General features: G+C 35.8%; 3 protein-coding genes across 7 annotated transcripts; all 3 read left to right on the top strand.

The window, feature by feature from the left end:
* Positions 1–5,038: 5,038 nt before the first annotated feature.
* LOC115990219 (receptor-like protein EIX2) lies at positions 5,039–8,792 on the top strand. Its single transcript, XM_031114066.1, has 2 exons — positions 5,039–6,857; positions 8,502–8,792. The coding sequence occupies exon 1, from the start codon at positions 5,039–5,041 to the stop codon at positions 6,854–6,856; it is 1,818 nt and encodes a 605-aa protein (XP_030969926.1). The 3' UTR covers position 6,857; positions 8,502–8,792.
* Positions 8,793–11,097: 2,305 nt separating this feature from the next.
* On the top strand, positions 11,098–12,042 carry LOC115988713. Of its 2 annotated transcripts, none has more exons than XR_004091630.1 (2): positions 11,098–11,513; positions 11,990–12,042. XR_004091630.1 is itself a non-coding variant. In XM_031112322.1 (2 exons), the coding sequence occupies exons 1-2, from the start codon at positions 11,223–11,225 to the stop codon at positions 11,888–11,890; spliced, it is 348 nt and encodes a 115-aa protein (XP_030968182.1). In that variant the 5' UTR covers positions 11,098–11,222; the 3' UTR covers positions 11,891–11,971. The 2 variants fall into 2 exon arrangements, 1 of the variants encoding a protein (XP_030968182.1); XM_031112322.1 differs by lacking the exon at positions 11,990–12,042 and adding an exon at positions 11,834–11,971.
* Positions 12,043–15,880: 3,838 nt separating this feature from the next.
* On the top strand, positions 15,881–41,308 carry LOC115988710 (receptor-like protein EIX1). Of its 4 annotated transcripts, none has more exons than XM_031112317.1 (3): positions 15,881–16,430; positions 16,538–16,896; positions 39,267–41,304. In XM_031112317.1, exons 1-3 carry the CDS (start codon positions 16,031–16,033, stop codon positions 41,214–41,216), a joined length of 2,709 nt encoding a protein of 902 aa, XP_030968177.1. In that variant the 5' UTR covers positions 15,881–16,030; the 3' UTR covers positions 41,217–41,304. The 4 variants fall into 4 exon arrangements, with proteins under 4 accessions (XP_030968177.1, XP_030968180.1, XP_030968179.1 ...); XM_031112319.1 differs by lacking the exon at positions 39,267–41,304 and adding an exon at positions 19,275–19,617 and having other exon boundaries at positions 15,885–16,430; positions 16,538–18,856; XM_031112320.1 differs by lacking the exon at positions 16,538–16,896 and having other exon boundaries at positions 38,941–41,307.
* The last annotated feature ends 19,640 nt before the right edge of the window (positions 41,309–60,948 follow it).

The following is a 60,948-nucleotide window of genomic DNA, read 5'->3' as shown; positions in this document are numbered from 1 at the left end:
GCATGATTGTGTTTTGCACTTTTAATTCTTATTTATAAATTTTATACTCAATTAATCAGTTTTCGAAATAAATTCTATTGTTCCTTTAAATTTTATTTTTTTAGTTTAAATAGCAATATATATATATTTTTTTTAACATTTGTAAAGCAAATCAGTCAATAGTTAGAAACAACTTGTAGGATAACTTTTTTTTGTTTTTTTTTTTGTTTTGTTTTTTGTTTTTTGTTTTTAATATGAATTAAGATGACAGAGCTTCTAAGCGTTCAAGAATGGTGTTAGAAGGCCATATATTCCAATTGCTTTCTTTTCTATGTCCAAGTTCTGCCCTCTCGAAATCAAGGGTTCTTCCATTTCTTCTTTGTGACTCTAATAAAATATATTTTTTTAACATATTGTAGCATTTATTGGTAAGAGGGCTGCTAGGCACTGTTGACATGGCCCTCCCAGTTGTATTGAATAATTTTTCCCATAGTAGAAAGTTACTTTCTTACCTCACACATTAAAATTGGCATGTAGAAACATTTTACAAAAATTGTGGGTGTAAATGGCATTGTATTATCTTAAAAAAAAAAAAAAAATGGTAAACAATATACATTTCGCCTTCAGATTAAAAAAAAAAAATTGTCGAAGTTTATATCATACTAATTAGTTTTGTGATGTAATTTGGGACAGATTTATTATTATTTTTATTATGAAAAGAAAATATAAAAATAGAAAAGAATTCTAATTTGAAATTAAAAAGTATTCGCGCATAATGTGAAACATCAAATTTCCATGAAAAATAGAGTATATTATGATATAAATTCAAATTTCCACTTCAAAAGCAACTACCGATTAACCCAAACTAAAATCAAAACAATGATATAAGAGGAGAGGACATATAATGGAGAATCAATCTATCAAAACACCAAAACATATCAACCTAAAAAATTGTGGCCAACACCCCAAATAATTGGGGTAAGGTCATTGCCAACGCGATAATATTTCATACTATTCGAATGACTATAATCATTTGAAGTCAAAATATTACGCACACATTCGGGCATTACAGATGCTAGCTGGAGCCTGGAATAAGGAAAGAAAAAAATAACTAAACCTTAAGGGTCTGTTTGAATTGAACTTATTGTTGCTGAAACTGAAAACTGAAAACTGAAAGTACTGTAGCAAAATAATTTTTAAATGTATGAATAGTATCATGGGACCCATTTTTAATATTTTTTAGTGTGTAAACAGTGATAAACAGTGCTGTTACAGTACTGTTACAGTGCGCTACAGTGCTTATTGTCCCTGGAACACGTGAAGTGAGGAAAAAAAAGAAAAGAAAAAAAAAAGAAAAACGCAGCTTGAATTCAGCAAAAAACACTGAATCCAAACGGTACCTAAACCCTAAACCCTAAACCAATGATTTATCAAATGACCAGGGCTATTTCAAGTCAAAAAATCTTTAAACCAAACCGCACGCATAAGCCAAACCTGACTCTACGTGTCTTACTCATGGTTTTAAAAACCGGTACGGTGAAAGAACCGAAAAATGAGCTAATTACCGGTTTTATGGTCGGACCGAGGTTCGACCGATGGTCGAACCGGTGACGTCATAAATAATTTAATTAATATTTATTTAAATTATATAAATAATTAATAATTTTTTAATATACTAAAAAACATAATTAAGCTCATGACTAGCATATTACAAAGAGTTCACTGCCACACATTTACTGATTTACAACATTTATCAACAAGTCATTGAAAGCCCATCAAAAAATCCTCCTCTAATTAGGCAATTGTAGGGAAAAACAGTTAACAATTTGCACAAAATGATGACTTGGATTATCATTCATATTATATTCTATTCAATAGATACACATTCATATTCTATTCAACAAACTCAACAATTTATACAAAATGGTAACTTGGCTTATCATTGTCCCTGCTTTGCTTCAAATCCACCCAAGTTACCATCCAACCCCAACCACAAAAAATGTAGGACATCCAAACAAACTCAACTCATCTATAGTTTTGTCTTCTAATAAAAAAATACACATACCACAACAATAAGTTCATTAGTCATTATATTTACATCCAAATGACAAATGAAAAATAACAAATAAGTTCATTACATCCAAATAGCAAATAAGTTATAAAGTTTCAAAAAAACTACTAAGTTTTAACTTTTAAGACCCAAGCTTCATTTGTCATGAAGATCGCACTTACCCAGTGAAGTCCAGTGAAGTGAAGGAATGGAGAACCTTAGATGATCGAGAGAAATGAAAAAAAAAAAAAAAAAAACAGAACAAAAGAAAATTATCAAAATCAAGTAATCAAAATCAATTAATCAAGTAATAAAATCAAAAGAAAAGAATGTTACCTTACCTGATGAAGCCGAGAAGCAGAGAGCAGCAGAGCACTTTAGAGGGCGAGACCGAGAACCCGTAAGGATGAGAAGGAAAAAACCCAAAAAGAAAAAAAAAAACCCAATACTTCAAACCCGTGAGCTTGAGTGAGGCGGAGAGGAAGAAAAATGTTTGAGGCGGAGAGGGCGAGGCAGAGAGGAAGAGACTAGAGAGTGTGAGCTTGAGTGAGGCGGGGAGGGCGAGTCAAAGGGCAGAGAGTGTGAGCGGCAGAGAAGGCGAGGTAGAGAGAGTGAGGCGGAGAGGGCGAGGAGAGAGGTGAGGTGGAGAGGGCGAGGCGGAGAAGGCGAGGCAGAGTGTGAGGCGGAGAGGGCGAGGTACAGAGGCAGTGAGGGGGAGAGGGCGAGGTACAGAGACAGTGAGGCGGGGAGGGCGAGTCAAAGGGCAGAGAGCGTGAGCGACAGAGAAGGCGAGGTAGAGAGAGTGAGGCGGAGAGGGCGAGGTAGAGAGAGTGAGGTGGAGAGGGCGAGGCGGAGAAGGCGAGGCAGAGTGTGAGGCGGAGAGGGCGAGGTACAGAGGCAGTGAGGGGGAGAGGGCGAGGTACAGAGACAGTGAGGCGGAGAGGGCGAGCGGCGACTGGCGAGGCAGTGAGGCGGAGAGGGCGAGGTCTGAGCTTGGGTGAGGCGGAGATGTTGAGAGTTTGAGTCTGAAAAATGGAAATGACGAACACAAAATCAAAATGAGAGTGAGGCAGTGAGCTTTAGGGTTAGGAATGAGGATTCCAGCCTAAAATGACGTAGTTTTGTTGTTTTAGGCTGGAAAAAGACAAAAAGAAAATTTAAAAATAAGTAACCGGTCAGAAACCGGTTTAACCGCGTCGGTTCCCGGTTTTTCGGTTGAATCGGCCGGTTTTTACTGTTTCGCGGTTTTTATATTATTTGCGGTTTTTTAACATAACCGGACCGGATTGAAGGCCGGTTTCCGGTTGAACCGGTCGGACCGACCGGTCCGGTCCGGTCCGGTTTTTAAAACTATGGTCTTACTTCTTTTGGTCATATTATTGACGATGTGAGCCTTGGTTTTGTGTTTTGAGTCTTTTTGACACATTTTATTTTAGGGCACATATTAGTAAAACTTTTTCTTTATTCATGGTGGGAATGCTGTAGCTGACAAATTGGCAAAGCTAGCCAAGTACTCCCACTGTCAGGTTTGATATGATGACATACCCTATGATGTGCAGCAACTTGTACTGGTGGACAATAGTTTCCATTAAGTTTGAATGAAGTTTTGTCTTGTTTCTCCAAAAAAAAAAAAAAAAAAAAACAATTCTTGTGGAAAAACTTTCATCATTGACCAGCCCATTCCGTTCTGTGGTTGTAAAATCAGTGATCCCACCGATTAATATCCATCCTCGAACATGGCTTTCGTTTCATAAAAATCCCTCAAGACACATTTTTAGCAGCATGGATTTCAGTTTCGAGATAAACTCCATGAGTAATCTTACTATGCTATTTCTTCTACTGTCCATGTTTGCGTCTTCCCCTTTGGGGATAATCAAACTCAGTTCATGCAGTGAAGTTCACACTAATGTCAAATGCATCCACACCGAAAGAGAAGCCCTTCTCAGCTTCAAGAAAGGCCTCACTGATCCTTCAGGTAGGCTTTCTTCTTGGGTTAGCGAAGATTGCTGCCAATGGAGAGGCATAGAGTGCAACAACAAATCATATCATGTCACCAAACTTGACCTTCGGAATGCGGGCCTAGGTGGTAAGATAAATGCTTCTTTGATTCACTTGAAATATTTAAATTACCTGGATCTAAGCGCGAATGATTTTATAGGAATTCAAATTCCTGAATTTTTTGGCATGCTAGAGAACTTGATATATCTCAATCTCTCTTACGCATCCTTTTCTGGGCGAATTCCTCCTCATCTTGGCAATTTGTCGAGCTTGATACCTCTTGACCTTAAAGACAATGGCTACCTTTATCCAAATTTGGATTACTTCTCGCCACTCTCTTCCAGAAATATGGATTGGTTGTCAAGTCTCTCTTCTTTGAAGTACCTAGATATGACGGGAGTAAATTTCAGTGGTGTCGGAGCAGATTGGTTGCAAGCAGTTAATACGCTTCCTTCCCTTCTTGAGTTACATTTATATTCTTGTGAGCTTGAAAGCCTTCCTCTTTCCCTTCCGTTTGTTAATTTCACCTCTCTTTCTGTCCTTGATTTATCAGACAACCAATTTAACTCTTCCATACCTCGGTGGTTGTTTAATCTTACCAGCCTCACAAAACTTGATCTTGGTGATAATGCTTTACAAGGTACCATTCCATACGATTTTGTGAACCTAAGAAATATTGAGGACCTAGATTTGGGTGGAAATCAAAAAATCAGAGGTCAATTGCCAAGCTTCTTTGGAATTTTTTGCAAATTGAAGACTCTAGATCTTTCAGGGAACAATTTTAGTGGCAGTATTGATAGTTTATTAGGTAATTTCTCAACTTCCATGAACAATAGCATGGAGTCCCTAGATTTGAGTTTTAACAGGTTGGCAGGGAAAATTCCTGATTCATTGGGGAGGCTTGGAAGCTTGACCAACCTCAATCTCCATTTCAACTCTTTTTCGGGTTCAATTCCATCTTCTATTGGCAACTTGTCATCCTTGCAACTATTTTCCCTCTATAATAATGAGATGAATGGAACCATCCCCGAAAGTCTTGGACAACTCTCAAAGCTAGTCAGTTTGCAACTTGATATGAATTCCTGGGAAGGTGTCATAACAGAAGCTCATTTGATGAATCTCACAAGACTAGAATATTTTGCAGTAACAATTGATAAAAACCAATCTCTAATTTTCAATGTGACATACGACTGGGTTCCTCCTTTCAAGCTCAAAAATCTTGAACTAGCAGGTTGTCTAATTGGCTCCAAATTTCCTATATGGCTTCAAGTTCAGACTGAGCTTACAGAAGTCACCCTTAGGAACGTCGGAATCTCAGGAGCTATACCTGAGGATTGGTTCTCTAAGATATCTTCTCAACTCACTTCCTTGGATCTATCAAACAACCAGATCAGCGGGAAGTTTCCACAACACTTGGTATTTCCAAATGTAACTTATTTTGATCTAAGTTATAATCGCTTCAAGGGTCCTATCCCACTTTGTTTTAAAAATGTAGTCCAACTGTATCTTGAAAGCAATTTATTTTCAAGCCCTATCCCGTCAAATATTGGTGATCTAATGCCAAAGTTGCAAATATTAGATCTTTCAAAGAATCACCTTTTTGGTACAATTCCCTTGTCCATACCAAAAATAGAAGTGCTTGAAATACTTTCCCTGGGGAAAAATCAGCTTTCAGGGGAGCTTCCCCATCATTGGAATGATTCACAATTCCTAAAGGTTGTGGATATTGCATATAACAACCTATCTGGAAAAATTCCAAATTCAATGGGTTTCCTAAATTCCCTTGAAGTATTAGTGTTGAGCAACAACAATCTTTATGGAGAAATTCCTTCTTCGTTGAGAAATTGTTCTCTTCGGAGCATTGATCTTGGTGGAAATTATCTCTCAGGAAACCTTCCATCATGGATAGGATCGCACGTCTTAATGCTACGCTTACGTTCAAATCTATTTAGTGGAATCATTCCTCGACAATGGTGCAATCTTCCAAGTCTTCACATCCTAGATCTTGCACAAAACAATCTTTATGGTGGCATTCCAGTTTGTTTGGACAATTTGACTGCTTTGATTTATGGCTACAACAATAGTTACTTTGGTGTTCTCGATTATCAGGAGGAAACAATTTTAGTGACAAAAGGACAAGAGCTTTTATATGGTAGAATTCTTGAGTTTGTTAGTAGCATTGATCTTTCAGGGAATCATTTGGCGGGAGAAATTCCCAATGAACTATCACGCCTCATAGAATTGGGTACAGTGAACTTGTCAAATAATCATTTGACTGGAAACATTCCTCAAGATATTGGAAACTTGTGGCGGCTTGAAACGCTTGATCTCTCTAAAAATAGTCTTTCTGGTCCGATTCCTAAAAGTCTGTCTTCTTTGACTTTCTTGGCACACTTGAACCTGTCTTTTAACAACTTGGTAGGAAAAATCCCATCTGGTAGTCAGCTCCAAACACTAAATGATGCATCCATATACAAGGGCAACCCTTCATTGTGTGGGTCTCCCCTTCCAACCAAGTGTCCAGGAGATGAAACATTTGATGGCCCAACTATTACCAGCAGCAGTGTTGATGACAAACAAGATGGAGATGATTATGAAAGGTTATGGTTCTATGTTAGCATCGGACTTGGGTTTGTTGTGGGATTTTGGAGTGTTTGTGGCACCTTAATAGTGAAGAAGTCATGGAGGCATTGGTTTTTTCAATTCTGTGATGACATCAAAGATAGGATATCACTTATAATTGCATTGAAAGTAGTTCATTTGAAAAGAAAATTTGGGTTGGAAAAATTGAAGTCTGTAGATGGAAAGACTTTTTCAGTTCGTAATTGAGGTATGTATGGATTTCTACAAGATCTTAAGTAGAAAAATTTTGTTCTTTGTTTTTCTCTTTGGGTTTTTGGTTGTTATAAAATTGTTTTCCTTTGTAGTTGGCCTGTTTGATGATTTGCCCGTGTTCTTTTTCTTTTGGTTTCTAGGTTTAGATTTTTGGATTATGGGGTTTTGATTGATTAATTTGAAGTTTATGTGGATATTTGGGATAAGATGTCGAAGACTGTTTTGAATTTTTTTTTGATTCATTCTCTGTTTGGATTTATGATTTTTTTTGGTTGTGTAGGTGATATGTTTGATCATCTATATTGTCAACTTCTATTTTAGAGACTATTACGTGTCTAAACTCTTTCAGTCTATTTTTTCTTGCCTTTAGAATAATAATGAAGATTGTGGTTGATATGTTTCGCTAGTGGGATATATGTGTGTTCAATAGTACGAACCTATGCCTATCTCTGGCACAGTATGCCGACATCCGAAATATACGTCAAGGTTAAAATCTTTGAAGAATTTTTCAGCTTCAAATGTAATTATTATTCAATAGAAGGTCAGCCAAATACTTAACCCGAAAAGACAAAGCATAAGTTTTGTTTAATGCCTTGTCTTAAAATGAGCATTGGTGTTAATCTTTATTGAAGCCGTTGGCTTGTGTTTTCTTTGCGAGAAACATCCTTAGTCAATTAACATGTGTGTTTGAGCTGAAAAGTTGTATTCTCAGCTCAATGCCTAATATGTGTCATGATTTAGTCATTTATAAAAAGCAAGCTGCTATGTGGTTTCCAGTATCCTCTTCATCTTTACAAAGTCATGGATTGGTTGCGTCAAGGCTTAAAATTTTTATACCATCTCAAAAAATCAAAAACAAAAAAAGAAAAGAAGCAGACTTGAAATTTTTGTGTAGTTGTTTTCTTCAATTGTTCACTTGATGGTTAAGAAAATGTATGTAGCTCGAAAGAATGACGCGATGTGTAGGTTTGATATTTTCGAATATGATTCTTTTAGGAAAAAGTTTACCTCAAAACTGGTTTGGACTTTAATTTGTAATTTTTACTGTTATATTTGTAATGTCTGAGCATAAAATTAAAGAGGGTTTTGTTAGATTCTTTTCATACATTGGCTGCGATCCAGAAAATTGAAGTGACATTCAGTTCATTCATATTTTATAGAATGGGGTCTAGTCTAATGGATATTCTCTCTTTTTTTTATTATTTTTTTTTATTTACTTACTTAGAGATTAAAATGTTTTATTTATTTTTTATTTAAGTATGTTAGCTTAGAAAAGGCATAGAGATATAGTTAATCAATTTTGGTACCTGGAACCTTGAAGTATTTGTGAGAATATGTTTTTTCTACTAGACTCTTATCGAGGTTATAGTTGAACAAAGGACATGAGTAAAGCATGGATTGTGATATTATTATTATTAATTTTAGTATTGGTTTTAGAAGACTTGAGTTCATGTGCTAAGATGGATAACTAAAAAAAACCTTTAAAATAGAATATTGGTATAGATATGTCAATGTGAACTATATATTCTACGATTAATGGTTCATGTTGATTTTGTGAGACACAGACAGCATTTAGTTTTTGTATTTAGTATTTAAAATGTTTTTGCTAAATTATTTTTGAACTCATGTTTTGATGTAGAAGTCACACAATCGCAATTGGATGACCTCCCTGAAGGTATCATGAATATGGATATCCACTAGTAGAGCAAGGATGACCCTACAATGGATTGCCACATCTCTTCTAATCTGTCTCTTGATGTTGTGATGTTGTCATTTCTAAACATATGAACGACTGTTGTTATTATTATGAAATTTGGACTTGTAATAACAGTCTTATTATTATGATTATGGAGCGTGGCCCTTGGACATGTAATATCTTTATTATATTTTGGACATCATTTATGGAAGTACTTTTATTAACTTTCGATGCTATTTTGTGATTTACATTTTCCGATGGACTCATGGTGGAGGCACCATAGAACTGTGGCATGACTAGGCATCAATTGACTGTGGGGAGTTTTGGTTTCCAGGAATACATCAAAGAGGAAAGTTAAAATCAAGCAAGAAAATTGCATCCCACAATTGAGGTGGGTTAAAAATTAAAATTAAATTGCCGTGTCCCAACATGTAAAATCCGAAATAATCCCAATATAGGAAAAACATCTTGGTGTCTGCATCTTATTGTCTCTCAAGGTTAGTTTGACATAATTATAGGAGGGCAACTTTTATCTGTTTGCATACATGCATCAAATGGGAGGTTGCAGAAACATTTTGTGAACATATTTCTACTCTCAGGTTTGTTGTTTCTAATTGATTTAGAGGAAGACAGCTTGTTATACTGTCTGCTTAATTGCTGCTAAAATCAATAGGAGCTGTAGTGAATTGAGAAGAGAAGGCCCAGGATATGGCTTTATTTTTGTGTTGGTAAATAATGAGTGTAACTTCATGATCATGTTGCATTTTCTGGAATGGAGAAACCAGATGCCTACCACATAAAAGTCAAAGTCTTCACTGAGGTCTTCAACCAACATAATCCGGTACCTAAGATTCGGCGTATGTTACAATTTAATGGCTGTTTTGCGTACAGCAAGAAGAAGTAAGTCTTAGATCAAGAACATTGGCCACACACCCAGGACCTGTATTATTTACTTCCCAAAATTTGAATTGAACCAAATGTTTCTGACATTCTATGGCACGAATATTACTAAAACAACCTTTGTGTATTATCTGCATCCTGCAATAATGCAGCCTATTTATGCAACCTGAGCAGCAGTCTCCAGTAAATATTCTCACTCAGCTAAACCCTTGACTCTTATGTTTTTACTTGCATGTAAATTTTCTGATAATGCTATTTGAATGAACTGTTTCTTAGTGGTGTAAATTTTCAGACGACAACAATGAGTCAAGATTACTCTGTAAACTGTAAAGGCGTTGTTTCCCATACTTGACACTAAAAGAGGCAATAGTTCAAGACAATTGGCAGAAGTTCTTCCGGATAATCACTCATCTCTTTCTCCCCTTAGGGTCAATCTTTAATTTTGAAGCTTCTGAGTGAAGTTATCTGAAATGAGAAAAAAATTGTTTATTCCAGGAAGGAAAAATATGCAACATCAAAATCATGAAACAATTTGATTGGTTATTCTATATTAGATGGAAAACCAAGCAATGAAGAACTTTTGGCACCTTGTTCTTCCAGGATGTGTAAATTATTAAGCACAGAAAATGTTGCAATGCAAAAAATTGAAGTTTCTAAGGATTACTCATTTGGTGAAAAGAAGTTTGAAATAAATGGCTCTTTGGTAATTCAGTTTAGTGAAACTTGAGAATTCGAAAGTTTTTGAAGATCAGCACACAAAATGCTCGAGTTGGTTCAGCACTGCTGCATATAGATGATGGGACTACTCCAAAGATGCAAGCTCAGTTTCTCAGGCAGAAGAACAAAGGTGTTCAATCTGATACTGTGCCCAGTGCTAAAAGAGGAATCCAGAGGATCTGGTAAACTGATTCAGGTGAAGTGTTTTAACAACATAATGCAAATGAAGTAGTTTATGGTAATGTTTCTTTTGATTGTATATGAGACATATTTAGCAAGGAAACTAGAAAGGAGGCTGGCTTCTAACACAAAAAGAAGTGCTTCCGCTTGTTAACTGCAAAACAATTTAACTTTGACATGGTTATAGGTGACTTTGGACAGTTGGACTGCTTCGATTACAAGTCATTTTGCCATTTGTTTTCTGTAATACTTCTAGAATTTTCCCTCCTTACTTTGTAAGCTCCTGAAGAAGCATTTCTCAACAGGAAGTGGTTTCACTATTTATAATGCAGCCTATTTATGCTGCGGCTAATGCTATATGTTCTTTCACAGGAGAAACAAAAGAGATGCAACCTGAGCAGCCTTCAGAAAAATTTTTCGCCCTGGTAAACCCTGGACTTTTTATCTATGTATATGTTCATATTTAGATGTAAAGTATTTTCTGATAATGCTATTTGTGTGAACTATTTCTTGGTTATGGGAATTTTCAGGCAACACAAATGAATCAAGATTCTTCTGTAAAGGCATTGACTCCTATACGTGACACTAAAAGAGGCAATAGTTCAACTTCAAGCCAATTGGGAGAAGTTCTTCCTGCTAATCTCTTATCTCTTTCTCCCTTTAAGAGTCAATCTTTAATTTTGAAGTGTCCGAGTGATCTTATCAGCAATGAGAAAAAAATTTTGACGCCTGGAAGGAAAAATATGCAACATCAGGATCATGAAATAACTTATATGACTGGTTATTCTATATTAAATGAAAAACCAAGCAAAGAAAAACTTATAGCACCTTGTTCTGCTAGGAAGCGTAAATTATTAAACATAGAAAATGCAGCGATGCAACAAATTGAAGTTTCTCATGATCAGTCATTTGGTGCAAAGAAGTTTGAAACGACTGGCCCTTTGGGTATCAATTCAGTTAATCTTGAGAATTTGCAAAATTCTGATGGCATCAGCACACAAAATACTCAAGTTGGTTCATCAGTACTGCATAAATAAAGATCAAGGAACTTCTCAAGAGAAACAAGCTCAGTTTTTCAAGCAGAAGAACAAAGGTGTTCAGTCCAACCCTGTGCCCAGTGGTAACGAGGAATCCAGGGGATCTGCTTTTCTGATTCAGGTGAAGTGTTTTGACAATATAAAGTAAATTATTTAGTTTATGTGATTGTTCCTTTGTTGTAAATAAGAAATATGTGGCAAGAAACTAGACAGGAGGCTGGCTTCTAACACAACAAGAAGAGCTTCCACTTGTTAACTGCAGAATAATTGAACTTTTAGATGGTTATTACTTATTGGTGACTTGAAATGTTTCTGATTATATGCCATTTTTTCATCATTTTCTGTAATACTTCTAGAATCTTCCCTCCCTTCTTTGCATGCCTCCTAAAAAAGCATTTCTCTAAAGCAAGTGGTTTTCATGGAATTTTACATTGGATGCAGAACTATATTAAAGCAGTCATGTTTGTTTGTGTTTCTTCTCTGAAACCAATGAGCTAGAGGCAATTCTTTGACTCACCAAGTTTTTCGTATTGCTTTCTTGTTTAAAATGTCAATTAAGAAATTGGTTTTGGAATTTGGTCAAACCTATGCCTACAGGTTAAAAAGAAGCTTAGTGCAGAAGAATATAAAAAAATATTTGTGGAGTTTATGAAGGCACTTAAGTCTAAAGAAATGAAGATAAGTCATAAGTCAAGATTTACAATCCACTGTGAGATTATTCTCTGGACCAGAGAGGCTTCATCTTCTTGAAAGGTACTCATTGCTATTTAATTTTAATACTATTGGCGACAATTGCCTATGTGGCTATGCATCTAAAATTTGACTTGAAGGCTGAGGGTTCATCATAAGATAGTACATTCTATTAATGCCATGATTGACATTGGTTATGGATTCTATTATTGATGGCATAGGTTGGGTGCTTCATTCAGATACTAGTGTAAATAAAATTCTTTTGGTTTATGATATTGATATTTAAGGACAAAAAAAAATTATCTACCCTTTCATTTGTGTATTATGCTTTCTAAATGTTGCTAATATGGTATGATTGATAAATGTTTAAGCCTGAAAATGACAGATGTGAAACCTTTTATTTGTTGTTTTTCTATTACATTATGCATAAGAATGTCTCCCCTTCACCTAGTCTTTTTTGAAAATTGAAATATCCAAATTTATCTTCTTCATACATTTTGTTTCTTATATTCAATAATTGTAGCATTTCCGCTCTCACCCTTGCTATCGTCATTTGTGAACAGGTTTAAGGACTATCTTCCTGCAAAGTATCATTCTCTGTATGAGCAGCATCTTGTAACAAATAATGACAAACTTTGACGTGCAGTATCGTTCTCTGTATTTTATCCAAGTTTTTAATTTTTATCCAATCAAGTAAGCACATTGGGTTTCTAGAACAATATATGAGAGGGATTGGGTATTAGCAGGATAAAGGTTGAGTTTTTCAATCTTGAAAATTCTTGTATCTCTTGAAGGGGAAATGTTAGTATTTTGCTTTTTTTTGTATGCGGTGCAGCTCAAATAGTCAGACAACCTTAATATCCCCATTGTAAATTTGGCTTGGAAAGCCAAGGGATCCGTTTGATGCAGATGAATTGTGTGAGTAATTTTATAGTTGTGGAACTTTGTTTATTAATTGAGATTTGCAATTAGTAATTACATTTTGTGTTTGGTTAGTAATGTTTTGTTGGGCTTACCTGCAGTTTTGATGGTTGCTTTTTGTCCAGGAGGAAAAGGATACTCGTATAAGCAACTCTTTTGTAGCGTGGTGAGTCCAATCCTATGCTTTGTATGGCTTTAGAAGAAAGACTGTAAGCTAAGAAAATGCATGGGAAAAAGGCAACCTCAACTATTTGCTTGTGGGCTTCCACAATATTTAGTAGTGCAAGAGAGTTTGGATTGCCATGAATTGGAAGAAGAAAGGAATTGAGTAACATATGCATGATTATACTAGCAATATTTCTCAACGAAGAGACGGTTTTCTTTTGGTATTATCATTATTATTACTTGTATAATGAAGGAGAGATACATATTATATACTATTTCAGCCCATACTTGTATAAAGCTTCCCTTTTGTTGTATTTTAGATGTTATTCTTTTGACAATGTACATAGTTCCCTTTTGTTGTTTAATTGTGGACGGAATCAAATTAAAACTTGGCTTTGCCAAAAGCCTTGTAACTTAATTGGTTGACAACTTTCGGTATGTTTATGGTATTTCAGGTTCAATCCTCTCTCCTCATTGTAGTTGTCGAATTATTAAAAAAAAAAAAAAAAATCAAAGCTTTTAATAAATTAAAAGTAAAATAAAATTAAAATAATCTATTCAAAAAGTTATTGTTAACTAACTAAAGGAAGGAAAAATCTAAGTAAATTTTTCATGAGACTCATCTGAGGAGTGCTGACAATCATACTAAGAAGATCACGTTTGCATTAAATTTTAAATAGCTGTTAGGATTTATAACAATTCTTTTCTGACAGTCTGATGAGTCAAAGCCCATTTTAGAAAAGAAAAACAATCTTAAATGGCCTCTATCCTTTTGGGCCGGTTATGGTACTTCCTGTGTCTCCAAGCAAGTAAGCCCCAAATTATCCGATTATTTAAAAAAAAAAAAAAAACTACCTAAAGTTTACCGACTTACTGTGTGGAAAAGGAATTGTATGGTTTACAGTTTACGTTATGACTTATGACTCTGGAACGAGTCACGGGGTGATAGTTGTGGAAGAACTTTGGCTTACCGTGTGGGACCATTAAAAACAAAAAGGGTGATCAACCATTGGAAAAAGGTATACTGAGTGGAGGAAAAAAAAAAAGAAAAAGAAAAAGAAAAGAAAAGGAGGTTTGCATGAGCAATTGAGAATGACTAACGAAATTGGCGGAGTTCTTCCACTCACTTGAGTCATCATCATTGACCTGACCACTGACCAAACCAATCTATCTAGACTACAGTTGGTTCAAACTTGAAAAAAATTTGAGTAATATTAATTGTGTGTCATAACTTGTCACATGGCGAGTTATGAGAGGTAAAAATGTGTTCCCACATGACCCATCATCGCACATACAACTTACTTATAAAATCAAAATAATAGAAAATGTTGACAGATGAACCAAATTAGCACTATTCAAACATTTAGATATAAAAACTGAAGCTTGTAAATAGGAAAAAAAAAAAAACTTTGATATCTCATAAGCAAACCTCTTTATCTCAAAGAGATTGATTTTATTTGGAACTCGTATTTATCAATTTTGTAATAAAAAATATGTGACGCACATAACAAAAACAAATATTTAAATTTGAACTTGAAATTGAAACTTCTAGACAAAAATTAACAACTCCACTTTTAAAAGGACACACAAAATCTCTTTAAATTAAAATAAAAAATAAAAAACCCATACCTTCAAAACACTCAACTCGTTAATTAATTACCCTTGGCTAAAGCATATCTCATGTTCTACCACCGTAGTTGTGCAATCCCCAAGTAGCCTCCAACAAAAGCCATTATGGTCAAAGCAAATCATCCACTATGAAATCTCAACCCAAGTATTAAAATCCTCCGATTCAACAAATTTGAACCTTTTCCGCTTTTCTACCCTAATAATCACAGAAGCATACCATTAAAGTCACAAAATTTGAAAAAAAAAAAGAATTAAAAGAGATTTTAATAATGTGAAAACTATACCTCATTGTACTATTTCTTCTTAGAGATAGATTGCTTCAAGGATTTGCTTTTCCACCTACAATCCTAGAAAAGAAAAGAAAAATAAAAACCTAGTAATGTTTTGTTACACAATGTAATCAATTTAGAAAAATGAAACTACAGATTTGGAATTGAAATCAATCAATGATACATAAATCCAAGAGAGAGTTAAATACACTTAAATTGTCCTTTTTGCTAGAAGAATTTATAAATTTATCTCTCCAAAATAATAAGGAAGAATTTATAGATTTATCTCTTTGCAATAATTATAAAAGTGACATAGACAAAATTGTGAAAATGATAAATATTTCTTTCTTAAAGGAGTAGCAATTGTATGTGGCTAAGGTGAATTCAAATATAAAACACATGTATTGAATTCTAGTGGATTGTGAGGTGAACTTTTTTTTAACGTACATTTGAAAGTGATGAGTGGGAGTAGTGAGTTTTATTTTATGTATTTGTCCCTAACTTTTATCAATACTTAAATGTAAGCTGTAGAAGTATTTTTGAACCACATATAATGACAAAGAGTCTAATATGGATAATTGGATTAAATGTCAGCCAAGTCTCCTAAGAAATGGAATGGTTTAAAAGAGATTAGGAATGAGATAAAGGAAAATGAAAAAGTAGAAAAAGCAATATGATTCCAGTAACGTGGAAAAAGTGAAAAAGTAGTCTCCGCCGAGTGGAAAATGGGTCCTAGTGTTTTTACACGACTCATGAGGCAGGCTACTTCTACTCTCTAGTCCATACCGTGTGTGGATTCTAACACGAACTTTCGCTTACCGTGTGGAAAAAAATAAAACATTAAACAATGACTTCTTTGTTAGTTCACACTTCAGTGATATATATTCATCGTTAATGCATGGCTTTTGCTTCATAAAAATCCACAAGACTCATCATTAGCATTGCACTATCAGTAAAATACTCCATGATGATTAATTATAATCATACTGTTTTTGTATTTCTTCTTTTGTCCTTGGGAATATTCAAACTGGGTTCATGCTCTGAAAATAATGTGACAGTGAAATGCATCAAAAGTGAAAGAGAAGCACTTGTCAGATTCAAGGAAGGCGTAAGCGTAAATGGTATTCCAGGTAAGCTTTCTTCATGGGTCGGTGAAGATTGCTGCCAATGGAAAGGCGTAGAGTGCAACAACGGATCGGGTCATGTTACCAAGCTCAATCTTAGCAACCCAGCTGGACGCCCCAGGCACTTTGATTACGAAAGTAATCAAAACAGGAACAGCCCCTGTGAAGCTTGCAGTGATCCTTGTGGTTCCAGTGATACTTACAGTCGGAAATGTCCTAAGTCTTCGAGGTCATTGCTCGGTAAGATAACTTGAAATATTTAAAAAAGCTATTCGAATTCCTGAACCTTTTGGCATGCTAAAGAACTCGATGTATCTAAACCTCTCTTATATATGCTTCTTTTTCAGGGGATGTTAATTCATCTGTTTCAAGGGATGTCAATGCATCTCTTTCAGGGGAGATTACTCGTTATCTCGGCAATCTGTCGAGCCTGACGCATCTTGACCTTGGAGGAAACTACAATTTGTCTACCCAAAACTTGTATTGGGTCTCAAGTCTCTCTTCTTTAGAGTACCTGTATATGGGGGGAGTGAAGATCAAACATACCAATGCAGATTGGCTTTATGCAATTAACATGCTTCCTTCCCTTCTGGAGTTAAGTTTATATTCATGTGAGCTTAAACACCTTCCATCTTCCCTTACTTTCCTTAATTTCACCTCTCTTCATGTCCTTGATTTATCATACAACCCATTTAACACCTCCATACCTAAGTGGCTGTTTAGTCTTACGAGCCTCACAAATCTTGATTTGACTTCTAGCAATCAAGGAGGAATAATCCTTGATTCATTTGGGAGTCTTAGAAGCTTGAAATACCTCTATCTCGGTGTTAACCGTTTTTATGGTTCAATCCCAGCTTCTATTGGCAATTTGTCATCCTTGAAGGAGTTGGACGTCTCATATAATGAGATGAACGGAACCATTCCAGAAAGTTTAGGGCAACTCTCAAACCTAGTCAAGTTGTTTCTACTAGAAAATTCTTGGGATGGTGTCATAACAGAAGCCCAATTGATGAATCTCAGAAGCTTAGAAGAGTTTATGCTAACAACTAAAAAAAGTCAGTCTCTAGTTTTCAATGTGACTCATGACTGGCGTCCTCCTTTCAAGCTCAAATCTCTTCATCTAGAAAGTTGTCGCATTATTGGCCCCAAATTTCCTGTATGGCTTCAAGTTCAAAGTGAGCTCACCTATGTCACCCTAACAAACGTTGGATTCGAAGGCACTATACCGGAGGAATGGCTCTCTACGATATCTTCTCAACTCACCCACTTGGATCTATCCAACAATCAGATAAAAGGGAACTTGCCTCACCAATTAGTATTTCCACATGTGACTAAACTATTTCTGCAAAACAATTCGTTTTCAGGCCCTATCCCATCAAATATTAGTGATCTAATGCCAAGCTTGCAACATTTAGATCTTTCAGAGAACCTCCTCTATGGTAAAATTCCTCCGTCCATAACGAAAATAAAAAATCTTAATATTCTTGTCCTCAGGAGAAATAATCTTTCAGGGGAGTTTCCTCCTCATTGGAACGCGTCAAAAATGGGCTTGCGCGTTATGGATATTTCATACAACAACATATGTGGAAAAATTCCGAGCTCAATGGGTTTCTTAGGAAACCTTTCTATATTAGTGTTGAGCAACAATAATCTTAGTGGAGAAATTCCTTCTTCCTTGCAAAATTGTTCTATTGTGAGCATGGATTTTGGGGGGAATCGTCTCTCGGGGAATCTTCCGTCATGGATAGAATCAGAAATCTTCATGCTACGCCTACGATCAAATCTATTCAGTGGAATCATCCCTCGAAAATGGTGCAATCTTTATAAACTTCAGATCCTAGATCTTGCACAAAATAATCTCTCTGGGGACATTCCAGATTGTTTCAACAATTTTACTGCTATGGTTGATCACAACACCTCTGGATATGAGCATATTGAGAACTATACAGAGAAAGCACATATAGCAACAAAAGGAAGAGAGTACGAATATGATCGCACTCTCCAATTTGTTACCTGCATTGATCTTTCAAGGAATAGTTTGATTGGAGGCATTCCTATTCAAATAACAAGCCTCACAAGATTGGGTACGCTAAACTTGTCAATGAATCATCTAATTGGAAGCATTCCCAAGAATATAGGAAAGATGCAGTGGTTGGAAACACTTGATCTCTCAAACAATAGAATTTTTGGGCCTATTCCTGGAAGCATGTCTTCTTTGAATTTCTTAACACACTTGAACCTATCTTTTAACAAGCTGACAGGAAGAATACCATCTGGTAGTCAGCTACAAACACTAAATGATGCAACCATATACAAAGGAAACCCTTTGTTGTGTGGGTCTCCTCTTCTGATCAAGTGCCCAGGAGATGAAACATCTGATGGCCCAAGTATTACCGGTGTCGATGACAAACAAGGTGGAGATGATTATGAAAGGATATGGTTCTACGCTAGCATCGGACTCGGGTTTGTTGTAGGATTTTGGAGTGTTTGTGGCACCCTACTATTGAAGAAGTCATGGAGGCACTGTTACTTTCGTTTTTGTGATGACATCAAAGATAGGATAGCATTGCTAATTGCATTGAGAGTAGTTCATTTGAAAAGGAAATTTGGGCTGGATAAAAAATGAAGTTTGTAGATTGGAAAGCTGGTTTAGTTCTAAATTTGAGGTATGCATGTGTTTTGTGAAATCTTAAGTTAAATATTTTTTATCTTGGTTTTTCTGTTTGAATTTTTGGTTGTTATACACGTGTTTTCCTTTGTAGTTGGCCTATTTGATGATTTGCCTATGTTCTTTTCCGTTTTTATTTTTGAGTTTACATTTATGAATTTTAGGGTTTTGATTCATTTGAAATTTATATTGGTATTAGAGATAAGATGTAGAAGATTATTTTAATTTTTGTTCAATTCATTCTTTGTTTGCTTCTTTTACATTTTGGTTGTGTAGGTAATATGTTTGATAATTTAGATCATCAACTTCTATTTCATAAATGATTACTTGTCCAATTATTTTTGGGTATGTATCAATATCTCAATAGTTCTAGTGCATAGGAGTACTGAATTTGACACATATTTGCATCTGAATAGGTCCAAAGAAAAATTTCCAGGCATATTCCTATATTTTATGTGAAATTCACACTTTTACCCCCTGAATAAAATGTTGCAAGTTGCTAAATAAACAGAGCAAGGCTTTTATTCTCTATTAGCATAGGGAAACCCGAGTAATCAATGGATAGGGAAAAAAAAATTCAAGTGGTGAAAGGAAGTAATTCTGCTCCAAAAGCTCACGAAAAAGAGAAAGAGGGTCTTATTTTGTTGAGTCTGTTAATTGAAAAGAATAAGGAGAAAGATTGAAAGAGGAACTTAATATTTTCTATAAGTTCATGCTTGTATGATGCATGAGGCGTCTTTAAAATTTACCATTTTCCGGACATAACTGATGTGAAAATATATCAACATTGTATTTGGATATTTGAATTTGAATTTGGATTTAAATTTGAATTTTAAAGTGATGGATTTCAAATGCCTAAATTTAATATTGAAACATATCTTATGGATTTCTAAAAATCTATGGACTTAGAAGTTATTTCAAATTCAATGGTGGATTTGTCAAATACAAATCTATATACCCAAATCCTACATCCAATCACACACAAAGTTATTCTTCGTGTATGTTGGATTGGAAAAGAACCAAGCATGGTTTCAATATTCAATGGATTAGATTGTGCCACGTAGTCATCACACTGACATATCTATTGGGAATTTTTTTTTTTTTTTGAGAAACAAACACACGCACACACACAAGGGAGAGGGAAAAGAGGTTTTAACACAAAGGCACACCACAACTCCACTCAAAAGTTGATCTACATGGTTTGTTTGGAATAGTTTCTTAGTTACTACATACTTGGCATGAGCTGAATTTGACTAGAGTTTATGAGGGTCTTTTGACTCTTTTCTACATGTTTTTTGTGTTAATATATACATTGGTAGTCTCATCAAGGCAATTGTTTTACTCAATTGATGCTTATCTTCACAATTTTATTTTATTTTATTTTTTATTTTGGTAGGAAATAGCATAAAAATAACCAAACAGTTATAAGCATTACTTTGGCATTTTATTCTTTTGCCATTTAGTTGCATCTAAAATTGAGAAAGAGACTTAGAGCTTTGTTAGCATGCAAAATTCCAAAACAATTTCCCTTTAATAGGTCAAAGTCATTGGTTAAGTAAAATATTAGACAAAATATGAAAATACACTATTGGTCTATAAAGTATCTTAGACCCCACAACACTTGACAAATAAACTCCTAAAAAGAATCCCTCTCCTTATTTAAAATTCTAACTCTATGGCATTATAGCTAGCATCTGTTGCCGGCCCTTTAGTCTCATTTGCACACAATGACCCTCAATTGCCATGATTATTCAATTTAGGGCTATTATATTAAATTTATTTTGTTTTGAATTGGGAAGACCCTGTTTCTAAAGGACTTGGGTTGGAATTTGGATTTGTATTAGGTCATCAGTTTTTTGATTTGGTAATACTGATGCCACATCACTTAAAAAAAAGTCACTTTATTATTGTTTCTTGTGAAAATTTAAAGTACTCATAAGTGTACAAACCGTACCGAAGTATAGTTTGACAAGAACGAGGTCGAACCCAAAGGGACTTAAATGAATGTAGGAAAATTAATTAAACTTTAACCAAATTAATCCTAATCTAGTTTAATAAAAATTGATTGTTTTGAAATTAAAATAAATTAAGCAAATAATTAAACAAGGCAAAAATGTGATATAGAGCAATAAAAAGCAAGGAAGTCAATACTGTACCGAGGCTGTACCAGTTTGGCCAGTGGTACGATATATTTCGGATACCGGTCAATACCGATGTACCGTTTCGGATTTACCACTATTTTTTATTATTTTATACAATATACAAAGTTATATTTCAAATAACTCAATATATCACTTTGGTAACTTTTTATATTTTTTGGTGGAGTTAGAGCATTAACAACAGTGAAGCTATATAGCTATTTTAGTTTTACCAAAACACAAAAATGCACGTTACAATAACGAAACTATAGCTAAAATTTTTAAAAATTTTATTTTAAAAATTATAATAAGTTACTGAGTCACCCAATCAACTACTGGAAGTCCTAACTCATTAGGATTCCTTTTTTTTTTTTTTTTTTTTTTTCATTCTTTTTTTCACTCCACACATCTTGCTTACCGTTGTAGCCCATTAGTTTCATTATAAGTTTATTTATTTATTTATTTTCATTCTTTTTTTCACCTCCACACGTTTTGCTTTGAAGTCTTGTCACTTGCTTCTTGACTGACTACTTTTCTTCTTTCAAGTGAGTGTACCAAAACTAAAAAGAGAGACAGAAACACGTTAAATGAAGAAGATGAAGGGGCTGTAGAAACAGAGGCCGGCGAAACAAAGGAAAAGAAGAAGAAATGCGTAGCAGAGACAAATACGAAGAAGATGAGGAAAACTGAGGTAAGAGTGAGGAGGTGGATCTTGAAATTTTGGGGGGTTTTTTGAGTTTTTTTGTTTCACCCGGTATCTATTTTCTGGCCGAAACCCAGGATTTATCCCGGTATGTCTGAAACGGCTCTGGTACAGCAGGTATTTAAACCGAAACAAAACAAGAGCATTTCTGTACCGGCCTAAGCACCGGTACGGCAAATTCCAGCGGTATCGGCCGGTACGGTACGAAATTAAATAAAAAGATGTAAACAAACAAGAGAAAGGAATTAAGATTTTGGAATCTGCCTTGTAAGTCATATCAGCATATATTTATGATTATTAATTTTTCCTAACCCACTACATGATAATCTAAAAATCAATCTGGCTATCATGGAAAATATTTTCATTAAAATCTCTATTTAATAATCTAAAGTATGCTTTTTTTCGCTTCTTAAGTATAAAATCAAATCATCAAATGTATCCGTAGCTAAACAAATCACAAAAGATATCCAATTTTAAAATCAAACAATTAAAAAACCAAGCATTCGATTAATTAAGATAAATCCAAAATCATGAGAAAAACATGATTGAACTTATATTAAGAATCTTATCTTAGTTAATTGTAATGAAGTAAGAACATTTGAAATCATTAAAAAACAACTATTGTAAGAAAAATCAAATCACATAAATAACACTGACAATCCTTAACAAGGATTCTTTCTCAACCTTAATTGAAAATTTAGTTACTCATAGTAGATGACAAAAAAAACACAAAAACAAAATACTAAGCATTAAACTTGACAAATAAAAAAAGAGAAATTCTGGTGTTACTCCCAAAATCATAACTTGAGGAGTGTCCCCACATGGACCCACCATCACCCCTCCACCAACCAACCACTACTCGCCACATGGGCAAGTTGTGGACAAAATTGTGGTTTTGGGTGTGGCACTAAAATTTTTCATAAAATAAAGTTAGAGTGAAAGAGATAATTCACAGTGCTAGAGAAGAGTAGGAAGCCACTGGCAGTACTACCTCTTGCTCCTATTTCCTCTTTTTTGCTCCAACCCTACGCCCAACCCTACGCCGTCCTCTGTTTCAGCTCTCTTCTAGCCTGCGTTTCAACTCTCTTCTAGCCTGCCCCCAATATTTTCTATTTCCCTCTATTTATACTTACATTCACATATGCGGCTGTGACCTAAAAGCTCATTATTAAAACCAACGTGGCCCAAAAGTAAGTACTCCCAGGAAGATGTTTTGGTGAACAAATCAAGAGGCCCACGTCAAACTCCCAAAGCCCATCTGTACATCTCCCAAAATCTCTCTCGTTTGGGACAGGTGTTCTTTGCATCTTTCCCAGCGACTGTTGAACTTTTGTCCCTCCTTCCTAAGGTGGGTTTCTGTTCCTCTCAGTGACAAGTGCACGGAGAGGCTTGTGGGTATTTCTCTTAGGTTACTGGGAAACAACTCCCTCTTTTTCTCCTTTTCCCCATCCCTTTCTGACTTTCCTTTTCCCTATTGACCTCTTAAACTCTTTTTTTCTTTTTGGTTCCTAACCAACAAAATCACGTTATGGAAGATCTTACGAAAACATGGAGCAAGCTTAAACTGTCAGAATCCGAGGGCTCCAGTGTTAGACTATTAGAAGAGCATGCTGTAACAGAGTGGGTTCTGGCAGCCAAGTTTCTAACTAGGAGGGTACTCAACCTTGAGGCTATTGCAAAAACCTTCTCCCCCCTGTGGAGAGCTTCAAAAGGCTTCCAAGTTAGAAGAGAGGAGGACCACATTGTCCTCTTTACATTCAAGGATCAACCCGACATGCAGAAAGTCCTAGCTGGGGAACCATGGAGCTTTGATAAATATCTGGTGGTTATGCAGAAATTTGATGGTTCAGAGGACGTGAGAAACATGGGGTTTGATCTTGCCACCTTCTGGATCCAAGTCCATGATCTCCTGCTCAGGTTTAGAAATAGGAGGGTGGCTGAAAAATTATGCGAAGTCTTGGGTACAGTTAATCATGAAGAACAGGAAACGGACTTGTTAGGGGTAAGATTTGTGAGGGTAAGGGTTACTCTTAACATCTCCAAACCTCTTTGCAGGGGTAGAGTGATTACCCTAGAGGATGGGAAGGATTTATGGATTCCTTTCAAATACGAACGACTCCCTAACCTCTGCTACAGATGTGGGTGTCTTTCGCATGATGAACAAAACTGTGTGCTCAGGTCTGATAGTGAAGAAAATCAAGGAGAGGAAAACACTCAGTTTGGTCCCTGGTTAAAGCATCTCCGTTTTTTCCATCAAGGAGTAAGCTGGTTACAGTTCCGGGTTTGAAAGAGCAAAGTAAGAAAACCAATCAGCTCCCTAATCCGATACAGGGCAACAAAGGTCCGGTATTGGTGTTTCGGACTGACAGCCCCTTTCCGGTGGTTATCCGTCCCGAAAACCAAGAGAGTTTTTTAAATCCAGAAGTCATGATGGATCCGGTTTTTCAGCAGAAAGGTCCGACGCCCCCAGAGGTGGTTCAGAGTGACATGACTGAGGCAGGTCACGTGCAAGCTAATGAGCTAGAGCTGGATGTTGCTACGGAAGCGGGAAAAACCTTTGAGGAGACGTTGGAAGATTTGGACAGAGATATTGAAAGGTACGAGCCCTCTCCCATTTGCAATTCTGAAGTTCTTACACCGTTGGGCCCATCCAAGCCCAGCCCAACTTGTGATACCCCTTCCCCGGTTATTAGTAACCCATTAGCTAATATTACAAACTTAAGCCCATCTTTGCCTAAGCCAACGTCCACTACTTCTACTAAATGGACTAGGATCATGAGACAAGTGGGTTCTATTGAGGAGTCTGAGGACCTCAACGTTGCTCTGGGAAAAAGAGTGGCTCTCCTCCCTCACTGTGACTCAATACATCCTAAACGCAGAGCCATGGTTACGTTAGAGCAGAAAGAAAACATTTTCCCATCGGTGGAGGCTGGTTCCCAGCCCCGCCGGGATCAATGAGTTGCCTATGTTGGAATGTGCGGGGGCTTGGGAACCACCGTACGATTCAGGAGCTTGCTAATCTAGTGCGAGCACAAGACCCCTCTGTCCTGTTCCTAGCCGAAACTTGGGCAGACAAAGATAGGCTAGACAAAGTGTGTGATGACCTTAATTTTGATGAGAAATGGATAGTGGACAGAATATCTAGAGCTGGAGGTTTGGCTCTTTTTTGGAAAAACTCTGTTAGTATTAAAATAGTTGGTTCCTCCCTTAATTTTATTGATGCAATAGTCAATGATGGTCAGGTGGATGCATGGAGGTTTACTGGTATCTATGGTTTTCCGGATTCTAGAAGAAAGGTGGAAACATGGCATCTCCTTCGTAATCTAAATAACAAGTTCCATCTCCCCTGGGTTTGTGCAGGGGATTTTAATGAGATCCTCAGAACTCATGAGAAACTCGGCGGGGCCCAACGAAGGGAAGTGGAGTTGGAAGCGTTTCGGGATGTGGTTGATGAACTTGGTTTCATTGACCTTGGTTTCACGGGAAAGAAATTTACTTGGAGGGGAAAAAGGGGTGAGTCATTGATCTTGGAGAGACTAGACCGGGCCTTTGCCACCCATGCATGGCTGGAAATTTTCCCAGCCACCCGGGTTCAACACTTACACTCCAATGCCTCTGACCATAACCCTATTATCATCAAGCCTGAAGGGATAATGCATTGCAAAAATAAACCGTTCCGCTTCGAAAGCATGTGGATGAAGGATGTTGGGTGTGGGAACACAGTAAATGCTGCATGGGGTTTACCTTCCCCTGTGTGTGACTTGAACCTTGTGGCTTCAAAAATTAACTTGTGTGGAGTCAAGCTGGTTGAATGGAGCTGGTCTGCCTTTGGGAGTATCAAAAGGCAACTTACAGAGGCATCAAAATCGCTTGCCCTTGCTGAGGAGGCTGCTGCAAGGGGCGGCTCTTATGACCAGGTCCGAGACATTAAGTTGGTTATCAATGAGCTCCTCGACAAGGAAAGCAAGATGTGGTTTCAGCGAGCTCGTTCTTTGTACCTTCAATCGGGGGATAGCAACACCCGGTTCTTTCATAGCAAGGCCTCCCAAAGATACAAGAGAAACCGAATCCAAGGGCTTAAAAATAACCAGGGTATTTGGTGCACGGCTGAGGACCAAATCCAAGAGATTGCCAATGCTTTCTACCGCGATCTCTTCACCTCTTGTAGTCCGGAGGAAAACCACCCAATCTTTGACTCTATCCAGCCAGTGATCTCAGCGGACTTGAACAAAGACCTTGTTAGGGTCTTCACTAGGGAGGAGGTGGATGCAGCCCTAAAAGATATGGAACCGCTCTCGGCCCCTGGCCCGGATGGTATGCCTCCTATTTTCTTCCAATCTTACTGGTCTGTTGTTGGTGATGATGTTATATCTGCTGTTTTAAACTGTCTTAATAATTGCTCTATGCCGGTTGATATCAATCACACTTTTATAACCCTTATCCCTAAAGTTAAGAGCCCTGAACGTATCTCTGAATTTAGACCTATTAGCTTATGTAATGTGGTTTATAAATTGGTCTCGAAGGTCTTAGCTAATAGACTCCAGGGGTTACTACCTAGTATAATCTCTGAAAATCAAAGTGCGTTCCAAGCAGGAAAACTAATCTCTGATAATATTTTGATGGCTTATGAAACCCTCCATTTTATGAAGAGTCAATCTGGAAAATCTGGTTTCTTGGCTCTTAAGCTGGACATGAGCAAAGCTTATGACAGGGTAGAATGGTATTTTCTGAAAACATTAATGCTAAAAATGGGCTTTCATGTGAATTGGGTTAACTTGATGATGTTGTGCATCACAACAGTCTCATACTCTCTCTTGATCAATGGGGTCCCTTCTGGAAAAATCACCCCGACCAGGGGTATCAGACAGGGTGACCCAATCTCCCCCTATTTGTTCCTTCTTTGCTCTGAGGGTCTTCATGCCTTGATTGAGAATGCAGCCCAGGCTGGGCTTATCCGCGGCATATCTATATGTAGAAATGTTCCGCGATTAACTCACCTATTTTTTGCAGATGATAGCCTCATATTCTGCAGGGCTTCTATTCAGGAGTGCACACACATCCAGTCCATTCTCTCAGAGTATGAGGCAGCCTCGGGGCAAAAGCTAAATCGCGAGAAAACGACACTCTTCTTCAGCAAAGCAACCCCAACGAGTACTCAGGAAGACATTATCAACTTTCTTGGGGTTCCGGAGGTAAAGCAATACGAGAAATACCTTGGCCTCCCTTCTTTTGTGGGGCGAGGCAAAAGGGCTAGCTTCGCTTTCATCAAGGAACGAGTCTGGTCGAAGTTGATGGGTTGGAAGGAAAAACTCCTCTCTTAGGCCGGGAGAGAGGTCCTCATAAAAGCGGTAATCCAAGCGCTCCCATCCTTTGCCATGAGTTGTTTTAAATTACCTTCGACACTTTGCCACGAAATTGAGATCATGGTTCGCAAATTCTGGTGGGGGCAGCGGGGTAACCGAAGGAAAGTGCATTGGGTGAAGTGGCATACATTGTGTCTCCCTAAACAGAATGGGGGAATGGGCTTTAGGGAGTTTCAGAAGTTCAACGATGCTCTTCTGGCCAAGCAAGTGTGGCGGCTACTCACTAACCAAGACACATTGTTCTATAGATTTTTCAAGGCCAAATACTTCCCCCGGGGTTCCATATTTGAGGCTAAAAATCATTTGGGCTCTTTTGCTTGGAAAAACATTCTTAGGGGTCGGGACATCATCAGTAGGGGTGCTAAGTGGAGGGTTGGTAATGGTATCAATATTATGGTTTTCGCAGACCATTGGCTGCCTAACGGAGGCTCGGGTAAAGTCTCCTCTCCCCCTGGCCCCCATGACCCTGGTTTACGTGTGGCTTATTTAATTGACCACGATCTGCATTGCTGGAAAACTGATCTGGTTGATTCTATTTTCTCCCCAGCTGAGGCCAGAGTTATTAAAGCCATCCCGCTGAGTTTTACGGACTCTCCTGACTGGTTGTTCTGGCCTTGGTTTCGTAACGGACTTTACTCGGTTAAATCGGGGTACAAGCTTGCTCATGACTGGGAGTCTCAAAACCCCCCTGCCGCCCCTGCCCAAGCAGTTAGCAATTGCCCTTGGAAAAAAATTTGGAACCTCCACGTTCCAAACAGAATCCGGTCCCTCCTCTGGCGTGCCTCCATGGACTCGCTCCCCACTAAGGCGAATTTGACCCGTAGAAAGATGCTGCAAGTTGACACATGCCCCAACTGCAACCTGGATTCCGAGACAGTAGTCCATGCTTTGTGGTCCTGTAAGAAACTCGACACTGTGTGGCTCCCTAAGTTTGCAAAGCTTAAAGAGCTTTCTGCCTCCCTCTCCAGCTTTGCTGATCTCATGTCTTTAGCACTTCAGGATCTTTCGAGTGTGGAAGAGTTCGCAAACACCATATCCCTGATTTGGATGAATAGAAACAGAGCATTCTTCAACAGTGTATGCATGCCCCTTGAAAAAATCCCTGAGCAGGCCCGTGCATTGGTGCAGGAATTCCACCATATTCGGCCAACACATGCAAAGATCCCAAGAACTGCCCGTGCGGTCCGCTGGAAACCGCCACCCCACGGTCTGGTAAAAATCAATTTCGACGGTGCTATTTTCTCAACCCATTCCTCAGCTGGTCTTGGCGTGATAATCCGTGACCATGCTGGACTGGTCTTGGCTGCCCTGTCACAAAGTATTCCCCTGCCTACTTCGGTGGAGACAGTGGAAGTGATGGCAGCGAGAAGAGCTCTCTTGCTTGCCAAAGAGCTCGGTTTTGAGAGAGTTGTGGTGGAAGGAGACTCGGAAGGGGTCATACAAGCTATCAAGGAAAAAACTCTTCTCTCTTCTGGCTGGGGTCACCTCCTTATAGATATCCATGCTCTATCTCTTTCTTTTAGTTGTATTTCTTTTCTTCATGTTAAGCGTTCGGGCAACCAGGTTGCTCATTCTTTAACCCGTAGATCTTTTTGTAATCCTTTGCTAGTCTGGATGGAGGAACTTCCCCCAGACTCTGTTGATGTTTACAACCAAGATCTTGGTTTTATTAATGATTAGCCTCTGCCCTCTTTTGTGGGCTTTCCTCTCAAAAAAAAAAAAAAAAAAAATATTCACCACGTTAGATTAACATAGGCCTCACTCTTTATTTTTCCTTTTTCTTTTTTTTACTCCTTGTTGGACTTGCCAACCCTTGCTTGTGTAAGTCATTCCCTTGGACTGCTTTTATTCTTTTCTTTTATTTTTGCTTGCTTCACTTCACGCTTGGGTTGGATCTCTCAAATTGGCTTGACTTAATTGACCATTATTCTGCCTCAAATAAAGCCTATTAGCATGTAAACCCTTTATTACCTATAAGAAAAAAAAAAAAAAGATAATTACTCACAAAATCACAGGATAGTAATGCTAAATATGTAAATATGAGAGTAATTTATTGTATATATTTCCTGCACATCATTGTTCCTTTAGACTTGTATCCAAAAATAAAAAATAAAAAATAATAGTACTCATTTGAAACTTAAAATCTGAAGGGACCAAAAGCACTTGCCTGATAACTTTTAAGGGCTAATTGTGTATTGTAGCCTAAATTATAATTAAAGCTACTTTTATATACATAATGAGAGAGAGAGAGAGAGAGAGAGAGAGAGAGAGAGAGAGAGAGAGAGTTTTTTTTTTGGTTAAATGAGAGAGAGAGTTACTTACGTATGTTTGAATAGATATAATTAATTTATTGGTACCAAGACATCCTCTAGTTCCTTACATATCTTTGATTAGATACAACTAATTTAATGGTACCAAGAAGCATCCTTAGTCCAATGGTATCCTCTCGGGTTCAAGACCCCGAGATTGGGGTGGGGTAATTTATTATTAGGATAATTTCTAACCATGATTAAAAAAATAAAAAATAAAAGACAGAATTTGTTGATATTATATATATTCTTTTTTAATAACAGAATTTGCTGGATCTACGCATAAATTAGTAATTTCAGCCAGCAAAGAAATTCTAGCATCTTGTAAATGGAAATGGTAATAACAATTTTCAACTCCCAACCCTTAAATTGATCATTTTTCCAGGTTGTAGTTGTACATCCATCCTGATCATATGAGTACGTATACTCCTATCATTTGACTCAAATAATAGATCATCTGAGAAGCACGTGACCAAATCACGTCTCTCTAACTGTGTAAAGGGTCATTATTGCAGGATTATTGAAGATGAATCTCAATCAGTTTTTGGTTCTTGAGTCGAAACTTTTTCTCAAAGTGTGTGAAGTACTACTGTGTACTGCTCTACCAGTGAAGTACTGCTCTGTTTTCCTCGTAGCTTATCCACGGATAAGGCCTAGATCCAGCTATGCCAGCATGCTTGCTTGCCTTGGTGGTGTGCTTTACAAATGAAATAGTAAAAAAGGAAATCACATAAATGATATAACTGATTTCTTATTACCAAACGTCCGCAATTTTTTTTTTAAAATTTTTCCTTAGAAAAATGTCCCACCATATTCGAGGCCTACAATTCCCAGCTTGTTTTCATGGGAAAAGTCATTCACTCTCTCCAACATGTAAGCCTTCTCACCACTGTGCACAATCGCCATTGTTTTGATCCTGAATTCCACTTTAGTACTTATATCGCTTTTAACAAAAGTTTATTTTTTTTGAAGAGGAATTGAAATACTTGATTGAAGCTGGGAAAGGCTGAAACTTTGTGTGTTTTTTATTCTCAATTTCGTGTTTTATGAAATGGGGTTGTGATTAAAAGCTTGTAAGAATATATTTGGACTAAATTGGTTATTTGGTAATTTTTTTTTTTGTGTGTGTGTATGCCTGTATATTTTTGAGATAGTTTCAACCTATTACGTCCTCTTCTAATGATAACTCTTTATCTTCAAACTAAGACACCAATTAATTTTTGGTGTAGGCGGGGATTAAACCCCAAATCTCTTATTCAATCATCAGAGATTTTACTATTTTAGCTAATTGGAACTCACCTGTATGCCTGTATGTTATTTGCTCATTTGATATATGATGGACGACCACAATTCCCTTAGGCAACCTCCTCGTCTAGAAGAGGGACCAATGGATGAAGGAATCACTCCACTCCGTCACTACTCGAACCCATTGGACGAAGGAAAGACCGCCAGCTCATAAATGATGGCAATGCGTTACAGGACCGCAATAAGTCTCTTTATCATTGGAGAGAGGACGATCCTCTCATTAACACCTCAAGGAAGCGTTAAAGATACCACATTTAAACCTCCATTAAGAGCACCCCCAATGGCTAGGAAAAGGAAGCAGGTATATATACAAGTATCTTAGGACCTAAAAAGGTACGGAATTCAAGTACAAAAACTCTGATATTTTGAAATAGAAACTCTCCTCCCTTTCTCAGCTATCTGACTTAATCATCGAAGGCTCTATGACAGGCACCACATCGGTGTTCCCTCTTTTTATTTGTTCTTGCAGGGCTTCCAGACGGTCTTGGTCAACAATCCTACTAGACAATCATCTTGACTAACAATCTCAGCATCATCAGTTTGGCGCCGTCTGTGAGAAACGACTTTTTCGCACTTAATTTCAAAAGTACCATTCCAGTCAACTTATAAGTCCAGATGGAATCCAACGCTAACCAAGATCTTGCAGCATTAGCTCTGTAAATTCAGACGCTCGCCACCGTGGAGGAGCTTACCAGACAGAACCAAGAGATGAGGCAGCGACTGCAACAAGAAGACAATCGCTCAGAGACCAACCGGGATGATGACAGGGACGTCCAAAAAAGATGACCAGGTACTCTAGAAAGGGCGAACTCGGACCTTCTCAAAAAAATGAGAAAAGAGATGGACGAGTTAAGAAATGCGATCAAGGAAAAAACAGACCGGAGTCTGGATAGAATGGTCAGGAGGACAGATTTACCCTTCACCATGGCAGTCCTGGCGTACCTGGTACCCTCAAAGTTTCGTTTACCACAGCTTGAGCCATTTGACGGGCTGAAGGACCCCTTGGATCATCTTAACACCTTTAAGATGACTTTGGGTCTCCAATAGCCCCCCGACGAGATACTATGTCGCTCTTTCGCCACTACTCTCAAAGGAGTAGCTAGGGAGTGGTTCACTAAACTACCAACATCGTCCATTGATAACTTTGAACAGCTAGGCAGTTCTTTCCTCTGTCATTTCGTCGGTAGGCAGCACCCAAAAAGGCCAGCAGACCATTTACTCACCATCAGGCAAGGAGAAGGAGACCCTAAGATCGTATGTAACGTGTTTCACAAAAAGAAGTGTTCAACCTGAGAAACAGAGCACAAGGTGAACTACAAACTAGAAGGAGATAAACGACTATAGTTTTTCTTATGATTGTAACGAAACGACTTGTAGCTTAGATTAGTTGTAGATAATCTATTAATTGATAGCTGATACACACTTAGCACATGTAAGACTTAGTTAGAGAATTATTTAGTTGGTTAGTATAGTTTATTCTGTTATTTTCTTATATCAACTAGTATATAAAGCTGTTGTAATCTCTTTGATTAGTTAATCAAGCTCATTTTTACAATATGTAATCTTTGACAATTTTTGTCATAATTATTTTATGTTGCAGATTATGATTAATTGCTTGTTAATTTTATATACAGTTACCACTCTTTCCTTACAACTTAATTTGTCATGTGCAGTGGCTGAGCTAGAAATTAATCTTTGGGGGATGGTTAAAAAATGAGACGATTAATATATATTTTTTCCTATGTATATACAACATGTATACAATCAATAATATTTAACAATTATTTTACAACCACATACTTTGTCACAATTTTTGTTACAATGATTGTAATTTATTAACAATTACTTACATATAAAGTACTCACTACATTTTCTTCATCATTCACAGTCGTATATATTAAGAATATGGCAGGAGTTGTGGTATAAAAGTTGTGTCCATAACTTTTTTTATAGTCTAAAATAAAATTATAAATATAATGCAACAATCAGTCAATGCATATAAATAGTTTCAAATAATTAATCATATATATTTTTTAAAATAATAATATATCTTTTGTTCATATGTTATATAATATATTTACTGATTTAATTAAAAAAAAATACAGAATAGAAGAAGAAAAGACACGTAGTTGGGAGTAAACCAGTAAAATTTTATTTAATATTTTTAAGAAGAAGTAAATTAGTAAAATATATCAAATTATCTACTTTTTTTGCTTTTGAGCTTTTAGAAATATGTGTACGGTTTTTATGTATTCTGAAGAGAACCTTCGGCTTAAAAAAACAAGTCAAAGTACTACTTCAATTAAAAAAAAAAAAAAAAAGAAGAGAAAAAAAAGAAGGTAAATCGGAAACAGTGAGAAGAACGAGAAAATATGAGAAAACTCAGAATAGAGAGAGAGATACAAAGCAAGGGGGAGAGAATCTCATTTGTGGTACCGGTAGTGTTAACTTTTTGAGGATGAAGAAGAAGAGAGCAGAAACACAACCTCTTTACCCTGTCAATTACTTCAATGATCTTCACGAAACCTTTTAGTTCTCTAACTTTCAAATTTATTCAATTAAGGTTTTTCTATCAACTTTTGTTATATGTTGTGGTTAATTTTTCAATTTTATAAAATTTTCTTCAAAATTTTTAAATTAAAAAATTCAATTAATGATTGAAAAATATTTTCTAGATTTTTTTCTTAAAATTTTTTTAACAAAAGTTAACGGAAATACCTTAATTGAATAAATCTGAAACTTAGAGGATTGAAATAAATGAAAGTAAAGTTAAAGGACTGAAATGAAATCTAAAGAAAATTAAATGGTCAATTTTACATTTTAACTTAATTTTTATAACAATTCTTTTCTGGATGAGTGAAAGCCCATTTTAGAAAAGAAAAGCAATCTTATTCGGCCTCTATCCTTGTGGGCCGGTTATGGTGCTTCCTGTGTCTCCAAATTAAAAAAGAGAAAAAAAACCAAACTAAAGTTACCGACTTGCCGTGTCGAAAAGGAATTGTATGGTTTACAGTTTACGAACGAGTCACAGGGCGATAGTATGTGGAAGAACTTTGGCTTACCGTGTGGGAAAAAGGCATACCGAGTGGGAAAAAAGAAAAAAAAAAGGTTCAAACTTGGTTCAAAAAAAAGTTAGTCATGCATGAGCAATTGAACATGACTAACGAAATAGGCGGGGTTCTTCCACTCACGAGTCATCATCATTGACTTGACCACTGACCAGACCAATTTATCTAAGACTAAACTTGGTTCAATCTTGAAAAAATCTTAGTAATGTTAGGAACTCATAAAAATACACAATTTTAAACCACAACTCGACATGTGGTGAGTTGTGAGTGATGGAAGTGTGTCCTCACATGACTCACCATCACACATCTACCAATCACAACTTGCTTATAAAATCAAATTAATAGAAAATGTGAGCCAAATTAGCATTATTCAAACATTTACATATAAAATCTGAAGCTTGTAGATAGGAGGAAAAAAAAAAAAAACTTTGACATCTCATAAGCGAACCTCTTTATCTCAAAGAGATTCATTTTATCTGGAACTCATATTTATCAATTTTGTAATAAAAAATACGTGATGCACAAAACAAAAACAAATGTTTAAATTTGAACTCAAACTTGTAGACAAAAATTAATAACTCTGCTTTTAAAAGGATACACAAAATCTCTTTAAATTAAAATAAAAAATAAAAAACCCACACCTTCAAAACACTCAACCCGTTAATTAACTACCCTTGGCTAAATCTCAAGTTCTACCACCATAGTTGTGCAATCCCCAAGTAGCCTCCAACAAAAGCCATTATGGTCAAAGCAAATTAGCCACTATGAAATCTCAACCCAAGTACTAAAACCCTTCGATTTTCAACAAATTTGAACCTTTTCCGCTTTTCTACCCTAAAAATCACAGAAACAATCCATTAAAGCCACAAAATTTGAAAAAAAAAAATTAAAAGAGATTTTAATAATGTGAAAACTAAACCTGATTGTACTATTTCTTCTAAGAGTTAGATTGCTTCAAGGATTTGCTTTTTCACCTACAAACCTGGAAAAGAAAAGAAAAATAAAAAACTAATAATGTTTTATTACACAGTGTAATCAAGTTAGAAAAATGAAACTACAAATTTGGAATTGAAATCAATCAATGATACATAAATCTAAGAGAGAGTCATATGCACTTAAATTGTCCTTATTGCCAGAAGAATTTATAAATTTATCTCTCCAAAATAATAAGAAGAATTTATAGATTTATCTCTTTGCAATAATTATAAAAGTGATATAGAGAAAAAGTTGGGATAATGATAAATATTTCTTTTTTAAAGGAGCAGTAATTGTATGTGGCTAAGGTGAATTCAAATATAAAACACATATATTGAATTCTAAATGGATTGTGAGGTGAACATTTTTTTAACATATATTTGAAAGTGGTGTAGTGGGTTTTATTTTACGTATTTGTCCCTAAGTTTTATCCATGCTTAAATATAAGGTGTATAGGTATATTTGAACCACATAAAATGATAAAGAATCTAATATGGATAGCTGGATTAGACGTCAGCTAAGCCTCCTAAGAAATGGGATTGTTTAGAAGTGATTAGGAATGAAATAAAGGAAAAATGAGTATGTTCTTATTGCCTGAAGGTCTAATACAAGCCAATAGGTTATTTATACAATTGTAACAATATGATCAAGGACGAAACTAGGATTCATACTTAAGGGGTTGAAGTTTTTTGTTCAAAGATTTTAAAAAATTGAAATATCAATACTAGAGGTTGACAACATTGCATTATTAGCATTAATATATTAATTATTATTTGTATTCTTTCTTTTGAAAAAAAAATTAATAGTAGGATTTTATAATCAAGAGTTTTGTAAGTCAATTGACACATTCTAATAATTTCAATGTCTAACAGAAGTGTGGATGGAGCAATCAGTATATGACATAAGAGTTATCTCTATGGCTATGGGGATGGAGCCATTTGAGAGGGGCATAAAGCTCTCAAGTGAGAAAGTGAAATTGGGTAAAAGTTATTGGGTTTTGTGATTTTTTTTTTTTTGCTAGGATTTGTAATTGATTTGTTGTTATTGTTTTTGCTATTTGTCCAAATATTTTTCTTATTATCTAGATATGTGCATATTTTTTATTATAGATTTTTTTTGTTATCTATTTGTTAGATTTCTTGGGTCAATTTGTAAAATTTTGGGAGAGGGGGCCAAGTATATAAATTTTAGAGTCAAAATTAAAATTATTTTTGTTAATATATATACTTTTTTCCAACGTTGGAGGGGTGGAGGGGTGGGGGGCGGCTCCCTCAGCCCTTGAGTAGTTCCGTCACTGAATATGATCAATCATATATATATATATATATATATATATATATCATACAAAGGCCGTTGCCTTAATTCAACAACCCAAAAAAAAAAAAAAAAAAAAAAAAAAAAATTCTAACAGCTTAATGCTGATGAGTGAAAGCCCCCATTGTTTAGTTAAAGGAAAAAGAAAGAGTAGAAAAAGCAATACGACTGCAACGTGGAAAAAGCGAAAAAGTAGTCTCCGCCGAGTGGTAATTGGGTCCTAGTGTTTTTATGCATGACTCACGAGTCCATACTCACTAGTCCATACCGTGTCTGAATTTTAAATAGCGGGTTTCGATTTATAACAATTCTTTTCTGACAGTCTGATGAGTCAAAGCCCATTTTGGAAAAGAAAAACAATCTTATCTGGCCTCTATCCTTGTGGGCCGGTTATGGTGCTTCTTGTGTCTCCAAGTAAGTAAGCCCCAAATTATCCAATTATTAAAAAAAAAAAAAAAAAAACAAAACAACAACAACAACAACAACAACACCACTAAAGTTTACCGACTTGCCGTGTGGAAAAGGAATTGTATGGTTTATAGTTTACGTTATGACCCGCGAACGAGTCACGGGGCGACAGTATGAGGAAAAGCTTTGGCTTACCGTGTGGGACCGTTAAAAACAAAAAGGGTGATGGAAAAAGGCATACTGAGTGGGAAAAGAGGAAAAAAAAAAGTTTGTGTTATTTATTTATGCATGCATGAGCAATTGAGTCATCATCATTGACTTGAGTAACACTAGAGATATATAAAAGTGCATAATTTTGTGTCATAACTCATCACATAATGAGTTGTTGAGTGGTGAAAATGTGTCCTCACATGGCTCATTATCACACATCTACTAATCACAACTTACTTATTAAATCAAAGTAATAGAAAATGTTCATGGATGAGCCAAATTAGCACTATTCAAACATTTAGATATAAAAACAGAAGCTTGTAAATAGGAAAAATAAACTTTGATATCTCATAAGCGAACCACTTTATCTCAAAGAGATTGATTTTATTCGGAACTCGTATTTGTCAATTTTGTAATAAAAAATATGTGATGCACATAACAAAAACAAATGTTTAAATTTGAACTTGAAATTGAAACTTCTAGACAAAAATTAACAACTCCGCTTTTAAAAGGACACACAAGATCTCTTTAAATTAAAATAAAAAATAAAAAACCCATACCTCCAAGTAGCCTCCAACAAAAGCCATTATGGTCAAAGCAACTCAGCCACTATGAAATCTCAACCCGAGTATTAAAACCCTCCGATTCAACAAATTTGAACCTTTTCCACTTTTCTACCCTAATAATCACAGAAGCATACCATTAAAGTCACAAAATTTGAAAAAAAAAAAAATAAATAAAAGAGATTTTAATAATGTGAAAACTATACCTCATTGTACCATTTCTTCATAGAGATAGATTGCTTCAAGGATTTGCTTTTCCACCTACAAACCTAGAAAAGAAAAGAAAAATAAAAACCTAGTAATGTTTTATTACACAATGTAATCAAGTTAGAAAATTAAAACTACAGATTTGGAATTGAAATCAATCAATGATACATAAATCTAAGAGAGTTAAATACACTTAAATTTTCCTTTTTGCAAGAAGAATTTATAAATTTATCTCTCCAAAATAATAAAGAAGAATTTATAGATTTATCTCTTTGCAATAATTATAAAAGTGACAGAGAAAAAGTTGTGATAATGATAAATATTTCTTTCTCAAAGGAGCAGCAATTGTATGTGGCTAAGGTGAATTCAAATATAAAACACATATATTGAATTCTAATGGATTGTGAGGTCAACATTTTTTTTATGTGTATTTGAAAGTGATATAGTGGGAGTAGTGAGTTTTATTTTGTATTTGTTTCTAACTTTTATCCATGCTTAAACATAAGGTGTAGAAGTATTTTTAAACCATATAAAATGATAAAAAGTCTAGTGTGGATAACTGCATTAAATGTCGGCCAAGTCTCCTCAGAAATGGAATTGTTTGAAAGTGATTAGGATTGAGATAAAGGAAAAAGACAAAGTAGAAAAAGCAATATGAATCAGATGATTCCTGCAACGTGGAAAAAATGAAAAAGTAGTCTCCACCGAGTGGAAAATGGGTCCCAGTGGAAAAAGAAAAAGTAGAAAAAGCAATATGAGTCATATGAACCTTTTTACGCATGACTCACGAGGCAGGCTCTAGTCCAGACCGTGTGTGGATTCTAACAAGAACTTTCACTTACCGTGTGGAAAAAAATAAAACATTAAACAATGACTTCTAAGTTAGTTCACACTTCAGTGATATATATTCATCGTTGATGCATGGCTTTCGCTTCATAAAAATCCACAAGACTCATCATTAGCATAGCACTATCAGTAAAATACTCCATGATGATTAATTATAATCATACTGTTTTTGTATTTCTTCTTTTGTCCTTGGGGATATTCAAACTGGGTTCATGCTCTGAAAATAATGTGACAGTGAAATGCATCAAAAGTGAAAGAGAAGCACTTGTCAGATTCAAGGAAGGCGTAAGCGTAAATGGTATTCCAGGTAAGCTTTCTTCATGGGTCGGTGAAGATTGCTGCCAATGGAAAGGCGTAGAGTGCAACAACGGATCGGGTCATGTTACCAAGCTCAATCTTAGCAACCCAGCTGGACGCCCCAGGCACTTTGATTATTATGAAGGATATCAATATTATTCTGGGAATCCGAACCGCGCCGTGTGTGTATATTGCAGGGCTGATCTTCCTGTCCGTGGTGCTTATGATAGGAGGTCTAAGTATGCACGGTTGCTCGGTAAGATAACTTTCACTTTGATTCACTTAAAATATTTAAAGGTATTCGAATTCCTGAACTTTTTGGCATGCTAAAGAACTGGATGTATCTAAATCTCTCTTATATATGCATCTTTTTCAGGGGATGTTAATTCATCTTTTTCAGAGGATGTCAATGCATCTCTTTCAGGGGAGATTACTCGTTATCTCGGCAATCTGTCGAGCCTGACGCATCTTGACCTTGGAGGAAACTATAATTTGTCTACCAAAAACTTGGATTGGGTCTCAAGTCTCTCTTCTTTGAAGTACCTGTATATGGGGGGAGTGAAGATCAATCATACCAAAGCAGATTGGCTTTATGGAATTACCATGCTTCCTTCCCTTTTGGAGTTAAGTTTATATTCATGTGAGCTTAAACACCTTCCATCTTCCCTTACTTTCCTTAATTTGACCTCTCTTCGTGTCCTTGATTTATCATACAACCCATTTAACACCTCCATACCTCAGTGGCTGTTTAATCTTACGAACCTCACAAGTCTTGATTTGACTCATAGCAATCAAATTGGAAAAATCCTTGGTTCATTTGGGAGACTTGGAAGCTTGAAATACCTCTATCTCGGTGTTAACAATTTTTCTGGTTCAATTCCAGCTTCTATTGGCAATTTGTCATCCTTGAAGGAGTTGGACCTCTCATATAATAAGATGAATGGAACCATTCCAGAAAGTTTTGGGCAACTCTCAAAGCTAGTCAAGTTGTTTCTACTAGAAAATTCTTGGGATGGTGTCATAACCGAAGCCCAATTGATGAATCTCAGAAGCCTAGAAGAGTTTATGCTAACAACTAATAATAAAAGTCAACCTCTAGTTTTCGATGTGAAATACGATTGGCGTCCTCCTTTCAATCTCAAAATTCTTCATCTAGAAAGCTGTCTCATTGGCCCCAAATTTCCTGTATGGCTTCATGTTCAAAGCAATCTCACATATGTCACCCTAAGTAATGTTGGAGTAGGCACTATACCTGAGGAATGGTTTTCTATGATATCTTCTAACCTCACCCACTTGGATCTATCCAACAATCACATAGAAGGGAACTTGCCACACCAATTAGTATTTCCAAATGTGACTAAGCTATTTTTGCAAAGCAATTTGTTTTCAGGCCCTATCCCATCAAATATTAGTGATCTAATGCCAAGCTTGCAATATTTAGATCTTTCAGAGAATCGCCTCTATGGCAAAATTCCTCTGTCCATATCAAAAATAAAACATCTTAATATTCTTGTCCTCAGGAGAAACAATCTTTCAGGAGAGCTCCCTCATCAATGGAATGAGTCACAAAAGGGCTTGCGTGTTGTTGATATTTCATACAACAACATATGTGGAAAAATTCCAAGCTCAATGGGTTTCTTAGGAAACCTTTCTATATTAGTGTTGAGCAACAACAATCTCAGTGGAGAAATTCCTTCTTCCTTGCAAAATTGTTCTATTGTGAGCATGGATTTTGGGGGGAATCATCTCTCGGGGATTCTTCCGTCATGGATAGATTTAGACATCTTCATGCTACGCCTACGATCAAATCTATTCAGTGGAACCATCCCTCCAAAATGGTGCAATCTTCATAAACTTCGCATCCTAGATCTTGCACAAAATAATCTGTTTGGGGGCATTCCAGATTGTTTGAACAATTTTACTGCAATGGTTGATCACAACATCGTTGGGACTGAGCCTATTGAGAACTATACAGAGAAAGCGTCCATAATGAGAAAAGGAAGAGAGATGGAATATGATCGCACTCTCCATTTAGTTACCTGCATTGATCTCTCAGGGAATAATTTGACAGGAGGAGTTCCTTTTGAAATAACAAGCCTCACAGGATTGGATACACTAAACTTGTCAATGAATCATCTCTCTGGAAACATTCCCGAGAATATAGGAAACCTGTCTTTGTTAGAGACACTTGATTTCTCAAACAATAAACTTTTTGGACCTATTCCTGAAAGCATGTCTTCTTTGACTTTCTTAGTAAAGTTGAACCTATCTTTTAACAACTTGACAGGAAGAATCCCATCTGGTAATCAACTTCAAACAATAAATGATGCAACCATGTACAAGGGAAACCCTTTGTTGTGTGGGTCTCCTCTTCTGACCAAGTGCCCTGGAGATGAAACATTTGATGACCCAACTATTACCAGTGCTGAAGACAAACAAAATGGAGATGATTATGAAAGGATATGGTTCTATGCTAGCATTGGACTCGGATTTGTTGTAGGATTTTGGAGTGTTTGTGGCACCATACTATTGAAAAAGTCATGGAGGCACCGTTATTTTCGTTTTTGTGATGACATCAAAGATAGGATAGCTTTGCTAATTGCATTGAAAGTAGTTCATTTGAAAAGGAAATTTGGACTCGAAAAAAGTTGAAGTTTGTAGATTGTAAAGCCGTTTCAGTTCTAAAATTGAGGTACAAGTGTTTGGTGAAATCTTAAGTTAAATATTTTTGTTCTTGGTTTTTGTGTTTGAGTTTTTGGTTGTTATGCACGTGCTTTCCTTTGTAGTTGACTTATTTGATGATTTGCCTATGTTCTTTTTCTTTTTGATTTCGGAGTTTACATTTATGAATTTTAGGGTTTTGTTTCATTTGAATTTATATTGGTATTAGAGATAAGATGTAGAAGATTATTTTAATTTTTTTTTTTTCAATTCATTCTTTGTTTGCATTTTTGGCATTTTAGTTGTGTAGGTAATATGTTTAATAATTTAGATTGTCAACTTCTATTTCATAAATGATTATTTGTCCAATTTCTTTTGGGTATGTATCATCATCTCAATGAGTCCTAAGAAAAATTTTCAAGCATATTCCCATCTTTTATGTGAAATTTACACTTTCACCCCTAAAGAAAAGGTTGCTAGTTTCTAAATAATCGGAGCAAGACTTTTACTCTTTATTAGCAGAGGGAAACCCGAGTAATCAAATGGACATAGAAAAAAAAATCTAGTGGTCCAAGGAAGTAATTCTAATCCAAAAGGTCACAAAAAAGAGAAAGAAGGTCTTGATGAAACCAAAAATCGTCAGTTAGGTCACTCGTCCAATGTAGAGCTTTTGACAGGCTTTTGAGATTTGCAAGGGAAATAAAGCTGGTCGAAGAGACCATTAGGGTTAGTCCCATTGGGGGAGCCTCCAATACTTGAGTCAGTATCCGCCCATATATTTTGTATATAGAATTTTGTAGTCTTTTTTATGTACCTTAACAAATAGACAGATTGTCCCTTTTATAGGTAGCTTGGGTAGTTGTTGTGCTCATAAATGTTTTCATGTACACAATTGCAGGTAATTATCTTCTTGTGTGTAACGGTCTCTGTCTTAATGGGAGTTTAAGGTTGATGAGTAACAGTCGTCATTAATGTGTTGAATGTGTTTGAGCGGTTATATCTTTTAACATGATGGTCTACTAATGATGTAAGGCCGTCCATATTAATGGATGACCTTCATGATTTTTTTGGACTCATCAATTGCCCCCCATTACCAAGTTTGACTTTGTGTTGGTCAAATTTAGGGAATTTTCTTGACTTATTTAGTTTTAGACTTCTTAGTGTCTGCCTTTTGAAGGCCCTTTTGGATGTTCGAAGGATCATTGCTTGAACTTGTGAGTAAGCTAATTTTTTTTTTTGGACGACAATTTTTGATCACTACTGAAGAGCAAGGTGATTTCTTTGGACGACCATTGTTGATCACTGCTAAAGAGCAAGGTGATTTCTTTGGACAACCATTCTGGATGCCCTCTATTGAAGATGACGATCACTTGGATCGATTATTTCTTTGGACAATCCCTTGCCATCAAAATTATTTCCTTGGCAACCATCTGGATCGTCTTCTACTGAAGATGATGATCACTTGGATCGATTATTTCTTTAGACGATTTCTTACCATCAGAATTATTTCCTTGAAAACCATTTGGATTGCCTTTAGTGGGCATTTCGCCTATGATTGGGCCTTTGCCTTTTGTTTGAATAAGTAACTTTTTAGTTTTGACTTATCCATGTATAAAGGTTTTATTGCTTATATGAAGAATATTATCGTTATTGCTTTAGACGATTTAATTCTTGCACAAAGAATTTAAAGTTGAACGATTTTGCTCTTGCATGAAGAATTTATCGTTGAATGATTTTACTTTTACATGAAGAGTTTATTGTTAAATTTTACTCTTGCATGAAGAATTTTATCATTATTACTGTGGACGATTTAATTCTTGCACAAAGAATTTACTGTTGAATTATGATATTATTCTTGTATGAAGAATTTTATCGTTGAACGATTTTACTCTTGCATGAAGAGTTTATAGTTAAATGATTTTACTCTTGCATGAAGAATTTTATCATTATTACTTTGGACGATTTAATTCTTGCACAAAGAATTTATCATTGAACGATTTTACTCTTGCACGAAGAATTTATCGTTTGAACACTTATACTCTTGCATGAAGAATTTTATCATTGAATGATTTTATTCTTATATGAAGAATTTTATCATTATTGCTTTGGACGATTTAATTCTTGCACAAAGAATTTACTGTTGAACATTTTTACTCTTCAACGAATAATTTATCATTGAACGATTTTACTCTTGCATGAAGAGTTTATCGTTAAATGATTTTATTCTTATATGAAGAATTTTATCGTTCTTACTTTGGATGATTTAATTCTTGCACAAAGTATTTACCGTTGAATGGTTTTACTCTTTGCATGAAGAATTTATCATTGAATTTTTGGGAAGGTTACTTCTCGAGCGGACTAACGATCACACAGGTCAGTCTTGTAGCTTCTTTGGAAATTTTGTAGCTTTAGGCCTCCTTGAGACCATGTCACTTTGGACATTCTTGAGATCATGCTTCTATAGTAAGTAGTACATGCACTTGCCAAAATTTGTTTAAACAAGAATTTTAGAACAATTCATACATGAATAATGAGCTACCAATGGCCTATTTAGGCATTTTTCTTATTGTGCTAATATTCTAATTGGACCAAATATTCTCTTGTAATCCTATAGTTTTACCTCTTTTGTAATTCATCTAGTAGAACATACATTTTTGCATGAAACGTTATGACATTTACAAAAATAAGCTTTGTGACTGTAATATTTCATGTGAATAGTTAGTTGTAAAATGCTAGGGGGTAAGAGTTACACAGTTGCTAATCATAGTGCATAAACATTATCAAGAGAATAATTAACATACTATAATACCTTTCCTCTTGTTGCTTCCCATTTAATTCATTCAAAACTAGACTTTTTAACAATTAATTCTAATCATCATTATTCCAAGAATATGGATAATCTTAAATATTCAGGTATAACATTCATCACAATTGTTGTGCTTTATGCATTTGATGGGTTTTCTGAAAATTTCATGAATTTCGCAAACCCAAAAAACTATATAGCTTTTTTATTTATTGATTATTTATGCAAGGTTGGTTTGTACTCGATTTTAATAAGATAATCATTCGCATTTCTAATGAGGTGCACATGAATATAAGAAATAAATAAATGTGCTACCTTATGCATCACCAAAGTGTGCATATAGAATCTGGTTCTCTCTTTTGGTTGAGAACAAGTTGATGATTCTAACTCGTGACCGTTTCCCTTTTTCTTTTATGTCCTAAGGACTTTAAGTCATTTTATCAAGTAAAACTCCACTACAAGAAGAGTCAAGTGATTAGACATACTTGAGTGGAAATAATTAATGGGTGGATCAGTGGGATGAGCCATGTGGACTGCATCCATGGCTTTTTGTTTGTGTCCTTGGCTTTTTCTTTGAGTGAATTTACCTTTGCTCTTGATTCCTCTTCTAAACCAAGTTTCTTTTTGGCTGAATCAATAAGCACTAGTTCAAGTCCTTGACAAAATGAACCATATCCAGGATCGTTGACCCACGGTAGCATGACAAAATTTTGGCCAAATTTCGTTAAGATGATTTGAATTGGCTTCCAAATCTATTATGCCTGTTCTTTGGATAAGGGAGAGTTGCTGTAAGACTGCTTTCTATGAACCCAAAAACTAAGGTTTTTTTCTTATTTTTTTTATTTTTAATGTGAACTGAGAAGATTTTAAACTCATGACCATATTATGAACACAATCATTTAGCATTTCAAGTCTAGGAGGCTCAATTGATCTTCTCATAATCATGATAATGAAACGTATGCTACCAATAATATAGCCATATTAGCTGTGATAATTGTAACAATTTTATAGCAATATTTTCAACATGTTCTACATATTTGTAAATAATCATGCAAGCTTGATATGTATTTAGTTCCAATAAAGAAAGAAAGAAATGAGTTACCTCGATAGAAGACCTTAAATTTCGATACTATTTTGTACATACCTCAATTTTTTCATTGTTGTAGTCTTTTTGATGGGCTCTTTCTCTTTTTAGATCCCTTTTGTCAGGCTTAACATGTTTGAGGCCCAGATCGATTTTGCTTTTTTTGTAGGTGCAAGAACTATGCCACATTGTTTTCCCCATTCAAACATGAAAGGTGCAGTTCTAGTTTGTTGATGACTAGAGGAATGGCCTTTCATGGATTTAACCTGTTTGCCTTGGGGGCTTTTTCTAGAAATTGAATATCCAAGCCGACCTTTGCAATGACCCTAGAAAAAGCATGCTTGGCTTGGAACCACTTTTCTCACATGGTGAATGATTTAGCTATGTGTGTGGTAATTTTGGTACCCTTCTAAGCTGATTTCTTTTCAACGAGCTCTTCTTTGTTGGCTTTAAAGCAATTGGGGCTTGACTTGCCATTTGTGATGTCAAAGGAATTTTCACAACCTTTGGCTATATTTCCCTTTTCCACTTAAGAGTTTTCGATCTTTTCCTTAGTTGTTTCTTTTTGACAGGTTCTCATTCTAAAGCTTATAGACTTAAGAATATAGGTACATTCAAATTAGTATAGTTACACTAGTGAATAGTCTAGTACTTTTACTGCACAAAGTGTTAGATTTGGAGTAGTATTGTCAAGTAAGAAATTCACAAATATTAATAACAACAAATGTGTGGAATTTGTTGTAGCTTCTGGGCGGTTGATGTGTCCATAACATAGCCTTTAGCATGTTATACCTTAGTGTGTTTGCATAACACAAATATGTATGTGCATAACATAAAGAAAATGTAATTTAATTCATACCAAGCACAAGAATAATGGCTTAATTTGTGAATGTATGATGCTCAAACATATAGAGATCACTAAAGTTTTCATGAAACCATGTGGTGGATTTGTGTATAAATGGAACAAATTTCATGCTTCAAGTCTCAAAGACCATCTAAGGTTGACAACCTAAGTTAGACCCACCTTGCATTCACTTTGAAAATTATTATCGTTGCAAGGTCGAATAGGCCATCCTTGTGTTTTATCTCCAAAGCTTTCTTTATTTTGGATTTTTTAAGCTTAACGTTATAGTTTTCACAAAAAGCATGTGTAGCAAAATCTCAGAATTTTCATTATTCTCATTTCTCAGCTTCCAGCTACGTAAATCTAATCAACAGGTTTGTCCGGGCTTATTGGACTTTCACTTATATCCAAATTTAGCGTTTTTAAATTTGGTAAGACAATAAAATTTGACCTTAGCCTCTTTAATGTCTAAAATTATGATATAACTTTGGTAAGATAACAAAAAGTTTCAGCTCCATTTTTCTTAAATGCCGAAAATTATGATACGCACAATAATATTTGACTTCCTTATTTGCAATCTTATCAAGATGCATTAGGAAAGAAAAGTAGTGATATAAAAAGCCATAATTAGGATATCAAGGCCATAAAATTTGCTAGTAACTAATCCCTTTAATTTTTGAACGTGTGTAGGTTGTAACTATAAAGTCTCACAGTTGTATAGTTGTTCAAATCAGACTTTAACACCCAAAATTGGAATCTTAAATTCATCAATCAAGGCTATTTTAAAGCTAGTGTATTTTTTCTTGAAATATTTCTAGACTTTATATCTCAAATTGATTACCATATGACATTTTCCATCAATGCTTATTGTGGAACTTGGGAATTATAATTATTGTCGAACGTTTTGCATTCAAGGATGGGAAAGTGTTATAGTAATTTATTTTGTTAATTCTTATTTCCTTCACCCACATGTGTCTTTTGAGAGTAGTGTAGCGTGAAATAAATTTAAATTTTGTTTGCAAATAATGAGATGAAAATAACTCATCTGACCTGAAGACCTAAGAATTGGGTCACGTTGTTGTGATTTGTCCAGGTTTCTTCTAGAAATTTGGGGATGAAAAGTGCTATATTTCTTCCTCAAGTACGAAGGTCATCCAATGGACAAAGGTCATCTAGTGCTCCTCTTGATGGGGCACTTGCTTCTTCATGACAACTAAGTGGATTTGTCATCGTTTGAACTTGAAAGGTGCAATCACTTCTCGACGACGACTAGAGAAATGATCTTGCATGAAAGACATTTTTGGCCATTGCTTTTCTCTTATCTCCTGGTATGTACTTTGTGTTTTCTTCCCTTCGACTTAAAACTTCGATTTAAACCTTTTTTAGGGAACACTGTGGCTAAGGTATTGCCGCTCAAATTGGCAATTCTCCTCAACCTTTGTCGGATTCTTTATGATCATTATTTCTTGATTTCTTTCGACATGAGGGAAAAATAACAATCCCCCGAAAGAGGACGATGAAAGGGGTTTCATGGAGGAGAACTTGCAAATTTTGGACTAAAAGACCCTTTCTTTGTAGGAAGAGCTAGATGACTAGTCAAGTTCTCCACAGACGGCACCAAATTGATGAAACCAAAAATCGTCAGTTGGGTCACTCATCCAATCTAGAGCTTTTGACAGGCTTCTGAGATCTGCAAGAGAAATAAAATTGGTCGAAGAGACCACTGGGGTGAGCTCCAGTGGGCAAGCCTCCGATGCTTGAGTTAGTATCCATCCATATATTTTGTATATAATAGAATTTTGTAGTCTTTTTGACGTACCTTTGCAAATGGAAAGATTGTCCCTTTTATAGGTAGCTTGAGTAGCTGTTGTGCTGATAAATATCTTCATGTACACAATTGCAGGTAATTATTTCCCTGTGTGTAATGGTCTCTATCTTAATGGGAGTTTAAGGTTGATGAGTAATGATTGTCATTAATGTGTTGAATGTGCTTTAGTAGTTACATATTTTTCCATAGTATCGGAGGCTCCCCTACCCGGACTCACCTCAGTGGTCTCTTTGACTAACTTTGTTTCTCTTGTAGATCTTAGAAGCCCGTCAAAAGCTCTAGATTGGATGAGTGACCAATTGACAATTTTTGGTTTCATTAGTCTTATTTTGCTGAGTCTGTTTATTGAAAAGGATAAGGAGAAACATTGAAAGAGGGACTAAATATTTTCTATAAGTTCATGCATCGTGTACCATCTTTATTTATTTATTTTTTTACCATTTTCCAAACACAATAGATGTGAAAAAACATCAAGGTTGCGTTTGAATATTTAAATTTGGATTTGAATTTTAAATTGAAGGATTTGAAATGCCTAAATTCCAAATTTATAAGTATTGAAGTTGACGGATAGTGATAAAATGGTTGTCCGTATTTGCAAATCATCCATGTTAATGACGAGTAAAAGTATGGACGAGCGTAAGCGCATTAATTCCAGACATCATTTAATGATTAAATGATAAATGAGCACGGAGTCGTTACTACCATCCAATGATGTGCATTTAATGGCCGTTATAGACGTTAAAGGGCTGGGATTAAGTGGTCATTATTTAGCCATAAATCCTCCAGCTGTGGTACAACGTTAGAAAGGCCAACAGATTGAGCATTTACTCACACAAAGGCTATATAAAGCCAAGAGAGACAAGTAAGTGATTCATACTGAACACACACACACAAATTACTCTATAGATTATAGATTTCTAAAGAGTTAAAGCTAATTTAAGCATCAGAGGGTCCTTGGTAGGCCTCAAACCGGTGTCATTATCTGCTTAGTGCCGTCTTTGATACAAGATCTCAAGGTCGTCCATCGAACTAACGAGGAACATACTGACGAGGCGAAATTGAGCTTTATCAGTTTGGTGCCGTCTATGGGAAATCGACAATAAACTGTTGGATTGTCTATTGATTAAGTTGCTTAGAATCAATGGACTCAACCACAATTGCACCATCGGACTCGGTGGTGATGGCTTAACAAATTCAAGCATTAATAGCCAATGTGAAAGAATTGATGAAACAAAATGAAGACTTGAAATGGAAGGTGCACTTAGAGGGCACAAATACGTCACAGTCACGGCGTAATCACAATGATAATGACGACGAAGCCCATAGCCCTGAAAATAGCATAAGGGAAACTTCTGAGCACACCGCACAATCAACTCGTGGCAATGACTAGATGATGAAGAGCATGAGGAAGGAGTCAGATGAAGTCAAGAATGCCATGAAGGGAAAGACAATGATAAATCTTTATGGCATGATTAAGAGGATAGACTCACCTTTCACTGTTAGCGTTTTGGAGTGCCCTTTGCCTCCCCAATTTTGTCTACCATAACTGGAGGCATACAATGGCACAAAGGATCCCCTAGATCACATAAGGGCATTCAAGACAATATTATACCTCCAGAAAACCCAAGACGAAGTAATTTGCAGGTTATTCCCAGCAACCCTTAGAGGAGTAGCAAGGGTATGGTTTAACAAGCTACTCGCAGCATCTATCACGAACTTTGACTAGTTGAGTGACTCTTTTGTTCGCCATTTCATTGGGGAAAACACCACAAGAGGCCCACCTCCTACCTGCTAACTGTGAAGCAACAGGAAGGGGGAACCCTGAAAGAGTATGTAAAACGCTTCAACAAATCAGAGTTAGAAATTGACGAATCTGACGATTAGGTGATAATGACAACCTTCCAAGTGGGGTTGCACAATCTTGACCTCGTCTTCTCTCTAGGGAAGTCCCCACCAACCTTGACGATGGATTTGTTGTTCAAAGCACATAAGCATATGAATGGAGAAGATGGACTAACTACAAAAGGATTGATGAGCAAGTGTAAGAAAGAAGAGATTGCTGAGTCCCAGGGTAAGAAGAGGGATCACAAGGACAATCCCTCAAAAGCAAAGGCCAACAAAAGTGGTTTGGAGGCACTGTCAAAGAAAAAGCTGAATTTCACTCCTTTCTTGATAATTGTGAACAAAATCCTCATGCAAATAAAGGACGACCCTGCTCTGAAATGGCTCAAACCATTGAGTTCATCCTCAAAGCAGAGAGATTCAAAGAAATACTGCCGCTTTCATAAGGATCATGGTCATTATACTGAAGAATGCTGGGATTTGAAAGAACAGATAGAGGAGTTAATCCAGAGGGGAAAACTCCAAATATTTGTCAAAAAGGACTATCAGACTTGCCACCAGACAGAAAAGAAGTCTACTGAATCTTAAACAGGTCGTAGGAGAAATAAGGATGATCACTAGAGGACCAGTTGCTGGGGGATCAGACAAGTCCTTGAGAAAGGTAGTCCAAAGACAAGTCAACAGTGTTCATGTTAAGCACTTGATAGCCAAACATCATTGCACTGGAGATGACGACATTGTTTTTTCCAAGCGAGATGGTTTATAGTTTAGGAATGAGTAGCGGGGCGATAGTATGTAGAAGAACTTTGGCTAACATGTTGGAAATTATATATATAAATATATATATATATATATATATATATATTTGAGAGAAAAACCTTTATTTATTATTATGTTGACCGTTAAAAACAAAAAGGGTGATCAACCATCGGAGAAAGGCATACTGAGTGGGAAAAAGGAAAAAAGAAAAAGGTTTGTATTATTTATTTATGCATGCATGCATGAGCAATTGAGCATGACTAACGAACTAGGCGGGGTTCTTCCACTCACTAGAGTCATCATCATTGACTTGACCACTGACTAGGCCAATCTATCTAAGACTAAAGTTGGTTCAAATTTGAAAAAAAATTTGATAATGCTAGAGACACATAAAAATGCACAATTTTATGATACAACTCACTACGTGGCAAGTTGTGAGTAGTGGAAGTGTGTCCCCACATAACCCACCATCACACATTCACCAATCACAATTTGTTTATAAAATCAAAGTAATAGAAAATGTTCACTGATGAGCCAAATTAGCACTATTCAAACATTTAGATATAAAAACAGAAGCTTGTAGATAGGAAAAACAAAAACTTTGATATCTCATAAGCAAATCTCTTTCTCAAAGAGATTCATTTTATTTGGAACTCATATTTAATAATTTTGTATTAAAAAATAAGTGATGCACATAACAAAAACAAATGTTTAAATTTGAACTCAAAATTGAAACCTTTAGACAAAAATTAACAACTCCGCCTTTAAAGAACACACAAAATCTCTTTAAATTAAAAAAAAAGAAAATTAAAAACCCATAACTTCAAACACTCAACCCGTTAATTAACTACCCTTGGCGAAATCTCAAGTTCTACCACCATAGTTGTGCAATCCCTAAGGAGAAATTATAAGATCCTCATGATGGATAAGTGATGTGGTCTACCATTCTACTAAATGACTCCCACTTGTTAAAAATTTTATTGATTCATTTTAAGATAAAAATTAAAGTAAAAGATAAACACATTTAAATGTTATCTGATTACATGACTAATTAAAAAAAAAATTGAAAGAGAGATGTCATTTAATTTCATAAGAGAGCAAATTGAAATCTCTTCTCCCACTTGACAACATCTGTTTTTACAACATCATCTTCCCCCTTAATCGGTAAAGGTCCAATGTTCCTATATGAAATTTCTAAAGAGAAACCCTGTTTAATTTCAAAAGAGAGCAAATTGAAATCTCTTCTCCCTCTTGATGATATCAGTTCCGCAGCATCATCTTCTCTCTTAATCGGTAAGATTTGGTTTAATTTCCTATATGAACTTTCAGCTTGCTCTTTTTTTTATTTTTTATTATTATTATTATTTTTTTTTATCTAATAGATTTTGCATATTCATTTGGTTTTGGTTTTGAAATTTTTATTTTTATTTTTTTTGCGTTGAATCTTAGGGTTTCAGAAAGGGGCTTTTGGTTGATTTTTCCTAGTATTAGAAAGAATAGTTTGGTTTTTTTTCCTTTGTTTTTTTTTTTTTTTTTTTTGACTGAGAAAGGTAGCTTTCCTTTGGTTTTAAATGGATATATATTTTTAAAGTTCTTATGGTTGTAATAAATTTTTATTATTTTAAAGAAAATTAGACTGGCAATTTAATTTGGAAAGAAGTTGTTTGTAATACGGGATGTTTTTCCTTAAATTCTATATATACATTTTTGATTGAGTTTATGAACCACTCTTGTTCCTATTCAAATTCACTGGTGATTATTGTTTCTTTAAAGTTTGGTTATATTCATGAGGCTTTGAGTGTTTTTGCTGGGATTCAAATGAATTCTTTGTTGTTGGCCATTAAAATCTCTAGAGGCTAAAAAGGTTGTAAAATTTTCTATTAAAAAGAATAGAAAGATCACATGTTAAGAACATATGTCATGATTTTATGTAATTGGCTTATCCTTTGACAAAACGCACTTTACTTGTATTTGGGTATATTTAGGATGTGTTTAGTACTTCAAGAAACATGTTGTTCAAGTCTAGTATTAAAGCCATGAAGATTAGACCAAGAAACAACTGAAGAAAAGCTGTTCATCAAAGCTGGACAGATAGCTCGACACCTCTCGACAGCTAGGCTATTTATCGAGCTCTTCAGTTGATTGTTATTGCAATTTCGACACCTCTCGATAGCTAGTGGATCGATCGAGAAAGCTCCTGTCTCCTAGACAGCTCCTCGATAGCTTCTCGATAGTTGAATCTGTCTAAGTTTAAAGCTCGACACCTCCTCGACACCTTCCGATTAATCGTGGTTACGAGAATTTAGATTTTCAGATTTGATTTTCGGCCCATGCTCACATGTATGTGTAGCGTTTCTTTTCTCACAACCCTAGACCTATATAAGGCTTATTTTAGAGGCAGTCACATAAGAGAATACAATGAGAACATATGCAAAAGGTGACTGATGCCTTATTCTCTCTGAAAGAATCTACTGCGTCTTTTGCACCTTAGAGTTTTGTAACTAAGTGCTTCTTGATCTTCATTGTTGATGAAGTGAAGAACTTTGCAGCCAACATTCTTCTTTCTTAAGTTGGTGAGTAAGTCATGTACTGGGATTCGTGCAAAGGAGTTAGTCACATACTGGGATCTGTGCAACAAAAAGGGTGGCGTTCATATATTGAAGAGTTCAGAGGTTTTGAAGCGGTAGAAGGTTTCTGCTGTGAGTTCATCTACAGGAATTGTAGAGTATAGGGACAAAGGTTTTGGACTAGATCTGAAACTTCTCTTTACTATAGTGAATTGCTTTTCGAGAAGATTTCCCCCTAGGTTTTTTACTGTGAAACAAGTTTGTTTCATTGGTTTTCCTGGGTCATCATATCTTATCTTGTTTATTTTTTCCGCTGCATGATTTTGACATGTTATTGATGTTTGTTTGTTTTAACAAGTTTTATTCATAATAAATCTAATTAACAACTTGGGTTTAAAACTTGTTAATTCTATTAACCGGGGTCTAAATTTACCAACAATGGTCAAGAAAAAACTGTATACTAAGAGACGTTTTTAATTAATTTAATTTCATTTTCTTTCTTCTATGCAAAATTACTACTTATTTCTTTCAATTTCTTTTATAGATGCTAGTCCATATCATATGAAGCACAGTGCTTTTAAGCTAAAGAATGCTATTATGCAGCAATAATATAAACTCTGTTTACAGAACAAGTGCAACTTTAAGTTCTTTCTCATAATGTGGACCTTAAGGGTTAAAAGTGAGATCCAGAAGACTTAAATGGACAAGAAGATTAATATTTGCACAGTTCGCGATTGAGGATAGCTACTATATAAGTGTAATAGGGATGACAGTTAGTTCAGAAGAGCTGTGCATCCCCATGGAGAAAAGCTGCATTTCTGAAGTGCTTTCTTTGACTACAAATTTGCCTAATTGTTCTTTCAAATGGATATGCAAAGAGGCAAATCATGCTCCTTATATATTGGCTACCTAGTCTCTTAAACACAGGTTTTGGGGTAGCTTTAATGTTGATTCTGGACCCAAGGCCCTTCTTGATGTAATTTCTGAGGATATTAGCAAGTCCTCTTCTTTTGTATTGCCTTGATGTTCACTGTTTTGTATTTTAATAAAATCTTATATAGCACCTTGCCACGAGACAAATTTTTTGGCTTGTGGCAAAGAGAGCTTTTCAGAGTTGCTTTGTATATTTAATTTACATCTTTCACTATGCCTCATTATACAGATTGTTTGAATTAGCCAAGTATATATATATATATATATATATATATATATATATATATATGTTAGTTGCTGCAACGACTACAAATGCAAAATCCATAGCTTATATTCTGTTACCAACCAAGAAATGAATCCATTGCGTTCTCAAAACTCATTGCAATAGTACAAACAAGACAAAATAGAGAGAACAAAACAGAGAAACCTTTTTTTTTTTTTTTTTTGTATTTATTTGAGAAGCAAAAAAAAGACTAATCAAATGTAAAAGAGATGTCATTTCAAGTGGGCAAATGACCATAAAGTCTCTAATGCAACATAACTGTTTACATTATTCCAACTTTCTGAGATGGAACAATCTTGCTGCAATTACTATAAATGCAAAATCCATAGGTTATGTTCTGTTACCAACTAAGAAATGAATCCATTGCATTCTCAACACTCATTGCAACAGTACAAAGCAAGACAAAATAAAGAGAACAAAACAGAGATTTTTATTTATTTATTTATTTTTAAAAAAGCAAAAAACAGAACAATCAAATTTAAAGGAGATGCCATTTCAAGTGGGCAAATGAACATAAAGTCTCCAATGCAATTGAACTGTTTACATGTATTCCAACTTTCAGAGATGAATCACTAATTCTAACTATTTAACTTCATATAGTTCAAAGAATCCTGCAAAATAAAATATAAATGTGTTTGTCATTTTAAAATAAAAATAAATTAAAAATATTTAATGAATTGCCACAAATTAAAGAACAAAAAATAATTGAATAATAAACTGCAAAAGTCAAGTTAAAAAATAAATATTACCTGAGTCAAATGATCATTATTTTGAAGCATCCTTGTAATGCTAGAGTTTGAAGAACCATCATTCTATGTGAATAAAGGATTCTGTAGTCCAAATAATCCATACAACAAAATTAAATCCTATGCTTCTTGAAGAAGAAAAATGCATTAATGAATTCTTTAAATATTTTAATCACCTTATTTTTTTGAGACTTTCAACCTATGGCATCCTCTCCTGAATTTTAATCACCTTATTAAACTGTTGGAAATGGTTTGAAACATTGATTAGTGGCATTTCCAAGGAAGAAAACACCTATACAACAATTATAGAAAATCAATACATACAAGCAACGTAAAGTACTTAAATTGCTTAGGGACTGAGGAATATGAATAACAAACCTGATCACTAATATTCACACCTTTAGGGAGATTTCCATCATAGTAATTAATGTCATGTTGTGTATGGGCAAAGTTTAGTGACAATTCTTTCATTGTTAATTGTTCTAAAAAAAGGGTAAGTATACAATTTTGTTTGCAATATCAAGTATGAAATTTCAATGTTTCAATCATAAGATTTAAATAATCATACGTGATGAGTTTACATCCATAGGTGTGCTAATATGCTTGCAGGAACTTGCAACTTGTGGTGTCTGATCAAAGTTTTTTGAAGGTTTTTTCCTTTTGGTACTTTTTCTAAGACAAATGAAACTATAAATATTAGTCACAAAAAAATAAGATACATATATAATAATTGAATAATTCATACTAGTATTTCCAAAATACTTACTTGATCTAGTAACATCTATTAGTGCCCTTCATTTGCGTTTCTCTAGATTATATTTGATTCTCTTATTTGTAATTCCTTTTTGTTGCACATATGGGGGATCCAATATTGGCAAGTCATCATGTGAGCTCTTCATTAAACCATCACCATTGGTGGTAGTTTCACTTTCATCAATCAAACCATCATTGTTGGCATCAACAACTGTCTTCATATTCAAAATTGCCATATCCTTTTCAATTAAATCTACCATCTCCTTCACTTTCATTTTGCACATTTCATTATGACGAGTTGTTGCTGCACTTTTGCTAAATATATCATAAACTGAGTGCGCTAATTCATTGCGACGCAATGTCACTAACATCTCTTTACTCATACTTGATGATGTTGCATATTTACATGAGGCACTATCTTTTTTGGCATCCTTTGTCCATCGTTTCAAAATATATTAAGCCGGTATTTGAGTTATGATTTTTACATTGATTACTCGTAATGCATATCCGCATAATATCCCCAAGGATTCAAACATTTTACAACTACATGTAACAACATTATCCAAAGAATTAAATTGGACTGTGCGTACCCTTTGATGATCCTCTTTAATAAGTGGAAAAGTGTGAATATCTCCATCATGATTAGCTTCTTCTATTTTGACCCCCAAGGTAGAAGCAAACTCAAGTTCAAATAAGTAGAATATTTTGCGAGTATATATAGATGCTGCATGCCGTAAAATTTCACTATGCTGGACTATTTTTGGAGGTGCATCTTGATTACAACGAAAATCCTCTTCCAATTCTTCTTCACGCATCTTTTTCCCTGCAGTCTCATAATGAAGTACAAATTCTGTCAAACACATTGTTTTGGAGGTCATGTTGTGAAAAACATTATTAGTGCTTTCACTTCTTGATGAAGGTTTCATTTTGGCAGAAAAAATATTTAGGCTAAAAACTGGACACCACTTTTCACGAATTTCATACAAAGATTTAAGCCATTTGTCACCTGCCAAATTATAATCTCTTATCAAGCCATCCCAACAAGAATTGAATTCTGCTTCTGTCTCACACCCATAAAGAATTTTATTGAACCGGCTCTTAAATGCAGGATGTCCATAATGGCTTTGTAATTGTATTACAGCATTTTTTTGAAATGTGCCATAAGCATAAGCGATGGCTTGTCTCAGGAAGCACTAATTTTATGGCATTGATAGCTTGACACTGATCTATAAAAATCATCTTTGGCTTTTGATTTCCCATTGATTCTATAAATGTCTCAAACAACCAAGTAAATGAAACAGTTGTCTCGTCTAACAAAAAAGTACAGCCAAACAATACATTATTCCAATGATGATTGATACCTACAAGAGGGGCACATATCATATTATACCTGTTAGTCCGATATGTAGTGTCAAAACACACTACATCACCAAAAGAGTCGTAATCAATCCTTGACCTACAATCCCTTCAGAAAAGTTAGTCATTCGATTTTCTTGGTCCACCTGAATTGCATAGAAAAACAATGGGTCTTCAGCTTGCCTTTTTTTAAAATGATAAACCAAGCTTTGTGCATCACCTGCCTCAATTGTTTTTAGTTTCTCTTTATTCACCAAATTACAACAATCTCGTCTCGCGAAACCAATATTGGCAAACCCCCCATTTTCTTCAGCTAGATAAGAATATGCATTAATTGTTCTTATACCAGCTTCTTTAAAATTTTTTATGACACCTGAATATGCATCTGTTATTTTTTGGTCTGACCTCAAAAATTGTCATTGTTCAGCTTTGGCAAGCTCATGGTTATGTTCAGAATCAAATGAGGTCACCTTCCATTCACCATTTTCAATCGTAAACTTAATACTAGCTTTACAACCCATTCTTGTCTCTAATCTGTTTACCTTTTAAATCTCACAAGGATTCTTGTCTTGTGGAAATCCTTCTTTCGAACACACATACTCTCGTTAACGTATACCATTCTTTGAGTATATTATTTTGTTTTTCCTTATACTAAACCCAGTTTGTATAGCATATTCATTATATAACTTATAAGCTTCCTCTTCACTGTTCACAACCATTCCAAGTTGAAAGTTCAAAAACGTGTAAAAACACCTTTGAACGTTTAGACCCCCAAATTACAACTTAACCAATTCAAGCAATATGTCAAACAACTAGTGTGTGGAAACTTAACATATGCTATAATATGAAATTGGTTAAAAACTATCTAAGCCATAACTAAATAAAATCCACAGCAGATAATAAAAAGGCAAAGATAGAGAGGAAGGAAGATGCAAACACAAAGACAACACGCGATGTGTTATCGAAGAGGAAATCGAAACCCTCGGCGTAAAACCTCTCCGCCGCCCTCCAAGCGGTAAACAATCCACTAGAAAATACAGTTGGGATACATGGACAGCAATAGACCCTCCAAGCCTAATCTACCCAGTGCACCTAAGCCCTCCAAGCTTCTTGCTCCAACGAGGTTGCGCCGAACCTTTTTCTTTTCTAGCTTCCCGGATTCCGCTACTAGACCGTAGCATCAACCAATGAAGATTGGTTCCTTCCTAACTGCTTCCCAGAAACCCAAACAGCTGTCTCACAATGATGATGATGGTGAGAACCAGGTTTGGTATAATGCCTCTCAAGGATTTGACAATGGAGAGGAAGAGAGTTGAGGAATTTGAAGAGACTCTAAGGTATAGATTGTGGGTGAATCAATCTAGTTTTTCTTTAGAGTTTCTTTATCAAAATTCTCTCTGGAAGCTCTCTTTCAATCGTGGGTAATAGGGGTATTTATACTAGAGTGGGAGAGGAATGTGAAACGTCAGGTTTTTACAAAACAGGTGTGGCTCGCGGCTTGACCTCGCGGCTTGACCAAGTCGCGAGATCCAGTCGTGAGATAATCGTATGGCCAGTTGTCCTGTTTTTTCCTATAGTGCTCCAGCTTGCATGACTGTTCACCTTCCAGCATGCTTGGCACGTGTGCTGCGTCTGGCGGCTTGCAGTCGCGAGTCACCCGCGAGTCCCAGCCGCGAGTCTCTGTTTTCTTGCACACTCTTGAGCAATCTTCACTCTATCTCACTCACTACCCTTACATCAAACCCACCTAAATACAGGGTTACTAAATGCTGAATTACAAGCAAATTTGGCACGGAATAAAGCCAATTAGATGGTTGAATAAATTCAACCTTACACAAGTAAATTTTCACTTTGACCATCATGATTTACTATCATAAAACTGTCTCTCATGCTAGTTTTTGTAGTGTCATCTTCTTTATTTTCAATACTTAAAAAAAAAAAAAACTAAATATAAGAAATAAAAACAACTAACTATTTATATTTTTCACATATTATTATAATAAATCGTATAGCCTTGAAATAACTACTAGATCTTATCAACATCTCAAAAAAAAAAAAAAATATTAGATGTGATATCTAGCTTGCGCCATCTACAAACATAACATCATTTTTTTTTTTAATTTATTTTATTTATTTTTAGGAACAACATTGTTAGAGATATATATTAGATATATTAGCCAAATGTAATAGGCCCAAACTCTAACATATATAACATGATATAACACATCACGTTGCTAATAATATATTTAACATGGTAGTAGAGCCAAACTTCATTCTTGGCATCAAACAAACATCTCTAGCAAGCAAAGAAGATTCTCACGTGCACACCACCATCAGAAGTCACACATGCCTGTCTTCTGGATCTAAACTCCACGGCATCTCATAGCCGCCATGGCTCACTGTCGTGTCCAGATCCTCAAGCCCAAGCAATCCGCACCTCTCTCTATCAAATCTGTGCACATTAAGCCTTCGCCGGATGAAACCAACAAGACAGAAGTGCTCCACAGCATATCGTGAACAAAACACAGGAACCCAACCTCCAATGGAAGTCGCACGTGCCACCACGTGCGAACAATGGCTCCCGGAACTCTCACACGCGCCGCCGAAGGTTCTTGTCTCCCAGCTTGGGTCTCGGCCACATGCACTGCCAAGACGGCCTTGTCATCCCTCGATCTACTTGGCCTGAGAATCTGGTGATCATACGAAGTCACACGCACCGCATGGGTATCTGCCTTGCCACCATGTGCCGGTACACACTGTCACGCACCTTTCACGCGTCGAAGAACTATTGCTGATGTCATCTGACGTCACCAAATGACGTCATCACTCCACGTCGGCAGCCATGCAAGCACCTCTACATCAGCCCTAGTCCACGTTAGCGACACGTCATAGGATGACATCAGTAGCTCTGTTGCCTAATCTGTGACCCGACTTGGAAACTCGGAACCGACCTGGACCAGTATCCGTTGATTTTGACCCTAGACCAGTTGACTTTGACTTTTTGCATTGACCTTTGACCAAAAGTCAAAATTTCCAATAGGGCCTATCTTGTTTAGTTTTTCACGTAGATTCCAATTTCGACCTCCATTTCTTCATTTGAAACTCTGAAATTGGTCAATTGGCACATTCTTCATTGTGGTTTCTTCTAAGGCATTCTCACAGCATCTCCAAGTGATCTTCTCATGCTGATTTAACCTCAAGCCTTCATCGAGCTTCTGCCTTGAGTTTGAGAGAGGGTGTTAGAGATATATATTAGACATATTAGTCCAATATAATAGGTCCAAGCCCAGTCCTGCTTGTACTAGTAGTATAAGATTTAGTTGCTTATATATACTCATATTATGGCTCATTATAACATAGGTTATTGTACTACACTCTTACATAATAAAGATGTAGCCCTTAAAAGATTCCTCCACGGATGTAGGCTGACAAGGCTGAACAACGTAACCTTGCTTCTCCTTCCACATCCACTCTAGCATATATAATGTGATATAACACATCGCGTTGTTGATAATATATTTAACAAACATAACATCATTTTGATTTGTAGTGTTTGACTAGATAGGAGGTTGTTAAATATGGGATAGTGCCATGTCTCTTCAAAAAAATAGGTAGAGTGTATGATCCTATGTAAATTAAATATGTAGGCTCTAGTCTCAACCAAATAAGAAAACTAAAAAGACTTTATGTCCCTACGTTGCACAAAATGAATTTTAACCCAAAAATTATAAGCAATAGCACTGGGCAATCAAATAGTGGCAGACAAACGAAAAGCATATCTAGTCAAATGCTACAAATCAAAACTAATATATATATATATATATATATATATATATATATATATATATATTTATATAAATTAAAACGAAGGCATTTGAGTGTACAGTACAATACGAAAGCTACAAAGGCCGCGTACGATCCTATG

This window comes from Quercus lobata, chromosome 5 (genome assembly GCF_001633185.2).
Source record: "Quercus lobata isolate SW786 chromosome 5, ValleyOak3.0 Primary Assembly, whole genome shotgun sequence".
NCBI classification, from domain to species: domain Eukaryota; kingdom Viridiplantae; phylum Streptophyta; class Magnoliopsida; order Fagales; family Fagaceae; genus Quercus; species Quercus lobata.
Note: the sequence above shows the minus strand (reverse complement) of the source record. Positions and strands in the feature narration are given on the sequence as shown.

What these genes read in the sequence shown, in the direction of transcription:
- LOC115990219 (XM_031114066.1), top strand. Translation starts at nt 5,039, where the DNA reads ATGAATGGAACCATCCCCGAAAGTCTTGGACAACTCTCAAAGCTAGTC.
- LOC115988710 (XM_031112317.1), top strand. Translation starts at nt 16,031, where the DNA reads ATGATGATTAATTATAATCATACTGTTTTTGTATTTCTTCTTTTGTCC. An exon ending in GTCTTCGAGGTCATTGCTCG is followed by an intron (nt 16,431 to 16,537) that starts GTAAGATAACTT and finishes CTTCTTTTTCAG; the next exon opens with GGGATGTTAATTCATCTGTT. An exon ending in ACCCATTTAACACCTCCATA is followed by an intron (nt 16,897 to 39,266) that starts CCTAAGTGGCTG and finishes CTTCGTGTCCTT; the next exon opens with GATTTATCATACAACCCATT.
- LOC115988713 (XM_031112322.1), top strand. Translation starts at nt 11,223, where the DNA reads ATGCAGCGATGCAACAAATTGAAGTTTCTCATGATCAGTCATTTGGTG. An exon ending in GATCTGCTTTTCTGATTCAG is followed by an intron (nt 11,514 to 11,833) that starts GTGAAGTGTTTT and finishes CATTGGATGCAG; the next exon opens with AACTATATTAAAGCAGTCAT.